This window comes from Podarcis cretensis (assembly GCF_951804945.1).
Source record: "Podarcis cretensis genome assembly, chromosome: 4".
NCBI classification, from domain to species: domain Eukaryota; kingdom Metazoa; phylum Chordata; class Lepidosauria; order Squamata; family Lacertidae; genus Podarcis; species Podarcis cretensis.
In genome coordinates this window covers 6,377,501-6,438,536 of record NC_137173.1, presented here as the reverse complement: position 1 = coordinate 6,438,536, position 61,036 = coordinate 6,377,501, and the positions used below count along the sequence as shown (strand labels likewise).

At 45.4% G+C, this 61,036-nt stretch overlaps 2 protein-coding genes and 2 long non-coding RNA genes across 4 annotated transcripts in view; 2 read left to right on the top strand and 2 right to left on the bottom strand.

Annotated features, from left to right (window-relative positions):
• The first annotated feature begins 3,635 nt into the window (after window positions 1-3,635).
• LOC307215154 lies at window positions 3,636-14,231 on the top strand. Its single transcript, XR_013838327.1, has 2 exons — window positions 3,636-3,752; window positions 14,174-14,231. It is a non-coding gene; the product is annotated as an uncharacterized lncRNA (long non-coding RNA).
• Window positions 4,695-31,302, bottom strand: POLD3 (DNA polymerase delta 3, accessory subunit). The gene is made up of 12 exons (XM_079973926.1): window positions 31,104-31,302; window positions 29,911-29,966; window positions 29,555-29,657; window positions 26,249-26,288; window positions 22,682-22,814; window positions 21,188-21,455; window positions 20,578-20,650; window positions 19,388-19,538; window positions 16,035-16,141; window positions 10,902-10,990; window positions 8,382-8,460; window positions 4,695-6,897 (listed from the first exon to the last, which is right to left on the bottom strand). Exons 1-12 carry the CDS (start codon window positions 31,161-31,163, stop codon window positions 6,707-6,709), a joined length of 1,350 nt encoding a protein of 449 aa, XP_079830052.1. The 5' UTR covers window positions 31,164-31,302; the 3' UTR covers window positions 4,695-6,706.
• A 5,672-nt stretch (window positions 31,303-36,974) lies between these two features.
• LOC307215105 lies at window positions 36,975-41,287 on the bottom strand. Its single transcript, XR_013838264.1, has 3 exons — window positions 41,037-41,287; window positions 39,469-39,583; window positions 36,975-37,144 (listed from the first exon to the last, which is right to left on the bottom strand). It is a non-coding gene; the product is annotated as an uncharacterized lncRNA (long non-coding RNA).
• A 19,716-nt stretch (window positions 41,288-61,003) lies between these two features.
• Window positions 61,004-61,036, top strand: part of LIPT2 (lipoyl(octanoyl) transferase 2) — a gene marked incomplete at its 5' end in the record, with an annotated part of 3,939 nt that continues 3,906 nt past the window's right edge. The window contains one exon of the mRNA XM_079972137.1: window positions 61,004-61,036. This exon is cut by the window's right edge and continues 457 nt beyond it. Coding sequence (XP_079828263.1) covers window positions 61,004-61,036 — 33 coding nt within the window.

Genomic DNA, 61,036 nt, shown 5'->3' with positions numbered 1-61,036 from the left:
TCCCAGATCGTCTGCGGGCAGGATTGAGAAGGCGATTGGGCTGGATCCAGGTTGCCTACCCCTGGCATAATAAGGATGGGGCACCATAAAGGGGTGGGTGCCACCCAAAACAGTCCAGGACTGAGCATGCTTAGTGGGTGCCAAATGCTTGCTGTTGAGGCCACAGAAAACAGGAATGGGGTGGAGTATCCTGGAATAGGGTTTGGCCGGGACCTCGGACCAGAAGCACTTTACGCTGCAACATTTTGTTGAAGGTCAAACTGGTGTGCAAATATTAAAATGACTTGTTGGCTAATCTATTGTAGGACCGTAGCTCAGGGGGCGCAGCACCAAATTCAATCTCCACTAATAACTTTGGACGATGCTTTCACTCATTATCTTCCATTTGCTCCATTTCTTTCCCCTCTTCTTGTTTCACAAAACTTTATAAGAAGCCAATCAGAAATAACAAGGTGCTCAGAAATCCCAGAAAAGTGGTCCACTCCTTTTTCATAAAAAGTTACGTCTCTGCACGGCTGTTGTGCCACTCAATTACTCACCCTTTAATAGCCCTCCGTGTTTTCCTTGGCTCGGCGCGAGATATTTTCTCTGCACATTCACCAGCGGCTTCTTGCTTCCCCAGCCATGAGCCATTACCTGATTTCTTCATCAGAACTGACACTTTTCACCCGAGTGTCAGTCTATTAAACCGAAGACAGAAACCTTATTTGTTCAGCAAATATTATCTTGACCTCTCAGGACTGTAAAACCGGGGAGCGGAGATATAAAACAGAGGGACCCCATTGAGATGACTCGTTCTCTGGGGAGACTTGCTAAAAACTTGGCCAAACACCATTCGGAGATTTGGGTTTATGACTTATCGGGCAATTGGCGGCGGAGAATGATTTATGTATTTATGCTCCTGAAAGAAAACAATCCCTTCTCGCATCCAAGGTACGGGCAAGACTTTATTGTATGACGGTGCAAAACTTATTTTTAAACAGCACAGCTGTATAATCCATGATAGACAGAGGAGCTTTGTAGCCACAGCTGTCTGCGGTCAGCGCTAAAGTGAAAATCTCGCAGTCGTGGAGCACAAATCCTACAGCAGGAGGGTGGCAGGGGGGACAATTTTCAACATTTCCTCCTAGGTAACCTTGTCTCATACCAAACACAAACGGTGAAAAAGACTATGAATAAAAAATGGAGACGCAATGTGTACTTTTCCTTGTTTGTTTGTTTTGTAACAGGAGATATTTAATAAACACTATTGTTTAAAAAAGGAAGGAAGGAAGGAAGGAAGGAAGGAAGGAAGGAAGGAAGGAAGGAAGGAAGGAAGGAAGGAGAGGTGTGGCCTCAGGGAAGTGTTTTGGGGGTGTCCCAAGACAGAGGAGCCTCGAGATTTCTCCATCCTTGTTCTACAGTATTCTGCACCCTGCATCAGTGATGTAAACTGAGCAGATTCTCCCTGGCTTTTCTTATCCTGCATAACTGTATTCTGGGTTTGCAAAGTGAGGAAGAATTAAAGAACCTTTTAATGAGGGTGAAAGAGGAGAGCGGAAAATATGGTCTGAAGCTCAACATCAAAAAAAACGAAGATCATGGCCACTGGGCTCATCACCTCCTGGCAAATAGAAGGGGAAGAAATGGAGGCAGTGAGAGATTTTACTTTCTTGGGCTCCATGATCACTGCAGATGGTGACAGCAGTCACGAAATTAAAAGACGCCTGCTTCTTGGGAGAAAAGCAATGACAAACCTAGACAGCATCTTAAAAAGCAGAGACATCACCTTGCTGACAAAGTCTGTCTAGTTAAAGCTATGGTTTTCCCAGCAGTGATGTATGGAAGTGAGAGCTGGACCATAAAGAAGGCTGATATCAAAAGAATTGATGCTTTTGAATTATGGTGCTGGAGGAGACTCTTGAGAGTCCCATGGACTGCAAGAAGATCAAACCTATCCATTCTGAAGGAAATCAGCCCTGAGAGCTCACTGGAAGGACAGAGGCTCCAATACTTTGGCCACCTCATGAGAAGACTCCCTGGAAAAGACCCTGATGCTGGGAAAGATGGAGGGCACACGAAGGGGACGACAGAGGACGAGATGGTTGGACAGTGTTCTCGAAGAGACCAGCATGAGTCTGACCAAACTGCGGGAGGCAGTGGAAGACAGAGGTGCCTGGCATGCTCTGGTCCATGGGGTCACGAAGAGTCGGACACGACTAAACAACAACAACAGTATTGGGAGGAGCTGCTGCCGACTTTATTCGTCCCTATTTGCCTTTCCACCTGCAACCCCGCAGTTTCTCCAAGGCATCTCTCATCACCTGGACCAATAGATCTCTTTCCCCCCCTCCTTACATCAAGTTTACTTCTGCTAACATGCATCACTTCTGACCTCCCATCAGCACCAGAGCTGGATCTGACCCAAGACCCACCTGGGTACCTGATCTGTGACCCAATACCTCCGCCCTGACCTTGGCGCCCCTGCTGCTGTTGCAGGCACAAGCAGGCAGCCAAGGTCGGCGTACATCAATCGCGACGCCAACAGGGAGCCAGCCACCTGCTGCTCCCAGCCTGGGGTTCAGAAGCTGCCAGCCTGCCTTTTCCCTTCCCCAATGAAATGGTGGCCTTTCACTCTCTCCTTATTAATATCATGCACAGAGGTTAATTTGGAGCCATTCCCAGACCTCAAAGCAGCAAAACAGCTTGACCTTTCTGCTAATGAGAAAGCCAGCTTCCTTGCAGGCCTGGATGTAGCAAGCGCCAAAGTTTGGATGCTTTTTCTTCTTCTAATTGTTAATTAAAGTTATATGTCGCCATTCATCCGAAGATCGCAGGGCGGTTTGCAACAGAAAAGCGCAAAATGCATCATTTTACAGGTTCCTGGCTGCCTGCAAAGATACTCCCCAAAGGCTCAGAGGCACTCTGTAGCTCCACATGCCCTAGGGCAGAGCTGTGGGTTGAAATGTTATTATGTCCTGAGTTCTAACGACTTGCCTGCAAACCGAAACAATTTTGATTCTGAGCAGCAAGAACGCAGGAACTTTCTATGCTCAGAGACTGGCCCTCCTGCGAGATGGTCTTGCCCAGCAAAGGCAGTTTCCTATGTTCCAGCTGCAGGTAGCACTGAGTGGATGTGAATGGGATGCAAAGGCAAATAAAGGCACAACTCCATCTAGAGACATTGTGCAGCATTTCAGGGAGAAAATGCTGTCAAATCATTTTGGACCAGATTTGAAGTCTCCCTGGGACTCCCTGGTCCTGAATGGGGCAACTGTGCCCCTGAAGGACCAGGTGCGCAGCCTGGGAGTCATTTTGGACTCACCGCTGTCCATGGAGGGGCAGGTCAGTTCTGTGTCCAGGGCAGCTGTCTACCAGCTCCATCTGGTACGCAGGCTGAGACCCTATCTGCCCATGGACTGTCTTGCCAGAGTGGTGCATGCTCTGGTTATCTCCCGCTTAGACTACTGCAATGCACTCTGCATGGGGCTAGCTTTGAAGGTGACTCAGAAACTACAACTAATCCAGAATGCGGCAGCCAGACTGGTGACTGGGAGCGGCCGCCGAGAGCACATAACACCGGTCTTGAAAGACCTACATTGGATCCCAGTACGTTTCCGAGAACAATTCAAATTGTTGCTGCTGACCTTTAAAGCCCTAAACAGCCTCGGCCCAGTAGACCTGGAGGAGCATCTCCACCCCCATCGTCCAGCCCAGAATCTGAGGTCTAGCTCCGAGGGCCTTCTGGCGGTTCCCTCCCTGCGAGAAGTGAGGTTACAGAGGTAACCAACATGGTGCCCTCCAGATCAGGTATCTCCAAACTCAGCCCTCCAGCTGTTTTGGGACTACAACTCCCATCATCCCTAGCTAACAGGACCAGTGGTCAGGGATGTCAGAAGTGGTTACAGGAAACCAGGCAGAGGGCCTTCTCAGTATTGGCGCCCGCCCTGTGGAATGCCCTCCTATCAGATGTCAAGGAAATAAACTACGTTTAGAAGACATCTGAAGGCAGCCCTGTATAGGGAAGCTTTTTAACTTTGGATGTTCTATCACATTTTTTTCTGTTGGGAGCCACCCAGAGTGGCTGGGGAAACCCAGCCAGATGGGCAAGGTAATAATAATAATAATAATAATAATAATAATAATAATAATAATAATTGCTACTAATATTATTTTATTATTATTATAATTCATGCTTTCGAACTGCTAGGTTGGCAGGAGCTGGGACAGAGCAACGGGAGCTCACTCCATCGCGGGGATTCGAACTGCCGACCTTCTGACTGGCAAGCCCAAGAGGCTCAGTGGTTTAGACCACAGTGCCATCCCCCATCCAATCACAGGTTCTGGGGCACCTATGCCCCCCTGGTGCCCCTCCAGATGTTTTGGACCACAACTCCCATCAGCCCCAGCCTGCATGTTGCTGATGGGCGAGCAAGATGAGCCCAGCTGTCATGTGACTGCTTCCTCCATCCAAAGGAAGGGTCAACAGCAGGCTCAGCAGCTCAAAAGCCCCTTCTGAAATCCCTGGCTGCCCTGCGATAGGTGAGGAATTCCAGCTGGCTTTTAAATTATATGTGTATTTGTACTTCTGAACATGATAGAGACAGTTCTTGGACAACTTCATCCTTAAGTATTCGGTTGCATGGAAAAACCTTCAAAGCTCAATGAAAATGCTTCAGCCAGGCGGTAGTATCACAAGTTCAGACACAAAAACATCTCTTCAGCAAGATTTTTTTTATTTATTAAAAAAAAGATGTTTAGCAGAAGACCGCATCTTTATTTAACATTTTGCTTTTTCGCCCCAACATAAACATCTAAGCACAGAAAGGAGGAAGGGGAAAGTGTTATTTTATTGGGAAAGAGTTAAAAAAAAAAGATTGGCAAAAAATGGAGTAAGGCTTTCCAGCAGAGGCCTCCTATTTCATATTAAAAAACAACCAACGCTTAACCCAAGGATGTGAAGCCTTACTCAGCTGTTGGCCTGAACTCCTTAGAGTAGTCTCACTCAACATTGTGCCCTCCATGTTTTGGGCTGTAACTCTCTCACCAGAACACCCCTGCTGGTTGTGACTGGTGAGAGTTAATAGACTAATTCACCAGGAGGGTACCAGGTTGGGGAAGGAATGGTCGGAGGCGAGGATGCTGCCAAACCCACCTTCCCATGTGTAGGGAAAACCTGGGATGAGAAGGCCAAGCAGGAAGGTCAGTCTGCAGGCCTGGGCTAAGGCTTGAATGCACTCCCTTATAAAATCAGCAACTACAAGAACACCATGTTGAACGGGAAACCCCCAAGGACGCCAGTCAGAGGAGCAGGCCAGTTCATGCATCTGCAACAGCCGTGAACGGATTCTGATCCTTCAAATAACGGATTTCAGAAACCAGGCTGTAGTTTCAGTAGGGGCTTGGGGAGGTTGAGAAACCTCCACTGCTAAGCCTCAAAATAAAAATATAATTTCTGTAATACAGGGTTTGAATAATGAACCCCTTTTGTTTCTCCTTTGGCCTGGGCGCCATCTATAATAGGCAAATGACTTTTTTTTTTTTTTAATGTCACCAGCAGCTCTACCTGCTACTCTATTTTGGTTGTGGTTTAGTGAGTGGCTGTGGAAGACCGCCCACTCCACCGCTAGACCTAAACTACACCAGAATGGAATTCTTGCCCTCTCTCAATGTTTCACTGAACGGATCTGTCCAAACTGCAGCATTGTGAGAAGAATAGCCAGTCTCCTCCCTGCTCCTTTCCTTTCATTCTAACTTTTTAAAAAAGAGTTGGATCTTCCGAAACGGGGTTGCTCGTCATTTGGTTCCTCATTAATAAGTGGTTTCTCCATTAAAGTGGGGGGGGGGCACACACCCTGCTTGGCAGTTGAACAAGGAAGCCAACCAGTCAAGAGACCCCCAATCCACCTTGTTTATGCTAAAACTGACACAAATGGTTGGGCTCCCATTCTGAATGACAGGAGGAAGACGAGGAGGGCAAAAGATCATTTGGGCAAAAGCCCCATACAAACAGATGGAGCGAAGAGGGCAGTCCGGGCTGGTTCTGAATTGTTTCTCATTTCCAGTGTATATCATAACAGAGGCAGCCTGCGCCAAGACTCACGGCCAGAATACTCTTTTCGACATTTCTAAAGCTGCCATTGCTTCTCCCGCCTTTCACAGCGTTTGGTTGAGACAAGGAAAAAGACCCACCAACGTTCTTAAGCTATCACTGCCCTTCCGCATAGCTACAAGAGCAGGCAACTGTGTGAAGGCCCTGCGAGATTTCCCTTCCAAATAGCTGCCTGGCCTCAGAGAAACCTTGAAGACTCCACCAAGCTCTCTGAAGGCACCACTGTGAAGAAGAAAGGGTTGGGGGTGGGACAGCGATAGCTGGTGGGGACACTGAGTCGCATCACATTTCGTTGACCTGAGCCAGTGGGAGAAGCCAGCCCACCTGCGGGGCTTGCCGCAGGATGGGGTGGCTGAAAGAAACAACTGGCCTTTACATATAGAGATATATATTGAACAGGCCGGCACAAAGCAAATTAATTTGATTCTCGAACAGCGGCTCTGTTGTCTGTAGTGGCTGCTTTCTAAGCAGCTTTGGCACCGAAAGGTTCCCGCGCGTGGCGAGTCTCGTTTCCGGGTTCTGGAGAAAGCCCACTTACACGGTAAGTATTTGTGCCTCAAAAAGGGTGGCGGCTTGCTCTGACGCAGCTTCTGCAAACCAGGCGGTGGCTGGAGCTCATTTCTTCTGGAAGAAGCCCATGATGGACGCCTGCTTGTTGGCTTTGGTGCCTCTCTTTGCGCCTCTCTTCTCCTCCTTGGGCTCCTTCTTGGCAGCCCCGGCAGGTGGCTTGCGAGCCGTGGAGGGCTTGGAGCGGAAGTCGCCTTCGCTGTCTGTGCAGGACTCGCTCTCGTAAGCCTTTTCGGTCACTGGAAACAAAAGGGCGGCGTGAACCGGTTGCACCACTGGAAAGTCCCTGATTCTTGCAGCCTCTGGGTTACCCAACAGTCTCTTAAAACTGCCCCAGATCACCCCCCCCCATTCTGAAGGCCACCACTGGAGGCAAGCAAGACACGGACTCCTGATTGCTGCCCAACTCAACTCCCATCTTTCCTTCACCGTTCTTCTCCTGCAGAAGTATATTCCTGGGCCTGCTGGCCTTTCCTCGCCCTTAGACTGAATCCACATACAGTGGTACCTTGGGATGCGAACGGGATCCGTTCCGGAGCCCCGTTCACATCCAGAAGGAAACATAACTAGTGATGGCACATCTGCGCATGCGAAAAGCGCTGCGCGTCTGCGCATGCGCGAGCGGCGAAACCAGGAAGTAACGCACTCTGTTATTTCCGGGTTGCCGCGGAGCGCAACTCGAAAATTCTCAACCTGAAGCGTATTCAACCCAAGGTATGACTGTAGTATGAAAACCCTGATGCAAGCCATAATGGCTTGGCTCCCAACACGAACCCAAAGTTAAACATGGGAGGAGTGGGAAATCTCTCTGGATTGGACACCTAGAAATCCTCTACATACCTACGACCCAAATGCCCCTAATCCCAACCCCTGACAGATGTACATATACAAATACAAACATTCTGGAAGTTCGGCAAAGGCAACATTCAGATCTCTGACTTGAATGTATGGCTAGGCCGCTTCTCCCATCCAAACAATTCTCACCACGATTCCGTTCCGTTCTTTCTTTGCTACACCAGACCTTCTGCCAAGAACACACCAGAGGTGCGGGTAGCAATGAACCGGGCCGGATCTGGACTGCAAATCCGTAATGTCAGCATTCCACAGAGGACTATTTATTCCAAGTGGTGAAGGGAAGCTTCCCACTCTTGACATGTTTAGAAAAGACTGAAGTTAAAGAGTAAAACCCACACTTTCTTTGGAAGGGGAGGGGGGGTCCATCTTTGTTATTGCAAGCTCTGTATGCATCCTTTCGGAGGGGGGGGGGAAGGTTGGCTGAGGATAGACAGAAAAGAAAGAGTCTGTTTCTTCAGAGGCGCCTGAAGTGGAGGCCAGAGCTCTTGGCCAAACTTGGAAAGTCAGATCCTTAATCCATTTCTAACTTGAGAAAACCCAGGCTAGAGACTTGCATGACGAATGTGCACCAAGGGTTTCTCCTCAACACACGGACAGACTTCCCCACTTTCCTCCAGGCTCCCTAGGCCCCAACTTGCAACGGGTGTTGAGAAAGGGGTCCTACACAAAATGACAGCGCGTCCTGAGGTTGGCAGGGTAACATAGGATGCTATGCAAATTGCACCACACCCATTAATACAGAGCCCAAAGGGATTTGTCCTCCCATATCCAACAGCAGCTCACTGTTTTTGCTACTGTTAACGTTACTTAATCGATCAGTTAAAACGAACACGGTTCATTAGTTAACCCCAGGACAGCTCCACCTCACCTATGCAGCCTTCCTCATCCACAAACGTTTTGGACTTCAGCACTCGCTTCCGCTTTCGTTTTTTCTCTCCTGCTGATGCCTGAAAAAGAGGATAGTGCAGACTGTGAAGATGGTGTGCAGTGAACGTTGCGACAAACAGCATCTACTTCTTTGCTTCTTTCTAGTGGTTGCCTGGGACCAGGGGAGGGGCTCAATGTGCTACCAATGGAAGAGGCCGTTTCCTCCGGTCGGAAAGCAGGTTCCAAAGGTGAAACTGTGTCACATTCGGCAAATGTCACTGGATCGATCATGGGTTACTAGCAACAAGCAGCTTTCAAGTTACCTTTCAAAGCGAGTTTATAAAAGGGTGGGGAGTTTTATTCCACAGCACAGTTGCCATCAGCCCTAGGGCGGTTCATTAAAAACTTTTTTGAAAATGCCTGCTCCAAAGGTCTTATCTTACTACACCAGGGATTATATAGCTATACCTGAAATTTCATGCATATCAGTTAATATCTTGACCCTCCTACACTGAAAATCATTGGGTGTTCAGTACAGCGGTTTATAAAAAACCCTCCTCCACGAAAATAGCTGTTTTCTTGGCCGTTTTTCTGTTGTGAAGGCTGAAATTTCAATTTAATGGAGCAGGGTCAAAATATTAACTGATATGCCTGAAATTTCAGGTGTAGCTATATAATCCCTAGTGTAGTAAGGTAAGACCTTTGGAGCAGGCATTTTTTTTTAAAAAAAAAAAGTTTTTTATGAACTGCCCTAATCAGCAAGCAGTGATGCCTCTCCAAAGGAAACAGCCAACTATTCCACGACCAGCCCATGGCTTACCCTTGAAATGTCCTTCCTTATAAGCCAAAACTGACCCCAGGAGGGAGAAGGAAATGGCTATTCCAACCCACCATCCCTGGGTTCAAGCACATATACTTTCTTACATAGAGTAAGGGCAGAGTGATGGCTAGGCTTTGATAAATTCACCCGCCAGGGTAATTAGGGCAATGGGCCCACATTGTCATGGTGAGAATGAGGCTTTCCATTTTCACTACAGTTAGCAATGACCAGCTGAAATTCAAAAGGTGTGAAGAAAGAAGATTCTGAACATTAAAAACGTAAGAACCACCTTCAAGCTGGATTAGGCCAAAGGCTCACCTGAAAACAGCCCTGTATAGGGAAGATTTCAGTGTTTTTCTGTTTGATGTTTTGATTTGTTGGAAGCCGCCCAGAGTGACTGGAGCAACCCAGTCCGATGGGCAGCATATAATAAATTATTATTATTATTATCCTCCTCATCATTATTCTCACAATGGCTGCCCAGAGGCCTCTGGGAAACCCACGAGCAGGACCTCACTGCGATAGCATTCTCCCCACTTGTAATTCCCTCTGCCTCCAAAAGCGGAGAGGTGTATTTTACAAGTTGGATCTATGCATATTTACTCAGAAATAAGCACCACTAATAAGAAAAAAGAAAAAAAGAAATTTCAGTTCAGCTTTTAAAATCAAAGTGCATAACTGGGGTGATTTGGAAGTTGGGTGGTGTTTTATAACAACCAGAATACATCCAATTTCTTCATTCACCCCACTTTGAAGAGAGAAGTTTGCTGAATTGATTCTGAAGTGAAACCTTTTGGGCTTCTGGAGATGTTAACCGACTCCAACAAAAACGCAAATAGGTTTTGTCTCTTTGCCAAATTTTAGGTTTTCAGCCAAGCGTTAAGAGCAAAGTGGCATCTGCTTGTGATCGCATGACTGGGTCGGATCATTTGTAACGGAGGCTGTGGCCACGAAGAATTCACTTCTCACTAAGCCCATCAGTCACAAAGAAGGCGCTGAAAGCAATTACAGCTGAACTGAGAATCACTCATCTTGCACTACATTCCCAATTCTGCTACTTTGGGCCAGTGATATGAGAAGCAACAGCTTGAGATACATTTATATAAATATTTTTAAGCAAGATTAAGAAGCAAATGAAGCTTCTACTGAGACCTTAGAAATGTAGTTTAGACCAAGGCAAGACTTCCTCCTTAATTCCTTCTGCCTCCAACCCCACAAGAAGGGATATGGTTGGCACTGTGGGTTAAACCAGAGAGCCTAGGACTTGCCGATCAGAAGGTCGGTGGTTTGAATCCCCACGACGGGGTGAGCTCCCATTGCTTGGTCCCTGCTCCTGCCAACCTAGCAGTTCAAAAGCATGTCAAAGTGCAAGTAGATAAATAGATACCGCTCCGGCAGGAAGGTAAACGGCGTTTCCGTGCGCTGCTCTGGTTCTCTAGAAGTGGCTTAGTCCTGCTGGCCACATGATCCGGAACTGTATGCTGGCTCCCTTGGCCAATAAAGCGAGATGAGCGCCGCAACCCGAGAGTCGGCCGCGACTGGACCTAATGGTCAGGGGTCCCTTTACCTCACAAAAACTCTCCCTACTCCATAAAATTACGTAAGCCAAGCAAGCGAAGGACGATTGTATAAAAAACAACCCCATGTTCAGAATGTGGGGTTTCCCACTGTCTGAAACATGCCTGCAAATCCAGTCTTTACCTCCATGGGCAGAGGATCAGGCTCTGGGTTCGCGTCTGGCTCAGGAGAAAGGTCTTTCACTTCAGGAGTTACAGGCGATTCCGGGACATCTGCAGGGGAAAAGAGGAGTTAAGTTGCAGTTTTGGAACCATGGCCCAACGAGAGATTGCAGCATTATTGTGTCATTCAATTCATTTATTTTCCTACCTTTGCATTTTGCCTTGCTTCCATCACAGAACCCAAGGAATGGTAGCAGCCTCGTGCGCCTCCACATGGCACGCTGGATATTTATTACTGCCTGTCTAGTTCAAGCCAGGGCAAACATGCCTCATTTCTAAATCAGCCACTGAAATATGTACAGTGGTGCCTCGCAAGACGAAATTAATCCGTTCCGTGAGGCTCTTCGTATAGCGGTTTTTTCGTCTTGCGAAGCAAGCCCATTGACAGCTTAGCAGATTAGTGCTATTAGCGGTTTAGCGGCTTTTAGCGGATCAGCTGATAAGCGGCTTAGGGCTTAGGAAAAGGGGGGGGAGGGGAAAAAACCTGCAGGAACTCGCAAGACATTACCGTCTTGCGAAGCAAGCCCATAGGGAAATTCGTTTTGCGAAGCGCCTCCAAAATGTAAAACCCTTTCGTCTAGCGTGTTTTCCGTCTTGCGAGGCATTCGTCTTGCGGGGCACCACTGTATTTGAGACCTGATCTTCAAAAGGACCCTGATGCCAACTTGGAAAATGAAACAGTGAGGCACCTTTCAAAAGCAAAAGTGTACACACTCCATTTTGGTCAGCCAATATAGGCTCTTTTTTAAAAATATATATATATTTGTACCCCGCCCATCTGGCTGGGTTTCCCCAGCCACTCTGGGCGGCTTCCAACAAAGACAAAAAATACACTAAAATGTCACACATTAAAAACCTCCCTGAACAGGGCTGCCTTAAGATGTCTTCTGAATGTCAGGTAGTTGTTTATCGCTTTGACATCTGGTGGGAGGGCGTTCCACAGGGCGGGCGCCACCACCGAGAAGGCCCTCTGCCTGGTTCCCTGTAGCTTTGCTTCTCTCAGTGAGGGAACCGCCAGAAGGCCCTCGGCGCCGGACCTCAGGTATACTGGGCTGAGGCCGTTTAGGGCTCTTAAATGTGATTGATTCTTTGGGCGAGAGGGTACAGCAAAGTGTGGTAGAATGGACTCAAAAGCAACTATTCTAACAACCCCCTCAGAAAAACTCATGTTATAGCCCAACACATTTAAGATGTTCTCTGCAACAAGCACAAATAAAAACATATCCTTCAGTACTGAAAGCTCTGATTTGAGATTTTGCAGGAGCTGCGTTATATGAGCTGGATCGTAAGAAGACAAATTCGTAAAGGCACCCAGAAATACTCTGCTTTCCCTTGTGATATACCCACTACATCTCAGGCCTGCTTTGCCATTAGATAAGTTCTTGGCAGCTTGACTATCTAACCAGCCCTTGCACCAGACCATCCTCAGTTTATTGGAATGCAAAACCTATCAAAAGTATGTTCCTCTTAAACCATATCCATGAATGCAGTTTAACATACGAAACTGGAAGCATTGACACTAGCTTTGGGAAAATGCATCTCTAATGGCTGGTAAAGGTAAAGGTAAAGGGACCTCTGACCATTAGGTCCAGTTGTGGCCGACTCTGGGGTTGCGGCGCTCATCTCGCTTTACTGGCAGAGGGAGCCGGCTTACAGCTTCCGGGTCATGTGGCCAGCATGACTAAGCCGCTTCTGGAGAACCAGAACAGCACACGGAAATGCCGTTTACCTTCCTGCCAGAGCAGTACTTTGCACTTTGACGTGCTCTCTAACTGCTAGGTTGGCAGGAGCAGGGACTGAGCAATGGGAGCTCAGCCAGTCATGGGGAATCGAACCGCCAAACTTCTGATCAGCAAGTCCTAGGCTCTGTGGTTTAACCCACAGCGCCACCAGCATCCCTTCTAATGGCTAGAGGTGGCTTAAAAAAAACCCTGATACAATCAAGCAGTCTAAAAACCACATCAATTCCACAAGACGCTTTCAAAAATGTTTTGGTCCTCAGATCCTTTCCTGACTAAACCCTGGGCATTTTGCGTTGATTACTCTGTGCTATTTGGGTCAGCTATGGCAGCAAGTTACAACCTGTTGTGGTTCTGCGAAAGAGAATGGCGAAAGCCCCTGATGATCACAAGGCAGATTTCATTTTAATGCTTCCCTGATCTGACAGGAATGCGGAAACTGCGTTAGCAGTGGCACCTCTATCATTCAACCCCCCGCTGCGTCACCCTGACTAGCTGAAAGGTTGCAAGGAAGCCCTGCTGAGTTCAAGGAGAACAACTGCCATGGGGAGCCTCTCTCAGGGTAAGCAAGCAGAGAAGGGACTTGCCCTGCTAACCTGCTTGCTTAATAGAAAGAACGGAAATGTTGGACAGAACAACAGCCAAGCTTCCCTTTCAATCCACATTTGGCTGGCGGCAGCTCTGTGATCATACCATAGTTGCGACTTGTGTTTTTTTGGACGTGAAACCAGCCCAGCTTATTAGGTCAATACCAGGAATGCTGCGTCTGGGCCAGGCATCAGGCCAAGCGACCTTTCGCAGGTTAAGCAGGGCTGAGATCTACTGGTGGACGGCTTCCAACCACGGAAGAATGAATTGATTTCTTCTGTCAGGGGAGGAGTGGAAACACGAGCAGTGAGGTAGATGGCAGCGCATGGGGCATTGCACAAAAATACACACCTCAATATGCGCAGTCAGATGAAGCGGTGGCAGCAGCCAAGGTGTGCTGTCATCGTACTGATGAGGACTGATGCAGTAACCAAGAGGTTCCTTTTGGGGCTTAAATCCCAAATTCTCGCGGTTATCCGATTGTGAGAATAAATGCAGTTGGGGTCGAGGTGAAAAATCCGGTTCACCCCTCCAGAAAGACCCTTCGTAACTTGCAAGATGCTACTGAAAAGTCCAGCCTGTCCACCAGGTGCTCATATCCCTGAACTGGAAAAGGTGACAAGGTACCATTTGTACCTTGATGTTGGTATACAAATACTAAACGGCAGCAGCAAAGGTTACGATGACAATCTCCACCATGCGGCCTTTAAGGCAGAGGAACAGCTTTAACTGTGTATTCCCAGCCTTCCTGGGACAAACCAACACAGTATCTGGTTTTGTTTTCTTCTGTGATGCTGCTAATTACACTTTAACTTTGGCCTCCCAAATTTCTTCTGCTGCCTGGCTTGCTGGATGCCTGTTGTGTTCAGAGCGCAGGTTCAGAGTGAGGTTACAGGGAACCAGGCAGAGGGCCTTCTCGGTAGTGGCTCCTGCCCTGTGGAACACCCTCCCAGCAGATGTCAAGGCAATAAACAACTATTTTACTTTCAAAAGACAACTGAAGGCAGCCCTGTTTAGGGAAGTTTTTAATGTCTGACGCTGTATTGTTTTTAATATTCGGTTGGAAGCCGCCCAGAGCAGCTGGGGAAACCCAGCAAGATGGGCAGGGTATAAATAATAAATTATTATTATAGTGGTGCCCCGCAAGACGAATGCCTCGCAAGACGAAAAACTCGCTAGACGAAAGGGTTTTCCGTTTTTCGAGGTGCTTCGCAAGATGAATTTCCCTATGGGCTTGCTTCGCAAGACGAAAACGTCTTGCGGGTTTGCTTCCTTTTTCGTAAAACCGTTAATACCCGGGGAATCCGCGCTCCGCAAGATGAAAAAATCGCAAGACGAAGCAACTCGCGGAACGAATTAATTTCGTCTTGCGAGGCACCACTGTATTATTATTATTCCCACTACATGTGGTTCCCAACTTATGATATGGCAATTTACTACAGACAGCAGCCCTGCATCTGCCCAAATGGGAACACGGAAGTCCTTGTTACCGGTGAGCATCCTGGAGACATATCCATTGTCTTGGCAGCCTGGCTTTCAGTGCCATCACTTGGACCATTTTAGAAACAATTTTGAATCCTACAACTCTCCACAAAACAAACCCCGGCTTATTCATTGAGGCAAGGTAGCTGTGGCGAGTTACAAGAGCCTAGCTAGATGCTGCTGCTCCCAGAAGACAGAACAAAAGCTTTGGGAAGACTCGTGGCAGCAGGCTCTTGCCAAGAAACAGAACTCAGCTCCAATAGGGAGCCAACTAGTCTCACTCTGCAAGAAATGTCTTTTAAAAAATCTTACCTTTCTTTTAAAAAAAATCACCCAGAAAGCTGCTGGTCCAGAGGGCTGCAGAGATGCATTTGAAAGAGAGACTGCTGATACCTGCAGAGGGTGTCAGTATTTGGGGTGGGAGCTACTGTGCTGTGCTTGTCTTCCTGCCTCCCCTTACTTGTTTTTAAATTACATCCTGCCTTTCATTTGGGATACTGTCTTCCATACACAGTTCCTATTGCCCTTCGCTTACCTATTATCAAGGTTATGCTAAAAAGAAAAAGATCCAAGTTTCTTGCAAAAGAAATATCAAGGATTCCATAGAGAAAGTGAATTATGGGTATTTGTTTATCTCGCATAACAAAGGATTGTCTCCAACATTAGCCATACTCAAGAGCAGATCCACTTATATTTGTGGTTACGACTTAAATCCATTCCTTTCAATAGCTCTGCTCAAGAGCAGAACTTAGTTGGTTACAACAGACTTCTCATTGCCACCACCTCTGTTGCCACTGTATCAGAGAGAGGGCCCAGGCTTTGGTTAACAAAGCAGATTTAATTTCTGTTAATTTCTGCAGAAATTAAGCCTGCTTTGTTAATCACATACCGCATATTTTTAATTTCTGCTGCATCTCCTTTTCATGAGCTGTGTTTTATTGGAAGCTCTTTGTTAAGCCCCCCCCCCCCCCCCGGGCTCATTTGAAACCAATATGATGGGGAAGAATTCTGCAACTCAGAAATAAATAAAACACCTGCAAAGAGCTGATCTCTTTTCAGCATGGAAGTCTGCATTTCACTAGTGGTAAGACGAAGGGTCGTATGCCTGGGCAGAAAGAATAACCATTTATAGAAAGAGAAGCCTCGTCGGACGAGACTTTGCACTTATTCAGGGCAGGTGCTTAGCACTGCTGTACCCACTTCCAAGAAGACCAGGATCTACTAGAGATACTGGCTTCAATGTAACTGCAATCTCATCAAACCTCCACCCACCATCTTCCATTTACCCTCGTCATCGCTGCTCTCGGGTTGAGGCTGTTTGATCCGACGCCTCTTTCTCTTCAGGCTCTCAACCTCTTTCTCCTCCTCATCTGACATCTCCAGCCTCTTTGTTCTGCAAACAAATAAGGCTCGTCACTTCAAATGTATTTGGGGGTGTGGAACAGGCGGAAAGGGAACAACTTCTCCAAACGCAAAACGTGCAACTGCTAATCTGGAGCAAAGAACAATAGCAGCATGCTTTTCCTCTTCTACCACCTATAATTAAAAGACGGCTGCATGCACTGAACTCTAGAGGAAGAAGCGAGCTGAAAAGATGCTCCCAGGGTCATGTATGTTCTGCAATCAAAAACGAACAGAACAAACCAAGATAGTGATTCTATCCAGAGGAAACTGGTTTCCTAGCAATTGGAAAAGGTAACGGTAAAGGACTCCTGACAGTTAAGTCCAGTCGTGGACAACTCTGGGGTTGCGGCGCTCATCTCACTTTACAGGACAAGGTAGCAGATGTTTGCCCGCAGACAGTTTTTCTGGGTCATGTGGCCAGCATGACTAAGCCGCTTCTGGCATAACGGAAGACTGAAACCAGAGCAGTGCATGGAAACACCGTTTTACCTTCCCGCTGGAGTGGTACCTATTTATCTACTTGCACTTTTTGGCATGCTTCCGAACTGCTAGGTTGGCAGGAGCTGGGACAGAGCAATGGGAGCTCACCCCGTCATGGGGATACGAACCGCCGACCTTCCAATCAGCAAGCCCAAGAGGCTCAGTGGTTTAGACCTCAGTGCCACCGCGGTAACTACCAGCCAGCACCCTCTGACTTGAGGCCAACAAAACAATATGTTATTAAAAACAGCATCGACCAGCAGCCCACCCAAGATCCCCCAAAACGAATCAACTTGTTCTAAACCCTTGAACAGGGCAGGACGTAAAAGTCAATGACATCTCAGATGCAAAATGCCACGTTAACAAAGTGACTGCAGAGCTGTGAAAGCTAATATCCCCCAGACCTGGGATCTCATCCTGCCTCAGGGGGTCTAAACAAGTTTGTCCCCAAAGCACAGTTTTTACAAGAAATCATGTCTCAAATGGTCAATCAATACTCTTTTAATGGAGTCGCTATGAGGTAGTGTCTCAGATGTCTGGAGTGGCTTTGAAATACATTTTAGCATGATCATATTTTTACTAGTGGAAAAAAAAATTAATTAAATGGCTTCTTTCAAGCATTGATGGGAAGGTGCCAGCGAGCTAGCGCTGGTGGCAGAGACAACTCTGGGCAGTGCGGCTTCTGCTCTTCTGCCAAAGGGGCATCCATTTCTCCAGGCTTCTGGGGCTAAAAACAAGGCAGCTAGTTAGAATCAGCTGACTGGCTAAAAGTCAAGCGAGGAGGGGGCCTCCACAACAGGAAACTGCCCACACCAGGCTGCAGACAAATGCTTGAGCTAAAATTAAAAGTAAGCACAGAAGGATACCAGTCCAGAATTCTGCTATTACCGTATTTTTTGCACCATAACACTCACTTTTTTCCTCCTAGAAAGTAAGGGGAAATGTCTGTGCGTGTTATGGAGGGAATGCCTACGGATGGCGGGGGATCTGCTGCAGTCGTGAGCAGAGGATCCATGGTTCCCCTTCCTTCCCTCCTCCGTGGCTCGCTTTGAAACAGCAAAGCGGGAGAAGAGCCGCTGAGTGGGGAGGAGAGAGGGACAGAGAGCCTGCTTGCTTTAAAGGAGCAAAGTGGGAGAGGAGAGGAGCCGCTTACACGAGTGTAAGCAGCTCCTGTCCGGTTGGCTCCTTTAAAGCAAGCAGGCTCTCTGTCCCTCTCTTCTCCCCACTCAGCTGGCTAAATAGCAGCAAAGTTTTTCAGCTAGCCGGGGAGGAGGGAGAGAAGCAGAGCCTGCTTGCTTCTCCTCTTATACGCCTCTTCTGCATTATTAACAGCATCCTTCTCCACCCACCCCACGTGTGTTCCTTGGCCCTTGAGTGTTTTTCCTTCCCTCCCCACTTAAAACGTGGTTAGAAAGCATGGATCCACATGGATCCTCAGGATTTTTGCATTGGGCTACCTCAAACTCACCGTCAGATCACATGTCTGTGGCCACAGCATGAACCACAAAAATCATACATCCACTGTTTCATTTAGAATATTTTTTCTTGTTTTCCTCCTCTAAAAACTATGTGCGTGTTATGGTCGGGTGCGTGTTATAGAGCGAAAAATACGGTATATGATTCTGGTGAAGCAGCTATTCCTGTCATCCTGTGATAGATTTCTATTAGGCACCAAGCTAAAATATACAAATGCAATACAGTGGTGCCCCGCAAGACGAACGCCTCGCAAGACGGAAAACCCACTAGACGAAAGGGTTTTCCGTTTTGGAGGTGCTTCACAAAACGAATTTCCCTATGGGCTTGCTTCACAAGACGAAAATGTCTTGCGAGTTCCTGCGGGGTTTTCCCCCTTTTTTCCCCCTTTTCCTAAACCCTAAGCCGCTTATCAGCTGATCCGCTGATAAGCCGCTTATCAGCTGATCCGCTAAAAGCCGCTAAACCGCTAATAGCGCTAATCCGCTAAGCTGTCAATGGGCTTGCTTCGCAAGACGAAAAAACCGCTATACGAAGAGCCTCACGGAACGGATTAATTTCGTCTTGCGAGGCACCACTGTATGGGGTGTGTGCATGCATGCATGCGTTTTTCTTGTCTTGCTCTGTCTTTCAACAACCCGTTCCTTTCTGCACCCCCCCTACAACGCTCCCCACCTGCACCTCAGTCCTTCCAGGCACTCTATACACATACAAATCTAGCGCTGAAGAGAAGTATCTGAGCTCCAGAAACTCAGAGAAGCCTGCAATATTGGTAAAATTTATTCTGGACACAAATTTAGGTTTAGCAGTTGCAGAATATCTAGCAGCTTTTGCTCTGCTGCTCTCAAAATCAGAATCAGAGAAGTGATGACAATTGCAGCTAGTTTAAAGCTGAAGCACTGGACTGTTTGTTATTTGTGTAATACTCAAGTATTACACCGGAACACTGCATTGTGTGTGCACATTTTGAGTGGTTTTTAAAAAGAAAAATTAGGATGGAAAACAGCAACGAGCCCCAGCTTTAATACTGATGTCATTTGCAATCCTGCCTCCAGTTTCTGAGCATTTAGAAGTGCAATCAGTCTGGAAGAAAGTCAATGGAGTTCAAGACTTCTTATGCAATTCAGTGCTTGACTCGGCCTTTTAAAAATCTGTGTGCCTGCTTCCTCCCCTTCCAGGCACTCCTTTACAGTACAATGAACTCCTGCAAATGAATGAGCCAAGCTGGCCATTTATACCCCCAAAGCCTTAGACAACCACAAACTTAATTGGGAAGAGCTACCTTTTTTTGTCCTTCTGCTGTCCTCTTGCAGGGTCAGCTTTCTTGCTGGGTTTCTCACGTTCTGGTGCACCCGGAAGCGATTTGGGTTCCACTGGGGACTTGGCTGCAGCTTTCTCTTCCTTTCGCTGTTCGGGTTCAGGGCTTGCTTTACCTGCATTTGTCACAAGGGAAAGCAGGAAGGCTGCAGTTTACCAGTTTAATAATAAATAATAATAATAATAATAATAATAATAATAATAATAATAATAATAATAGTAATATCTTTATTGTCATTGCCCCCTCTCAGGGACAACAAAATTTACTTGGCTGCTCCATCCACCCAGGTAGGGCACTCCACACAAAATCAGAACAACTATAAAAACACCAAGTTTGCTCCCTATGGTAGGATCTGGCTACAACAAGGGGCTCCACTCTCACAAAAGGTGGGGAAGAGATAGAAGTATGTTGCAAAACTACAAAAGAAAATCTGGACGGAGGCTACTGGAGCAGTGTAATAAATCACACACAATACAGCAGTCCTAAGCGTACTCAGGCCTGGTCTGCATGTACAGAAGGATTTATTTATTTTTAAGTAGAATTATTTGTCGCTTTTCCCCCCCAACAAAATAATTCAAAGTGATTTACAACAACAAATCAGTAACACACACATTGAAACCAGCATAAAACTGAAACAAGAGAAAAATATGAAACTCATTCATATTTTTTAAAGGTTAAAAATACCTACCCACAGATAACTAAAAGCCACAGGCCTGGGGAAATTAAATCTTTTTGCCTGGTGCCTAAAGATAAGTAATGAAGGCACCAAGTGAGCCTCTGGGTAGAGCACAAGTGAGAAGCCAACACTGGAAAGGCCTCTTCTCGTGTTGCCACCCTCCAGACCTTCAGTGGAGGAGCCAAAAAATGGCAGCACCTGTGCCATGGAAATCCCTGCCTACTGACATTATGCTGGCATCCTCATCAAGCCTGCTGAAAACGTTTTGTTTCAGCAAGCCTTTGTTACCTATATTTCCCCTCCGAACTCCTTAAGATTTGCAAATGAAGAGACATGCTTAGGAACAAATTGCTAGTTTATCCTTTATCTAGCTATAATAAGCCCTTCGGAGCCAAGGATTTGAATGTAAATGCTGTAAGCTGTATTTAGCCCTTGACAATGGGGCAGGCAACACAAGCAGGAGCTCGACAATCCTTACCCAGAGCAGCTTTTCCAAAGAAGTTGTTGAGCAGATTTCCTTTAGCAGGTGCCTTGCTACTTGCTGTGGAGGCCTGGAAGGAATGAACATATTCAAAGCGAACTGTATTGGTTCTCCCTTTCATGCCTTTGTGTCCAAAGCTGCACTTTACGGTGCAGCCCTGAGATGAAGTTTGGGGGGGGGGGGGGAGTGTAAAAAGGTAAAGGTAAAGGGACCCCTGACCGTTAAGTCCAGTCATGGCTGACTCGGGGGTTGCGGCGCTCATCTCGCTTAATTGGCCGAGGGAGCCGGCGTACAGCTTCCAGGTCATGTGGCCAGCATGACTAAGCCACTTCTGGTGAACCAGAGCAGTGCACGGAAATGCCGTTTACCTTCCCGCCAGAGCGGTACCTATTTATCTACTTGCACTTTGATGTGCTTTCAAACTTCTAGGTTGGCAGGAGCCAGGACCGACCGAGCAACAGGAGCTCACCCCGTCGCGGGGATTCAAACCGTCAACCTTCTGATCGGCAAGTCCTAGGCTCTGTGGTTTAACCCACAGCGCCACCCGCGTCCGGGGGGGGGGGGGAGGGTAGCTAATGACAAAGGGTGCCAAAGCCTGGAAACTTACACTTGGCAACTCTTTAGCTTCCACTTTGGTCTCTTTTGGGGTCTCCTGGGACTTGGTAGAAGACTTGGCCGCAAACATTCCCATAATGCCCTTGGCCTGCTGGGAGGTCTGCTTTGAAGAAGCGCTTGGGGCATGGCTGTTGACCACAGGAGTAGCAGCTTTATCCATGCCATAAGGTGGCTGGTGATCCACCTGGGCCGGGGTTTCGACGCGAGACATTTCAGCGGCTGTCCTAGCAACTGCAGCAGCACAGTGAATAGCACTAAACCTGGGTAGCAGGAGGGGGAAAACTTCAGTTAGCACGACTTGGAAGTTTTATCATTTGACGTCCATGCCAAAAACTCTCAAAGAGCCTTGGGATAAAGGTGTTTCCTGAGAAAACAATTCCTGTTTCATTTCTCATGCATTCCTTAAACATGTGCGACAACGTTATGTCATACTGACCAATAAGATGGGAGTAGACCAAGAAAGGTTTCTGTTCCTTTTTATACAAATGTCTTTTAAACTTGTCCTCAGAGTCACTTGCCCAAGCACAGCGGTGTGGACAGGAAGCAAGGGAATCTCTTTTCACTGAAGAGAACTGGCCAGAAGAACAAAATTATTTTCATGCCAACTTGGGGGAAAGGCAGGATATAAATATATGAAATACTCCCTGCCTATTGAGATCAAGTAGTGCCTTCACTGTACTCTTTTGGCACCTGCTAAAAACATTCCTGTTTAGACAAGTTTACTCAGCTGCTTAGAAAGTTGAGGTGATTTTAACCTGTTTTAGTATTTTAGCTTTTGCATGCCTTAAAGTAGGGTTGTAAATTTTTCTTGATTTTACTGTTCATCTTTTGTAAACATCTTTGAGATTTTTTTACAATTAAGATACGTTCAGTTTTTATGAATTAAATAAATAATAATCTCTCAGTCAATCCAAGTGAAGCAATACTGTATTGGCCTGAATATAAGCCGCACCTTTAAAATTCAAGGGGGGGAAAAGAAAAAAAGACAATACCCAAATATAAGCCACTCCCTTAAAATTCTGCAGGCACTCATACCTGTTCCATTTTACTGTATGTCTGTTTCAGCAGCGATATTGTAAAAAAGTCAATTTTTGCAAGGTCACAAATTTAAGCTGCACTTTTAACTTTTCATGGTTGGAATTAGGAAAAAAAGTGTGGCTTATGTTCGGGCCAATACGGTAAATGAGAACATAGCAATTAAACTTGAACGGACTGTCAGAAAGGAAAAGTTTGGAACACTTTGCATGTTGCCGACTCTGAATTGAAACAGTAAGCAAAAGAAAAACCAGCACTGTGAGGGGGGAGAAACAGCTCAAAACTTTTCCTAGCAGAGTGGGGGGAAACCACTACCGCAGGGGCACAAGAAGGAACCCTCTGGGATGGGTTTTGGAGATCGCTTACAGCCTGAGCACAATCTACAATGATGGCAAGATAAAGGTGGGCTTATCTGGATGACCAGCAGATCAGTTACCAAGACAGAACTCACTTGCTGCAGTTCTGCAGGTTTGCTTTGATGACATCGTAGTCCGTGTTATAGAGCGGACTGCTGTCCTTGAGCATGGCTTTTTGGATGCTGTAGACGTGCACGCTGGCAATGGTGGACAGCTTCGACTTCATTGCTGAAAAGGAAGACAGGTGTGTGAAATGGAAAGGACCTTAGAAAAAGCAACCATTTTGCAGCGGCATGGTTCGCAACTCAACAAGCGACCTGGGAGTGCACCGGGCTGCTGGGAGGCCATACTTGTATGCTCAGATGAAGCTTGTGCAAACTGGTGCCTCCATATACAATGGCAATACAGTGGTGCCTCGCAAGACGAAAAGAATCCGTTCCGCGAGTCTCTTCGTCTTGTGGTTTTTTCGTCTTGCGAAGCAAGCCCATTAGCGGCTTAGCGCTATTAGCGGCTTAGCGGATCAGCTGATAAGCGGCTTAGCGGATCAGCTGATAAGAGGCTTAGCTGCTTAGAAAAAGGGGGGGGGGAACCCTGCAGGAACTCGCAAGACATTTTCGTCTTGCGAAGCAAGCCCATAGGAAATTTGTTTTGCGAAGCACCTCCAAAACGGAAAACCCTTTCGTCTAGCGGATTTTCCGTCTTGCGAGGCATTCGTCTTGCGGGGCATCACTGTATGTGTATGATCATGGCACAAAACGGGGGGGAAATATTGGGAGGGGATAACTCTTAAAATCGAGAATGGACACCCAACAAACGAACCAATCCCAGGACACCTTAGAAGACTCTCAGGAGAAGCCTGCATTGCTCCTTGCCAGTTTCACTCAGTACCTAAAGCGGCTATTCTGAAACTATCATGCTCTTGGCAGCTGAACGTTTGGCTGTCAAGAGACTCACAATGTAAGACTGTCTACCATACAGCTGAATTATGGCTACAAAAGCATTTGTAGTCAAAATGTCTAGCCCACATGCCTCTCCCCTGGGAAGGAGAAACATTAGCCCTGCGATAACAATCTGAGGGCTTGCAGCCCAAGCGCTTCTGCCAAGGCTGTATCAGATCACACGAAGCAGAGTTTGGTCGAACCAGAAGTTTGGAGGAATGTCTGCCTCACCTCTACAGTAGCTGGCTGTAATCTCAGATGCTTTCGCTTCTGCATCACACTCCCCCCACCCCACCCCATGCGGACAACTGGCTGAGGCTGCACAATTTTTGCAGGACAGACTTGCAGCCAGAAGCACATTGATTCTGGCCAGAATTGTTGCCTGGGATGGGATCTTTATCTTTGGTGTCGCGCTGGATCTCAGAGGCTGTCTAAGTGCTTCTGGAGCAGAGTGCAAGACTGGGAAAAGATCACCTTTTCCAAGCTCAGGACGAGGGCTGGGACTAGTATGCATTGCACCACGCTTCTGAAGCTCTAACTGCCTGTGTTTGGAGATGGGGCAGGATTCTCCCCGCAATCACGCTGTGCTTCAGAAGTGCTTCATGTGCCTGCAAAGGACAGCACAGCCCAATGTGGACAAGCCTGGCTCTCCACCCAGGCCTGGGTGTAGTGCTTGTCACAGTCCTCAAAGCAGGGAGGGATAGTGTCCTGGCCGCAACTGAAAAATCACATGTGCTCAAACCAGGAAGAGGAGACTTCCAAGGAGAGTGCTTCAGGACAACTCATTCAGGGAACACCTGATCATCTGTCTCCTCCGTGTTTGACCTCAGGGACTGCAGCAACTGGAGCACCAAATTGACAATTGTTGGGAAGTTGTTTGAGAGTCTAGTCCTTGAATACTGTTTGTGTGGCTTGAGGGGGGGAAGGGGAGCCCGTCAAGAGGAAAAGGCAAGAGGGGACAGGAAGCATGACAACTCCCCCTGAGAAAGGTCAGACAACACAGAGGTTTAACTGGATGAAAGGAGCGAGTAGAACAGGGTAGGGGAAAGTTGACATGTAGGCAATGTCCCCTTAGGAATGAAAAAGGACTGAGCATTCAGAAATTAGAGTTTAAACCAGGTACAGTGGTGCCTCGCAAGACGAAATTAATCCGTTCCGCGAGTCGCTTCGTCTAGCAGTTTTTTCGTCTTGCGAAGCAAGCCCATTGACGGCTTAGCGGATTAGCGCTATTAGCGGCTTTTAGCGGCTTAGTGGATCAGCTGATAAGCGGCTTAACAGCTTAGAAAAAGGGGGGGAAAGGAAAAAAAACCCGCAGGAACTCGCAAGACATTTTTGTCTTGCGAAGCAAGCCCATAGGGAAATTCGTTTTGCGAAGCGCCTCCAAAACGGAAAACCCTTTCGTCTAGCGGGTTTTCCGTCTTGCGAGGCGTTCGTCTTGCGGGGCACCACTGTATGTGGATTGTTAACATTCAGTCTAGGTTCTATTCTGCATTAAAGGGGTTTGTGCTCTTTTAAGTTATTTCCCTCAAGTCTTTGAGATACAGTAGTTTATGGTTCACGGGACGCGGGTGGCGCTGTGGGTTAAACCACAGAGCCTAGGACTTGCCGATCAGAAGGTCGGTTGTTCGAATCCCCGCAACAGGGTGAGCTCCTGTTGCTTGGTCCCTGCTCCTGCCAACCTAGCAGTTTGAAAGCACGTCAAAGTGCCAGTAGATAAATAGGTACCACTCCAGCGGGAAGGTAAACAGCGATTCCGTGCGCTGCTCTGGTTATGCTGGCCACATGACCCAGAAACTGTATGCTGAAATCTTAGTCATGTATGCAGAAATCTTAGTCATGCTGGCCACATGACCCAGAAACTGTACGCCGGCTCCCTTGGCCAATAAAGCGAGATGAGCGCTGCAACCCCAGAATCGGCCACAACTGGACCTAGTGGTCAGGGGTCCCTTTACCTTTTACCTTTAGTTAATGGTTAAGTATATAAGGCAAGACATGCCGAGCCTCTCCAGAGGTAACCTTCATCGACCTCTTTATTATAATTGATTTCCAACAGGTACAAGCTCCCTTAACCCTCTCACGTTTCAGCCAACCAATCTCCGCGCCAAGAGCAATCAGAGGGTCAGTGGGGGAAGGTGGCTATTTGCATTATTTCCCAGCCCACTCCCTCACCTGCATGCAAACTGCCTTAGACAGAGTAGGAACACTGGTCCCCCTGGCTCAGTATTTTCTATACTGGCTGGCAGAGACTCTCCAGGTTTCCAGACAGCGATCTAAAAACCAGCCCTATCTGGAGGTGCCTGGGGACTTCTGGATAAAAAGCAGCTGGCCTACAAGTAGGGTACAGTTCTTCCCCCAGGTACAAAGTGCCTAAATACAAAGCTACAAAGTATGCTGCTGCAGACACCTTTCCAAAGGTATGTGAAGGTGAAGTCCTATGTAGCTTTGTCTATTTTCTCTTCCTCACTCTCACACCATAGTTGCATTAAGTATTCCAAACCAATGTTAAATGCTGTGTTTTCCGTTCCTCACTCTAGAGGCATTACTACGACACAGAGGTGAGTTGGCAACAAATGTGGGAACATCCTTAGAAAATAGCATGGAAGCAAGGTGTTCCAGACAAACCAGCAATACTACCCAAACTCATAAATTTGCAAACGGAAAAAAGTGATGTTAGGATTATTTACAAATAAGCTTCTTTGGAAGCACTGCTCTCAATGGACCTACCTTCCAGCTTTTCTTCTTTCACTACTGCAACCTTGTGGCACTGTAAAGAAATGGCAACTTATTAAAGAAGCAAAATATAAAATCATATAATTGGAAGGGGGCACAAGGGCTATCCAGTCCAACCCCCTGTAGTGCAGGAATATTTCGCCCAGCGTGGGGTTCAAACTCATGACCCTGAGATCTTTGTTCTAGCTAGTAAAGCAATATTCTGATCCTTACCATATTTAACCTGCAACAAAATCTTTTAGATCTCAGTAAAACTCACTTTTAAGAAAGCAACTTAGGACTGCAGCCTCAGTCTTGTCCCCCAACTTCTAGCTTAAGTATTTCAAAAGGACTTGTGTGAATTTCTCTTGTTGTGTGAATAATAAGATACCTGATATTAGGTGCCATAAGCTCTGGTTTCCCTTGCCCACCACTGTAGTACTAGGCAGTGATCCTATTTCGGGGGGGGGGGGGGGGCTGCCCTCTCATATAGCATGCCAGACCAAATATCCAAAAAGCTTTCAGCAAACACATTGACAGTATATACATATAATTATTATTATTATTACTACTACTACTACTATTATTATTAACTATCCACCATTCACCCTATGCTCCCAGGGTGGGTTACAACATACTGCAAAATGTATTGTACAAAACAATTAAAATTATCAGTTATAAATCATCACAGACAACAGTATCAGCTCAACACCTCCCACAACCTTGAAAAGCCTATACTGTATTTCAAACACCCAATGTTCAGGAATGTCCCTTTCGCAGCACAGTAGTGCCCTCTGCTGGACCAAGCTCATTACTACAAGAAAGTTGCCATTTCATTTACAGGTATTTCTTCTTCAGTTAACAACTCATGAGGAGGGCAGCCGAGTAAGCATGCCCCCGCCCCCAGTGCCCATTTTCATCACCTTCTGCTCATTCATTGTCCAGGATTCCAAAATGTGTGGAAAGCCTTCGGATACAAGACTCACTGTTGGAAGGTATTGAAAACAGACACAGAGGGCACCCTCTTGCCTGCTGCCCTCTCACAAATAATAAATCATCTGATTGAATGAAGTTTGAAGAGGACTACTATGCCAAAAGGAACCAAGAGGAGATTGAGAGGAGAGAGGATAGCAGTCTTCAAATATCTAAGGGCTGTCACATGGAAGATGGAGCAAGCTTGTTTTCTGCTGCTCCAGAGGAGAAGACCAACGGTTTCAAGCGACAAGGAAGAAGATTTCGACTAAACATCAGGAAGAACTTTCTGACAATAAGATCAGATTCCCACAAGAGATGACGGACTCTCCTTCTTTGGAGGTTTTAAAGCAGAGGTTGAATGGGCATCTGTCATAGATGCTTTAGCTGAGATTCCTGCATTGGAAGGGGTTGGACTAGATGACCCCTGGAGCCCCTTCCAACTCTACAAGTCTATGATTCTATTATCACCATGGACCTCAGATGCTGTAGAGTAAGAGCAGCCAATGGGGTGCCCTCCCATGTTGTGGACTGCAACTCTCATCAGCCCCTGCCAGCACAGCCATTGGTGAGGGATGATGGGAGTTGTAGTCATAGAATCATAGAATCATAGAGTTGGAAGAGACCACAAGGGCCATCGAGTCCAACCCCCTGCCAAGCAGGAAACACCATCAGAGCACTCCTGACATATGGTTGTCAAGCCTCTGCTTAAAGACCTCCAAAGAAGGAGACTCCACCACACTCCTTGGCAGCAAATTCCACTGTCAAACAGCTCTTACTGTCAGGAAGTTCTTCCTAATGTTTAGGTGGAATCTTCTTTCTTGTAGTTTGGAAAGCAGCAGCATCTGGAGCAGACAACCCCAAACCCGGCCCTCCAGCTGTTTTGGGACTACAATTCCCATCATTCCTAACCACTGGTCCTGTTAGGTAGGGATGATGGGAGTTGTAGTCCCAAAACAGCTGGAGGGCCGAGTGTGGAGGTGCCTGATGTGGAGGGCACTGTGTTGGTTACCCCTCCTGTAGAGAAATGACAGTGTTTGTACTTTTTCTGCAAGGAACGCTGCTCTAGAATGGGAAAGTAGCACACTCAACACACTGGGCGAAGTTGGTTGGAAGTGCAAATATTTTTAGTCACTTTGGTTTTAACCCAAACACTTAATGCTTCAGTAAGACACAATTTCAGTAACTGTTACTGACTACAGAAGCAATGTGCGCTTTCTTTAGCCCGTTGTCCTAACAATGGAGTGTGCCTCCGGGGGTGAGGTCAAACAGCTGCATTAGCAGCACTGAGGTGACCTCCTCGGGGCGCAAGCCTGGGCTGTGTGTACGGAGGTCCTAGGCCATACACACACCCTCATTGATGGGGTCCAAAGAAAAACAGAGCAATATGTTTGGCACCAGCTTGGCTGCAGAAGTCTCTGGAAGGAAGTGACTCCACTACAGATTTGTTTAGGGTTTGTTCCTTGGCTTTTTCTTCTCCCAAAGATATCCCAGAAGGCAGTGGATGTTTAGGATCAGAGGCTTCCTTCTCCTGGTTGGGCTACCTTCCCAGGTTGATAAGCCCCATCTGCTCTGTTTCCCTTTATATATACTTTATTTATTTGTTTTATTAACATATAAAACACATACATATACACTTACACAATACACGTACACAACACACTACCTAATTTTCATAACATAAAACATACCTACATTACCCTATATAATACCTACCTATACTATACCAGAGCCTGTCACGAATGGACCTAATGGTCAGGAGTCCCTTTACCTTTATACTATACATATCAACATACCTACACACCTACCCCACATGAACACCCACTAAGTGACTAGACTTCCAGCCATTCTTGTTACTATTTTTCCAACTAGCTTAAATGGATTTCATTATTTCTTTAATCTCTTCTTTTATCTTAACTTTACTCTCCTTTCGCTCTAATCATTTTCTGGATTCACTCAGTATCTTTCAGAAATTCTACTTTTTCCACATAAATTCTGATGGATTCCTTAAAGATAGCCCACTCCTTATTCACTTTTTGTACCATATCTCCTCTTATCCTCCTTGTTACTTCGGCAATATGGAAGTATTCCATCATTTTAGATAACCAGTCTGTTTTAGTTGGGACACTGCTGCTTTTCAAATTTTTGGCAATCAATAACCTTGCCGTCGTAGTTGCATACATAAATATTGGTCTGACTGTTCTTTTTATTTCCTCTGACATGATACCTAGGAGAAAGGATTCTGGTTTCTTTTCCAAATGAAAATCCAAACAGAAAGCTCTGTTTCCCTTTGTAACCCACTGAACTCCACTGCATTTGTACTTGTAATGGAAGAAGCTGTGCACTCACTGTGTGTCCATTCTGAACGAGGTTTCCGGCCACTAAATAGGTGACATGCAACTGGGCTCCCGAATTCTCCTTCCGCTTTCGTTCCACATAGTCATACAACATCCTGTGCAAATGAGGGCAAGGGACAGAGACACTAAAATGAAGATTAATCCCTTACGTTCCTTGATAAAGTTATTATTAGTGAATGCAGACCACACACCTTGGAGGTGGCCTGGTGGGTCAGGAGTCCAACAAATAATTATTCTACTCAATCTTTTTTTAAAAAATCCCACGGAGAATTATTTAGCCTTAAGAGGAGAACTGAAGCCACAGTTGAGAAGACTTGCTCCTCTTTTTATCAATATATCAATACTTACTGCTTAGCTTGGTTGACGTGAACACCTAGTGTATAGCTCAGCCATTTGTATGTTACCTGCAATGGAGAACAATCCAATCTCAACATGCAGCAAGTGCCAACAGCCCCCCCCCCCAAAAAAAAAACTGCCAACCATCATTACTGCAATCGCCCATAGAGAGCCAAGGTCGTAATTTCTGTGCCAATTTCTTTTAACCCACTGCCATTAAGTTAAAGGTAGGATATACTGTATTTTTCGCTCTATAAGACGCATATTTCCCCTCCTAAAAAGTAAGGGGAAATGTGTGTGCATCTTATGGAGCGAATGCAGGCTGCGCAGCTATCCCAGAAGCTAGAACAGCGAGAGGGATTGCTGCGCAACGATCCCTCTCACTGTTCTAGCTTCTGGCTTAGCCGTGCGAAGCCTCTTCAGGAGTGCGGGGAGCCTTCACGAAAGAAGTATGGCAGACGAAATTAATGGACTATGCAGAATTGGACAAAATGACAGGAAGGATTCGAAACCTGCGGGACCAGAGATTTACAGGAGATTGGAAGAAGTATATCCACTATTTGAAGTGCAACTGTCATCAACAAATTACGCTAGTAGGACTACAATAGGTTTTGTAAGGAGAAATATACGAAGTGTTACAAAGCAGAAAAAGATAGAGATATTGGTCATGAGTTTGAAATGTACAGTGGTACCTCAGGTTAAGAATTTAATTCATTCCGGAGGTCCATTCTTAATCTGAAACTGTTCTTAACCTGAAGCACCACTTTAGTTAATGGGGCCTCCTGCTGCTGTCGCACCGCCGGAGCACAATTTCTGTTCTCATCCTGAAGCAAAGTTCTTAACCTGAAGCACTATTTCTGGAGTCTGTAACCTGAAGCGTATGTAACCCGAGATACCACTGTAATATGGAAGATAAGAAACGCATACTGAGAGATTAGATTGGAAAATTTTCAGACAGGATTGATGAAGACAAAAATTGGAATAAGATGTAAAAGTATGTTTAATTAATGTTGAAAATGGTATGTTAAAAAAAAATTAATAAAAATATATATGTAAAAATAAAAATATTCTGTGAGTTCGGGGGGGCCCCCGCTCCGCCCAATCCCCCTCCCCTCCCCCCAACAGCCCCCCTCCTCCCGCCCCTCCCCCTCTGAGGCACCTGCGAGCCCCGCCCCCCCCGCTTCCGCACCCCTCCCCCCACTCACCACTCTGTTCTGGTCCGTGACGAACTCGTCGATGTTCTCCAGGTACAGCTCGTCCTCCATGGCCGGCCGGGTCGGCAGCGCCAACTTAGGCCCGCCTCGCCCACTTCCCCCTCACAGGCGCCGAGCGAGGACGAAGGAAACCGCCACTGCCGCCGCCATGGCAACCTGAGGCCTCCCTCGAAAGAGCGCGCTACGGCGGCCGCGCGGGGACACGCTCGGCGCGGTCTTTCGCTTTCCCGCGCGCGCGTTACGGAAAGCGCGCTGGGCCAAAGGCGGCTGAGGCGCCTCCGCTTCTTCCCGCTTCCCGCGCGCGCACGCGCGTTTCGGCCGCTCTCCCGGGGGCTGACGGGAGTTGTAGTCCAGAAGGTTCCAGGGAGGGCGCCAGGTCTCCAGGGAAGGCGGCCCTCGGCGTATCGAGGTTGTGGCGGCTTTTGGCCCCCGCTAGGGCAGGCCATAATCCCTTCCCAAGAGGTCTGCTGCTTTGCCCCTCCCTCAGCCGCTAGTAATTCAGAGGTAGACTGCCTCTGGAGATGGAGGCTCCATTCGGTAGCTCTTCTAACCAACCTTGATGGCAGAAAGTGAGGAGGAATTAAAGAACCTTTTATTGAGGGTGAAAGAGGAGAGTGCAAAATATGGTCTGAAGCTCAACATCAAAAAAACGAAGATCATGGCTACTGGTCCCATCACCTCCTGGCAAATAGAAGGGGAAGAAATGGAGGCAGTGAGAGATTTTACTTTCTTGGGCTCCATGATCACTGCAGAAGGTGACAGCAGCCACGAAATTAAAAGACGCCTGCTCCTTGGGAGAAGGGCAATGACAGGCCTAGACAGCATCTTGAGAAGTAGAGACATCACCTTGCCAACAAAGGTCCGTATAGTTAAAGCTATGGTTTTCCCAGTAGTGATGTATGGAAGTGAGAGCTGGACCATAAAGAAGGCTGATCGCCGAAGAATTGATGCTTTTGAATTATGGTGCTGGAGGAGACTCTTGAGAGTCCCATGGACTGCAAGAAGATCAGACCTCTCCATTCTGAAGGAAATCAGCCCTGAGTGCTCACTGGAAGGACAGATTGTGAAGCTGAGTCTCCAGTACTTTGGCCACCTCATGAGAAGAGAAGACTCCCTGGAGAAGACCCTGATGTTGGGAAAGATGGAGGGCACAAGGAGAAGGGGGCGACAGAGGACGAGATGGTTGGATAGTGTTTTCGAGGTTACCAGCATGAGTCTGACCAAGCTGCGGGCGGCAGTGGAGGACAGGAGTGCCTGGCGTTCTCTGGTCCATGGGGTCACGAAGAGTCGGACACGACTAAACGGCTAAACAACAACATAACCAAGGAATCCCCCTGGTCATTTCCTCCACAGTATGCAGCAGCCCGTGCTATGTGTTGAGAACGGCCCTGTGATCTGCAGATGAAGGGCGGCATACAAAATAATAATAATAATAAATAAATAATATAATATAATATAATTTTAAAAACCACAGGTGGGGAGCCCGGTGCCTTCCAGATGTGGAATGCCATCCCTGCCTCTCTTGACATCTACAGATAGGTAGCCGTGTTGGTCTGCCATAGTCAAAACAAAATAAAAAAATTATGCGGCTCAGTGTGGTGCCTTCCATAGCCGTGTTGGTCTGCCTTTGTCATTATACATGACAAAGCCATTTTTCACCTTCTCACCCCTTGCTTTTTCCTGTAAGACCTATTGCAGTCCTTAAGAGTCGTCAACAGGCTCATCACAGCTATCTGCCAATCACCCAATCCCACCACCCTTCTGAGTAATACCCCTCCCCACCTTCTCACTATATAGAAGGGTCTGGAAACTTCTGTTTCAGTGTATCTGAAGAAGTGTGCATGCACACGAAAGCTCATACCAAGAACTAACTTAGTTGGTCTTTAAGGTGCTACTGGAAGGAATTTTTTTATTTTGTTTTGTCTCTGACATCTGATTACGCAATTTTCGAAAGACATCTGAAGGCAGCCCTGTATTGGGAAGCTTTTAACAAAATAAAAAAATTCCTTCTAGTAGTACCTTGGAAGGAATTTTTTTTATTTTGTTTTGACTATGGCAGACCAACACGGCTACCTATCTGTAACTGGGTAGCTTTTAGTTTACAGTGGTAATAATAATTATTATTATTATTATTATTATTATTATTTATTTATACCCCGCCCATCTGGCTGGGCCTCCCCAGCCACTCTGGGCGGCTTCCATAGAAACCAAAAATACACTAAAATGTCACACATTAAAAACTTCCCTGAACAGGGATGCCTTCAGATGTCTTCTGAATGTCAGGGAATTGTTTATCGCTTTGACATCTGCTGGAAGGGCGTTCCACAGGGCGGGCGCCACTACCGAGAAGGCCCTCTGCCTGGTTCCCTGTAACCTGGCTTCTCGCAATGAGGGAACCGCCAGAAGGTCCTCGGAGCTGGACCTCAGTGTCCGGGCAGAACGATGGGGGTGGAGACGCTCCTTCAGGTATACTGGACCGAGGCACTTTAGGGCTTTAAAGGTCAGCACCAACACTTTGAATTGTGCTCGGAAACGCACTGGGAGCCAATGTAGGCCTTTCAAGACTGGTGTTTTATGGTCTCGGCGGCCGCTCCCAGTCACCAGTCTAGCTGCCGCATTCTGGATTAGTTGTAGTTTCCAGGTCACCTTCAAAGTTAGCCCCACATAGAGCGCATTGCAGTAGTCCAAGCAAGAGATAACTAGAGCATGCACCAATAAAGTTGTGGCTGAAATTCTGCCAAAAACCAAAACCAAAATTTGAGTCTTGTGTGAATTTATTGAGGGAGGAGGTTTCTGGGTCCGAACACACAAAAGAACAAGAATGGCATCACTCCTGAGAGATCAGGAACGGCCCTGCAGGATCAGGTCAGAGGCATCTAACGCAGCATCTTGTTCTGGCCAAACAGATACCCTGATGGGACTCAGGCGAGTGAGACCTGAGTGAGAAAGCAGCAATGCTCTCCCCTCCAAGCAGCTGGTATTTCAAGGACTCCTGCCTCCGAACCGAGCCATTGTGGCCAGAAGCCATCTCAGTTGCATTGCATTCCACTTTTGACTGTTCCACTTTTGCTTCTTGCAATGAGGGAACCGCCAGAAGGCCCTCGGCGCTGGACCTCAGTGTCCGGGCAGAACGATGGAGGTGGAGACGCTCCTTCAGGTATACTGGACCGAGGCCGTTTAGGGCTTTAAAGGTCAGCACCAACACTTTGAATTGTGCTCGGAAACATACTGGGAGCCAATAATGAAGGGCGGCATACAAAATAATGATGATAATAATAATAATAATAATAATAATAATAATAATAATATGTGGAGCGCCATCCCTGCCTATCTGACATCTGATTATGCAACTTTCCAAAGACATTTGAAGGCAGCCCTGTATTGGGAAACTTTTAGTTTATTATGCTTGGCTGTTTTTATATTATGTTGGAAGCTGCCCAGAGTGGCTGGGCAAGCCAGTCAGATGGGTGGTGTATAAGTCGTACCTTGGTTGTCAAACGCCTTGGTACTCATATATATATATATATATATATATATATATATATATATATATATATTATTATTATTATTATTATTATTATACAAAGTCCAGTAGCACCTTCAGCATACACACGAAAGCTCATACCAAGAACAAACTTAGTTGGTCTCTAAGGTGCTACTGGACATTTTATTTTTTTATTTATTGTTCCACCAGGTCTTTGGCTTAGAATCAATTTAATTCCCTCCCCCTCTTTCTTTTTTCCTTCTCCTCCTCTGAAGAGGCTGCATCTCAATGTTTTAATGCTGTATTTTAATCTTGTTTTTTAAGTTGTATTTTAATCAACTTGTTTTTATTATTGGTTGTTAGCCACCCTGAGCCCGGTCTTGGCTGGGGAGGGTGGGGTATAAATAAAATTATTTATTTATTTATTTATTTATTTATTTATTTCTACTGCATTAGACTAGCACGGCTACCTGCCTGAATACAGAGCCTTAATACTGATACGTTTCGGCTCCCGAACGATCAAAACCCAGAAGTGAGCGTTCCGATTTTCAAACTTCTTTTGGAAGCCAAACGTCTGATGCAGCTTCCGCTATTGTTTCCTGTGCCCTTGCGCAGTTGGGAGCCAATCAGGAGACATGCCTTGGTTTCCGAACATTTAGGAAGTCGAACGGACTTCTGGAACACATTGTGTTTGAAAATAAAGGTACGTATCTGAAGAAGTGTGCATGCACACGAAAGCTTATAGCAAGAACAAACTTAGTTGGTCTCTAAGGTGCTACTGGACAATTTTTTAATATATCTCAAGGTACTACTACAGTCACACCTCGGGTTGAATGTGCTTCAGGATGAGCGCGTTCAAGTTGAGCTCCGCGGCAACCCGCTCAAAATGACGTCACGCGCATGTGCAGAAGCGGCGAAAAGCGACACGTGTGCAGACGTGCCATCGCTGGTTATGTTTGCTTCTAGATGCGAACGGTGCTCTGGAATGGATCCCATTCGCATCTAGAGGTACCACTGTATTAGCCTTTTCCCAGGACTGGGGCTCAGATGTTGTTGGACTCTAATTTGCATCAGTCCCAACCATTGATAAGGGATGGTAGGAATTGTAGTCCAGGAGTGAGAAACGCTGCTATGATATAGGCAAGCCCCATGTTAGGGCTCATTAGAAATAATAATAATATAATAATAATTTATTTTTTATACCCCGCCCATCAGGCTGGGTTTCCCCAGCCACTTTGGGCGGCTTCCAACACAATATTAAAATACAATAATGCCTCAAACATTAAAAGCTTCCCTAAAGAGGGCTGCCTTCAGATGTCTAAAAGTCTGGTAGTTGTTTTTCTCTTTGACATCTGCTGGGAGGGCGTTTCACAGGGCGGGTGCCACTACTGAGAAGGCCCTCTGCCTGGTTCCCTGTAACCTCACTTCTCGCAGGGAGGGAACCGCCAGAAGGCCCTCAGAGCTGGACCTCAGTGTCCGGGATGAATCAAAAATAAAGATGCCAATATCATGGTGCCATTGTGTAAATCGGTGGTGTGACCACATCTGGAGTATTGTGTACAGTTTCAGTCGCCTCACCTACAAAAGGGTGTGTAACGGCAGCGGCCAGAATAATCTATGCACAAAGGTGGAAGGACAAAAGAAGACTGGCAGAATAAGTGAATAGAATATGCGGAGCTAGCAATGTTGACTGTAAATATAAGAAATCAGGATGAGTCTGAGGAGTGGGAATAAAATGGAGAATACTTAAATAATTACAGTAGCCAGATAAATTCCCAAGTAGGACAAGACATATGAGCAGCAGTTAAAAACAACTAGAAGAGGGGTAGTAATTAAGGAAATGCAGCTCAACAAGGATTAAATATGAACCCATGGAGCGATGTGTGGGGAAGTAAAATAATGTAGGATAAATGATTATAAAGTGGATGTTATCAAACTATGGAAAATGCATAATTTTATTTTTATTTTTTTAAAGGATGTACAGTCGGAAGAGGTTCAGAAAACGGCCCAGTGTGCTATGCGGAATGGTCACCCATTCTGATTTCTCTGTGGGAGTGTTTGCACATCTTCCTGTTAATCTTTCGTTCGACCCAGACTTTTCAATGCACTTCCTTGTTACTTTCCAAAGAGCAAAAAAACAAAAAGGCACCTTAAAAGAAGTGTATTTGTTGTGTTAGAGTGCTTTAATCCACCTTAAATGTGCAAATCTAGAGTGCCGCCATGCACCCAAGTCTGTCCTGCAAAACACTGATAATCTGGAAGCACCTGTAGGTGCCACCCGCCCATCTTGTCTTTTCCTGGCCGCTCCCAGGTCTGGGTAGCAAAGCTTCCATAACTAATGATAAAGAAACGATTCATCATAAGTCAGAGCAAAAGCCGAGGAGAAATAATTTTATTGTTTGCAAGCTGTTTGCTGCAATGAAGGGGCTGTCGTTTTGTGCTCTTTGTTGCCTGCCCTCCTGCAACCGTCTTCAAGAAATTCTCTTCACAGCCCATTCACTTGGTTATTAATCCAAATTGCTATCCCAACATGCCCGATATGCAGCAGCTGTAAACAGAAAGAATAAATGGTTAAGAGAATGCACTGCTAGTACACCAAATTATTAGCAAACCTGAACTTCAGTGTTCAAGATATATGTACCATATATAGTCATCATGACTAATAATAATAATTCAATAATAATTTATTTTTTATACCCCGCCCATCTGGCTGGGTTTCCCCAGACACTCTGGGCGGCTCTCAACCAAATATTAAAAACACAGTACGCAATACTAAGAAGACTATTTATGCACTATGCCTTTAAAACTCAATCAAATAACATTCTTTCCCTCAAAGAATTCTGGGCACTGTAGTTTAGCGCTCACAGAGTTGCAGTTCCTATCAACCCTGAACAAACTGCAGTGCCCAGAATTCTTTGAGGGAAAGAATGTGCTTTAAAGGGATGGTGTGTGCACACAGCTACTAGTGACAAAAGATGGTATTCTGGTGCATGATTTTTTTTTAAAAAAAACAAACCACACTGAGACATTGCAGGAGTTTGGGGTGATCACCTGTGCGTTTGCCAAAAAGGACAAAAGATTTACAGATTTGAATACATTCTGCACGTGCTAATTCATAGATAAAAGGTAAAGGGACCCCTGACCATTAGGTCCAGTCGTGGATGACTCTGGGGTTGCGGCGCTCATCTCGCTTTACTGGCCAAGGGAGCTGGTGTACAGCTTCTGGGTCATGTGGCCAGCAGGACTAAGCCGCTTCTGGCGAACCAGAGCAGCGCACGGAAACGCCGTTTACCTTCCCGCAGGAGCGGTACCTATTTATCTACTTGCACTTTGACGTGCTTTTGAACTGCTAGGTTGGCAGGAGCAGGGACCGAGCAACGGGAGTTCACCCTGTCGCAGGGATTTGAACCACCGACCTTCTGATCAGCAAGTCCTAGGCTCTAGTTTAACCCACAGCACCACCCGTGTCCCTAATTCATAGATAGATAGATGCAAATTTAGAAATAATTGCTAGGATTTAAACTGCATATGATGCATTTCACCATACCGGGCAAGGCAACCCAGGTCACTTCCAAACTATCGATGGGCAACTACTATTTTTATTTTATTTATTTATTGAATTTATATACCGTCTTATACTTGGAGGTCGCAGGGTGGTTCACAGAATTTTAGATTTCCGTTACCACCAAGTGACATGCAGTTTAAGAAGTTCTACCCAATTCTGTAGATTTTTGGATGTTGGCAGAAACTGAAAATTGGTTTTCAGTGTGTCATGAAAGTTCTCTCAGGCATGTAGCGCTCTCTCTTTTTAAACTGGACTTGCATCAGACAACGAGAGGACTGCACTCTGTCAAGTGGGACACTTGCACACCCTACCAAAAGCCAGTGCCGTGTAGCGCTGAGAGTCCTGAACCTGGGAGACCAGGGTTCAAATCTTCACTCAGTTGTGGGGCTCCCCTTGGAGCCAGTCACTCACTCTCAGCCTAACCTACCTCTCAGGGTTGTTGTGGGGATTAAAAGGGGGGGGGGAGAATTACGTACACCACCTTGAGATCCTTAGAGAAAAGTTGGGCTATAAACGCAAGAAATTAATAGTAACAAATAAAGAACATTTCGGCCATCGCGTTACAGAAGTTTGGTTCTGTTGCCTAGTTTCCATTTAAGTTTTGTTGTCATTTAGTCGTTTAGTCATGTCCGACTCTTCGTGACCCCTGGACCAGAGCACACCAGGCACTCCGGTCTTCCACTGCCTCCCACAGTTTGGTCAGACTCATGCTGCTAGCTTCGAGAACACTGTCCAACCATCTCGTTTTCTGTCGTCCCCTTCTCCTTGTGCCCTCCATCTTTCCCAACATCAGGGTCTCTTCTCATGAGGTGGCCAAAGTATTGGAGCCTCAGCTTCAGGATCTGTCCTTCCAGTGAGCACTCAGGGCTGATTTCCTTAATAATGGATCGGTTTGATCTTCTTGCAGTCCATGGGACTCTCAAGAGTCTCCTCCAACACCATAATTCAAAAGCATCCATTCTTCGGAGATCAGCCTTCTTTATGGCCCAGCTCTCATTTCCGTACATCACTATTGGGAAAACCATAGCTTTAACTATACGGACCTTTGTTGGCAAGGTGATGTCTCTGCTTTTTAAGATGTTGTCTAGGTTTGTCATTGCTTTTCTCCCAAGAAGCAGGCGTCTTTTAATTTTATGACTGCTGTCACCATCTGCAGTGATCATGGAACCCAAGAAAGTAAAATCTCTCACTGCCATTTAAGTTTGGTTTCCCTTATTTCCCACCAGGCTGTTGCGCTCTGAGAATTATTTATCATCTCGACAACAGAAAGATCAGAACAGGGAAGGGGGCATAAAAAGGAGACTTACACCAAGCCTTCAGCACAGTCTTCGGGCCCCAGAGATTTTTCCTGGGGGAAACAGTCCTTGCGGCAGTAGCCTCGGAAGTTTCCGCAACCCCATTCTCCAGTGCGAACATCCAGACCTGTGAACGGCAACAGCAGAAAGGAAAAACCAAGCACATGAATGCCCTCTTAAAAGATAGGTTCTGTTGCAGTTTGCCCAGAGAGGGAGATTTTTTCAGGGCTAAATCCTCGTGGCATGCTTTTTGTCTGCTGCAAGCAACAGGGAATTTCGTTCTTCCCTTGATATCTTCTCCCTTTGGGGAAGCATAATGCACAGGTGTTGGGCAAGGGCTGTGGCTCAGCAGCAGAGCATTTGTGTGCAGAAGGTTCTGAACTGTGTGCAGAATGCCTGCCATCTCCAAGCAAGGAAGGGAGAAACTGCAAGTCATTGCAGGCAATACTGGGATGCGTGGACCACTGGCTGGACTCGGCAGACTTCTTCACACACATTACACTGTACAGTGGTACCTCGGGTTAAGTACTTAATTCATTCCGGAGGTCCATTCTTAACCTGAAATTGTTCTTAACCTGAAGCACCACTTTGGCTAATGGGGCCTCCTGCTGCCGCCGCACCGCCGAAGCCCGATTTCTGTTCTCATCCTGAAGCAAAGTACTTAACCTGAAGCACTATTTCTGGGTTAGCAGAGTCTGTAACCTGAAGCGTATGTAACCTGAAGCATATGTAACCCGAGGTACCACTGTACACATATAATAATAGAATAATTTATTATTTATACCCCGCCCATCTGGCTGGGTTTCCCCAGGCACTCTGGGCGGCTCCAAACTGAATATTAAAAACAATACAGCGTCAGACATTAAAAACATCCCTAAACAGGGCTGCCTTCAGTTGTCTTTTAAATGTAAAATAGTTGTTTATTGCCTTGACATCAGCTGGGAAGGCATTCCACAGGGCAGGCACCACTACCGAGAAGGCCCTCTGCCTGGTTCCCTGCAACCTCCCTTCTTACAGGGAGGGAACCGCCAGAAGGCCCTCGGAGCTGGACCTCAGTGTCCAGGCTGGACGATGGGGGTAGAGAAGCTCCTTCAGGAATACTGGACCGAGGTCGTTTAGGGCTTTGAAGGTCAGCACCAACACTTTGAATTGTGCTCAGAAACATACTGGGAGCCAATGACAAACTCTGGGACAAACTCTGTCTACACATTCCGGCATTGCAGGGGGTTGGACTAAATGACCCTTCTTGCAGTTAAAAGATTTCAAAGCAATACAGTCTTTGCATCTAGACAGTGGTGAAGCTCACTGGGTGACCTGGGCCACTTGCCACCTCAGCCTCACTTATCTCACATTGTGGGGATAAAATAGGAATGGCAGAATCATAGAATTGTCAAGTGGGAAGCTACCCTTAAGGGTCCTCAGTCCAACCCCCTACCAGCCTCTGCTTAAAAATTGTGCGTGCCACTCCAAGTTCCTTTGAGGAAAGGGGATTGATTTGTTTTTTTAAGGTCAAGGGATAAGGGATACTGATAGTTACCCCTCTAAAAATTAAGGGATGTGGGATATTGCCCCATACTCACAGACAGCAGCAGCTATAGCCAGGAATAGCACCAGCAAAAAGAAATTAAGGTTCACAAAGGCAGCCATTTCCTTGGAGAGACTTCAAGATGAAGCAGACCGACTTGGCTCCACAAACTCCTGCTTAGAAATCCACTGGGGACAATTGCACCGTTCAATGGGATCCCTTTGAACTGATATTCCCACAGGACAAGGGAGTCCCTAGGAGAGCAAATCTGTAGTGTGTAGAGGGGGAAAGAGCTGTATGGATTGAGGAGTCAACGACGGGTGGCGTATCTTATGACACACAGTTAATGAAATTAAAAAGCTGGCCCGTTGGCCTGGTCACAAGAAACCTATTGGAGACTTCTGAAGAGAACCCCTGTTTGGGGTCAGGAGATGAAGAGGTTGTGCCTGACTCGGCGGGTAAGGATTTCAATTAGTGTTACCAACATACACTAGAGTCCCTATGGATCAGCCCAAGGGCTGCCAACTTTTTGGAAGAGCGGACACATTTTGAATTTTGAGAGTGCTGGGGGTGCCCCTCACATAATAGCTTCCACAGAGGAGGCATGGCACAATGCAAAATGGCTGGCTGTGGGGAACGGCTTAACCCAAAATGAGAGAGACAACCACTTTTATTTTATTTTTTTATATATATAATTTTTATTATTTTTCCAATTTTAAGACAAAACAACATACACACATCAACAAACAAAAACAAACACACAGATATAATTTCATAACCTCATTTTCATAAGCCTTCTTTCTCGGACTTCCCCATACCTCACCCTTTTTGCATCCATATTTTACAATTTTTCAGCAACCCTTTACTCCAATTAATTAAAACTTATTATCTTTCTCAATTTCATCTTATTTCAACAAACAATTTCCGCTGCAATTCTGTATCTTCCTTTCCCTTGACATTTTAGCACTCATCAATATTGTAACAGTTCTTAAGATAAGCTTTGAACTTCTTCCAGTCTTCCTCCACCGTCTCTTTCTCTTGGTCACGGATTCTGCCAGTCATTTCTGCCAATCCCATAAAGTCAATCACTTTCGTCTGCCATTCTTCCAGTGTGGGGAGTTCTTGTGTCTTCCAATACTTTGCTAGAAGGATCCTTGCTGCTGTAGTGGCGTACATAAAAAAAGTCCTATCCTTCCTTGACACCAATTGGCCGACCATGCCCAAGAGAAATGCCTCTGGTTTCTTGTGAAAGGTACATTTGAGTACCTTCTTAATTTCATTATAGATCATTTCCCAAAAGGCTTTAATCTTTGGGCAGGTCCACCAAAGGTGAAAGAAGGTACCTTCAGTCTCATTACATTTCCAGCATTTATTATTGGGCAGATGCTAAATCTTCGCAAGCTTGACTGGGGTCATGTACCACCTATAAATCATTTTCATAATATTTTCTCTTAAGGCATTGCTTGCCGTGAATTTAATACCGGTGGTCCATAACTGTTCCCAGTCAGCAAACATAATGTCATGACCAATGTCCTGTGCCCATTTAATCATGGCTGATTTAACTGTCTCATCTATTGTATTCCACTTCAGCAACAGATTATACATTCTTGATACATTCTTAGTATTGGGTTCTAACAATTCTGTTTCCAATTTCGATTTCTCCACCTGGAAGCCAATTTTCCTGTCTTGTTTAAATGTTTCCATTATTTGGTAGTAATGAAGCCAATCTCGTACTTTTAACAGCCTTATATTTTCCATGGGAAGACAGCTATGTCCTGATTATGGAGATCACACACACACATAGATGATGTTGCTGTCTAATAACAACAGAGCAGCAAAACAACAACACCACAAACTGGCTTATAAGTATAAAACCAAAGTTACTAGAATAATAACTAGAATAGAGATAGATTTGTAAGCATTCAAACACAAGCATACAGTGGTGCCTCGCAAGACGAAAAGAATCCGTTCCGCGAGTCTCTTCATCTAGCGGTTTTTTTGTCTTGCAAAGCAAGCCCATTGACGGCTTAGCGGATTAGTGCTATTAGCGGTTTAGCGGCTTTTAGCGGCTTATCGGCTTTTATCGGCTTAGCGGATAAGTGGATAAGCGGCTTAGCGGCTTAGAAAAAGGGGGGGAAGGGGGGGGAAACCACAGGAACTCACAAGACATTTTCGTCTTGCGAAGCAAGCCCATAGGGAAATTTGTTTTGCGAAGCACCTCCAAAACGGAAAACTCGCTAGACGAAAGAGTTTTCGTCTAGCGAGTTTTCCGTCTTGCGAGGCGTTCGTCTTGCGCGGCACCACTGTACTAAGGTGCCATATTTATAAGCCAGTTTGTGGTGGTGTTGTTTTGTTGAATTATTATTACTGTCACCACATTTGATACTTTGTGTATGTAATAACGACAGGGAACATTCCTCAGTACCAGGAACAAATCACAATGTTCCCACACCACACTCCTTTCACAGATACGGCCTAGAAGATGCTGCACACTTTGCCTCAAATTTTTATTTCTCGCAGGGCTACAGACATGCTTTTTTGAAAGCAAAAGCTCAGAATCTGGGGCACCTGCCCAGTTGCACCATCGGAAGCCTTTATGGTTGAATAGGCAATCTCTCTACCCAGGCAATTCTGGGGACTCTAGCTCTGCGAGGGGAATAGGAAGTCTCCTAACAATTTTTGGCATCCTTGAGGGTGAGGGGTGGGGGCATGACAGTTTCAGGTGGTTGGGTGGCCATCTGTCCTGAATGCTTTAGCTGAGATTCCTTTTGGGGTCCCTTCCAACTCTACGATGCTGTGGTATCATACTGTATCACTTTAGATGCTTGGAGAATGTGGTCCAAGTGCACCAAGGTGCTCTCCTAACTTGTAGATGGAGCTGGCCCTACCAGGAGGCCAAGTGAGGCAGCTGCCTCAGGCAGCCAATGCTGAAGGGTGGTGAGGGGACAGAGCTCTTTTTTATATATATAAATATTTATTAAAAGGTAAAGGTACCCCTGCCCGTATGGGCCAGTCTTGACAGACTCTGGGGTTGTGCGCCCATCTCACTTAAGAGGCCAGGGGCCAGCGCTGTCCGGAGACACTTCCGGGTCACGTGGCCAGCGTGACATCGCTGCTCTGGCGAGCCAGAGCCGCACACGGAAACGCCGTTTACCTTCCCGCTGGTAAGCGGTCCCTATTTATCTACTTGCACCCAGAGGTGCTTTCGAACTGCTAGGTTGGCAGGCGCTGGGACCGAGCAGCGGGAGCGCACCCCGCCGCAGGGATTCGAACCGCCGACCTTTCGATCGGCAAGCCCTAGGCGCTGAGGCTTTAACCCACAGCGCCACCTGCGTCCCAAATATTTATTAGAGTTTCCAAATTAATACAAAGAAGAAGAAAAAGAAAAAAGAAGGGGAAAAAAAGTAACAAAAATACAAAGATACAAAATTAAAAAACAGTTAAAACAAATATAGTTTCCATTACTTATTTCCATTAACTTGTTTCCCAGACCTCCAGACTTATTTCCATTAACTTGTTTCCCAGACCTCCTCTCACCTCCCCCTTTTGTATTCCAGTTCAAATTCTTAACTCAGCAAATCCTTATTATAACTTATTGCTCAACCTTTACATTACAGCTGGTAACCACTTAATTTCTGTCCAACATCCCTCTAATGTCCATTAATTTTGCAATGCCTCTGCAAATAGTCTTTAAATTTCTTCCAGTCTTCTTCCGCCGACTCTTTTCCCTGGTCTCGGATTCTGCCGGTCATTTCTGCTAGTCCCATGTAGTCTATCACCTTCATCTGCCATTCTTCCCGGGTGGGTAAATCTTGTGTCTTCCAGTACTTCGCGATGAGTATTCTTGCTGCTGTTGTTGCATACATAAAAAAAGTTCTATCTTTCTTTGACACCAATTGGCCGACCATGCCCAGAAGAAAGGCCTCTGGTTTCTTAAGAGGGGACAGAGCTCTTGAGTGTGTGCCATGAAGTCTTTCCTGGGCCCCTTAAGCTCCCCTGCTCCCCTCAGAGGTAATGGAGGATGCTGAAGTGAGATACAGGTTACATCCGCATGGTGCTTTTAAGGCACATGGCTTCCCCCAAAGAATTCTAGGAAGTGTCATCTGTCCCTTACGGATGTACAATTCCCAGCACCCTCAGTGAATTCCAGTTCCCAGGATTCTTTGGGGGGAAGTCATGTTCTTGAAACCGCAGTTGCCAGTCTAGTCAGCTTTTGCACATGGAATGGAGAGAGGCAACATCTTGTTCTTTGACCTCAGGGAGCAAAGTGTGTTGGGCCGGCCCTGATTGTGTAGGTTATGTCCGACAATATTGTCCAACATTTTATTATTTATATGCCACCCATCGGACTGGGTTGCCCCAGCCACTCTGGGTGGCTTCCAGCAAAATATCAACAACAACAACAACATAAAAAACTTCTCTGTACAGGGCTGCCTTCAGATGTCTTCTAAAAGTCAGATAGTTGATTATTTCCTTGACATCTGATGGGAGGGCATTCCACAGGGCAGGTGCCACTACTGAGAAGGCCCTCTGCCTGGTTCCCTGTAATCTCACTTCTTGCAGCAATACTAATACTAATACTAATACTAATACTAATACTAATACTAATACTAATACTAATTTATTTGTACCCTGCCCATCTGGCTGGGTTTCCCCAGCCACGCTGGGCAGCTTCCAACAAAGCTTAAAAATACATTAAAACGTCACACATTAAAAACTTCCCTAAACAGGACTGAAGAAGAAGAAGAGTTTGGATTTGATATCCCGCCTTTCACTCCCTTTAAGGAGTCTCAAAGCGGCTAACATTCTCCTTTCCCTTCCTCCCCCACAACAAACACTCTGTGAGGTGAGTGGGGCTGAGAGACTTCAGAGAAGTGTGACTGGCCCAAGGTCACCTAGCAGCTGCATGTGGAGGAGCGGAGACGCGAACCCGGTTCCTCAGATTACGAGTCCACCGCTCTTAACCACTACACCATACTGGCTCTCATGTCAGGTAGTTGTTTATTTCCTTGACATCTGATGGGAGGGCGTTCCACAGGGCGGGCGCCACTACTGAGAAGGTCCTCTGTCTGGTTCCCTGTAGCTTTGCTTCTTGCAGTGAGGGAACTCCCAGAAGGCCCTCGGAGCTGGACCTCAGTGTCCGGGCTAGACGATGGGGGTGGAGATGTACCTTCAGGTATACAGGACAAAGGAAGTTTGGTGCTTTAAAGGTCAGCACTAGCACTTTGAATTGTGCTTAGAAACGTACTTAACTTCGTAGTGTTACGGAAGGGGGGGGCATGTCTTCTTCACCTTCTTCGCTACAATATATTTGCTCAATTTCCCTTTCCTCCAGGCAATGTCAGGTGCCAGACTATGCATATTTGGGACCATTGTTTTCTCATCCCCAGGAAGTGTTTATCTGTGCATATCTCCAGCTCTGCATATTCCCCCCTCCCTCCTCCATATCTCCAGCTCTGCATATTCCCCCCTCCCTCCTCCATATGTTAATCTGTGTAACCCAACCTCCCTTTAATATATTCATGATGTAATCTGTGTAACCAAACCTCTCTTTAATGTATTCATGACCTGTTTTGCACTGTATTCTGGGACATGGAGGGAGTTTCAAAAACTCATGTCACCCCTTTCTCACTGTTCAATCTTGCCTTGAACCTGTTGCGCAATAAACTTGGATCATCTGCTGTTTGCTCCTGTCTCCGGCTGAGCTCATTTCCTCCGCAGGGACCCACGGACTTAGTCCGATGAGCTGGGTGGCAGAGCAGCCTCGCACCCAGATTTTTGCCGTAACAGTAGCAAACGTTTGCATCTTCTAAAACACTCTATCAGCAAACTAGCTTGAGAAATACCAGCAAAATGGCACCTTGCCATTCAAGATAACCATCTGCTTAGGGGAGCTAGGCGGGAAGGAGGGGTGTCACACCGTTTTGCCAACGCCTTGTGCATCATGCTGTTCTGCTTTGGGTAGAGAAGGGTCATTCAGTCCTCTGGGCTGCGGAAGCCCTTGGATTCCTTACTAGAATAATAATGATGATTTTGCTCCTCTCCACCATGCCCCCTGGTCCATGTGCGTATTTGCTGACCCCAAATTACACTCCCGAGACAGTGATGGGAAGAGAGGAAATGCGAGGAAGTTCGTGTTTGCATCCGACTTCTCATCTTCATGCCCTGTAAGAACCATGAAGGAAGTTGATCCAGAATTCCTCCTGGTGGTTTGGCAAGGCATGGAGGCCACAGTTGCACAGTTCATGTTGGCGCATAGCCTCAGCTGCTCCTTGGCCCATATTGTTTCTACAGAAGGTGCCAAGTACATTTTTCTCATGGATAATCCTTGTTGGTGTGGCCCCATCTGCACGGGACATTTAAAGCAGTGCTGCGCTGCTTTCAACAATCGTAGCTTCTCGCAAAGAATCCTGGGAACTGAGAGTTGTTTTGAGTTTTTCCAGACAGCTCCCTGATAGTTTACACAGAATGTAAAGGCAGCCCATGTTCCCCAAGTCTCATCCAGAGCTCAGGAGAGCATGCCGGTGTCCCACAACTCTGATCCTATACGTTCAGTGTTATGTACTGAGTTGAATAGGATCCAAAAGGCAGCAGTCTGATTGGTCCTAGAATAGGATTAGAATGCAGCAGTCTGATTGGTCCTAAAACAATAGGATCCAGAACGCAGCAGTCTGGTTGGTCCACAGGAGTCACCCAATCTAGCTCCAGGTGGAAGGGAATCCGCAACCTGATTGACCTACAGGAGAATCCCGGAATTAGCCAATCACCTGGGGCCCATTGTGTAAATAATGTATATAAGGCAAACATTCTGGGGGAACATCCATTCCTCCTCACCACTATGAGCTGAATAAAGAGCATGAAATCCACTCTTGACTCCGAGTAGATTTCATTCAGTTAGCTGGATTTCAAGCATCTAGACAGGCAAGGAATTGAGAAGAAGAAGAAGAAGAAGAAGAAGAAGAAGAAGAAGAAGAAGAAGAAGAACAGTAGTAGTAGTAGTTTGGATTTGATATCCCGCCTTTCACTCCCTTTAAGGAGTCTCAAAGCGGCTAACATTCTCCTTTCCCTTCCTCCCCCACAACAAACACTCTGTGAGGTGAGTGGGGCTGAGGAGAGACTTCAGAGAAGTGTGACTGGCCCAAGGTCACCCAGCAGCTGCATGTGGAGGAGCGGAGACTCGAACCCAGTTCACCAGATTACGAGTCCACCACTCTTAACCACTACACCACACTGGCTCCTAATTGAGAACCCTGACACTGGCAATTGTACACACTTTGGTGGTCAAATAGTGAAACTTTTATTAGAAATAAAAGGTAGGGGGAAAGCAGGCTGCAGAAGGCATACCGAGTCATCTTTGGAACTTGTCTCTCCTTGATGCCTTAAAAAAAATATTTATCTAAATGGAGGGACTCATCACAGCCCTATATGTGCCTTTACATTTGTAGGAACAACAAACTGCCTCTTTCGCGGCAGGACTTGGAACCAAGACCTCTCTCTGCATAACAAGCAGGATGTTGGCAGTAAACTGACCACAACATTCCCCTCTTCCTCTTTTGAACAGGAACCCTGACCTGTTTGGATCACGCAACTTTCCTGCCGCTGCGTCCGGTCCTTGCTTCCCCACGGCCAGCCAGGGAGGAAAAGCATTGGCCTTTGATATTTGGAAATGAAATGTGGTGCTTCCTCCAGAAAGGAGGAAAATAACTGGGTGATAAACATACGCAAATGAAACGAGGAGGGTTGGCTCGTATTTGTGCGTGTTCACAAACCTTATCCGAGCTGGAGAAAACAAACTCTTTGCATGTGGAACTCTCTCTGCCTAATGAGGTGTGTGTGGACTCACCTCCTCCTGGCTTCAGGAAGCTCGTCAACAGCTTTTTTGCCGCTATTAGTCATCGTTGTGCATTTTCAATGCAGCAGGCTGTGTTTTCCCTCCGTTATGGATGTTATGTATTCTTGATCTACTTGTTTTTACTGTAAGCACCCTTTTGGGGGGCTATAACTCATGTAAATAATAATACATGCGACCCCTATTTCCAAGCGGCGAGAGACTCCAGGGGTTCCAGGCACTTACCCAGGTTTGGTTTCCTTGGAATGAAGGTCAGTGGAGACTGTGGTGTCTAGGATATATGGTTTGATTTGCACATACATTTAACAGTTTGAAAGCACGCCAGTGCAAGTAGATAAATAGGTACCACTGTGGCGGGAAGGTAAACAGTGTTTCCATGTGCTCTGGTTTCCGTCACAGTGTTCCGTTGTGCCAGAAGCAGTTTAGTCATGCTGGCCACATGACCCGGAAAGCTGTCTGTGGACAAACACTGACTCACTTGGCCTGAAGGCAAGATGAGTGCCGCAACCCCATAGTTGCCTTTGATTGGACTTAACCGTCCAGGGGTCCTTTACCTTTTTTACATTTAACCTGAGCACAATGACAGGGCTCATGGCATTAACACCAAAACAGATCTTGCTTCTCCTTTAGCGTTAGACTGGAGGGCATCATCCCTTAGTTTTAGTTCTTGAAACTGAGATTCTTTTGGGATGCTGATGGCCAGCTAAGGTCATTGCCTGACCAGTCTAGCAACCTCATCAATTAGATTTCAACCCTTACTGGGCTCAGGACCCCAGGTTTAAGGGCGTCATTGAGACTGACCCCACTCCCTGCAAAAAAAAAAAACCTATAACATTAAATGAAAAATAATAACTAGAACCCATAAAGCCCAAACCACATTTTGCCCTTGCTGGGCTGTTAGGGATGTATTCAAGTCTCCAGGGCCAGATGAACTGCATCCAAGAGTATTAAAAGAACTGGCAGATGTGATCTCAGAACCACTGGCAGTCATCTTTGAGAATTCCTGGAGAACAGGCGAAGTCCCGGCAGACTGGAGGAGGGCAAATGTTGTCCCTAATTTTCAAAAAGGGGAAAAGAGGGGACCCAAATAATTACCGCCCAGTCAGTCTGACATCAATACCAGAGAAGATTCTGGAGCAGATCATTAAGCAAACAGTCTGTGAGCACCTAGAAAGGAATACTGTGATCACCAATAGTCAGCATGGATTTCTGAAAAATATGTCATGTCAGACTAACCTGATCTCGTTTTTTGACAGAATTACAAGCCTGGTGGATGAAGGGAACGCAGTGGATGTAGCCTACCTTGATTTCAGCAAGGCATTTGACAAGGTGCCCCATGATATTCTTGTAAAGAAGCTGGTAAAATGCGGTCTTGACTATGCTACCACTCAGTGGATTTGTAACTGGCTGACTGACCGAACCCAAAGGGTGCTCATCAATGGTTCCTCTTCATCCTGGAGAAGAGTTACTAGTGGGGTGCCACAGGGTTCTGTCTTGGGCCCGGTCTTATTCAACATCTTTATCAATGACTTGGATGATGGACTCAAGGGCATCCTGATCAAATTTGCAGATGACACCAAACTGGGAGGGGTGGCTAACACCCCAGAGGACAGGATCACACTTCAAAACGACCTTGACAGATTAGAGAACTGGGCCAAAACAAACAAGATGAATTTTAACAGGGAGAAATGTAAGGTATTGCACTTGGGCAAAAAAAATGAGAGGCACAAATACAAGATGGGTGACACCTGGCTTGAGAGCAGTACATGTGAAAAGCATCTAGGAGTCTTGGTTGACCACAAACTTGACATGAGCCAACAGTGTGACGCGGCAGCTAAAAAAGCCAATGCAATTCTGGGCTGCATCAATAGGAGTATAGCATCTAGATCAAGGGAAGTAATAGTGCCACTGTATTCTGCTCTGGTCAGACCTCACCTGGAGTACTGTGTCCAATTCTGGGCACCACAGTTCAAGAAGGACACTGACAAACTGGAACGTGTCCAGAGGAGGGCAACTAAAATGGTCAAAGGCCTGGAAACGATGCCTTATGAGGAACGGCTAAGGGAGCTGGGCATGTTTAGCCTGGAGAAGAGGAGGTTAAGGGGTGATATGATAGCCATGTTCAAATATATATAAGGATGTCACATAGAGGAGGGAGAAAGGTTGTTTTCTGCTGCTCCAGAGAAGCGGACATGGAGCAATGGCTCCAAACTACAAGAAAGAAGATTCCACCTAAACATTAGGAAGAACTTCCTGACAGTAAGAGCTGTTCGACAGTGGAATTTGCTGCCAAGGAGTGTGGTGGAGTCTCCTTCTTTGGAGGTCTTTAAGCAGAGGCTTGACAACCATATGTCAGGAGTGCTCTGATGGTGTTTCCTGCTTGGCAGGGGGTTGGACTCGATGGCCCTTGTGGTCTCTTCCAACTCTATGATTCTATGATTCTTGTTTGTGTAAGCCTTGTTGTTCAATTTACTGCCAGGTCCAGACTTGCCACAGTCAGAAAAATGCCCTACAAAAACCAAGCAGGGGTTCAGGCAGTCACCAGCTTCCTTCTTTCTTCCCCTGCCCCATTTCGTTTTTCCAGTGGGGACAGATGTGCTACAAAACTCTAGGGACATTCTGGGGGAAAGAAGGTCGCAGACAGCTGTAGCCTCTCAGTCAACACTTCAGTTTACAGCGCATACTGCTTGAGTAAAAATGTAAAAAAAAGGGAGGATAGTGGAAAAAATAGGGGTGCCTGCCCTGGACCACCAATTGCTAAGCTTACTGGAAGTGGGAATCCTTGCCCAGACTCAGTCCTGGTGCCAGCCTTCATATTTATATAAATTTATATAAATATGAAATTTTGCCATTTGTTATTTTTTTTAAAAGGTGTGGTTTTGATAGCAGTTGTTTGCCCTCACATCCTCAGGAACAGCGAAATGGTGAGCAGGTGCCTTACGCCAGCATCAATTTGAAAAAGACTTGCTACTCCCCATGGCAATGGAATATTGAAAAGCTTTCAAACGAAATGTTCCGAACGAATGTTATCAATGACTGCAGTCGGGAAGATTCCACAGCACACCAACTTGTGCGTTTGTGCTGATATTAGGGAACACTTTCTGGAGCCCTCTTGAAAGAGAATGAAGTACTGGGGAGGAGAGGAGAAACTGGGCTTTCTGTTGCAAGCAACAAGCCGGGATGCGCCTTCATCGACTTCATTTGCAGCAAAGACCACCAGATAATGGGGAAATTCTTGGGACTTCCATTTCTGCAAACTGGCAGTATAAAATGAGAGTATTAAATGTGTCCTGGAAACAATTCCCGAATGCCCCCTGATCTTGCTTCGGGGGGGGGGGGGTTGATGCAATAGCAATGCTTATCTGTTTTAAAAGTTCTGTTTATTCTAAGGATATGTATGTATTTTGTATATTCATTTTAGAGCAACCTTTGCACTTTTTTGGGGGGGAAATCGAACACTTGGTGCTTTTTTTTGTTGTTTCAATCTGCTGTGATCCATGGGCTGATGTAAGAAATGTTAAAACAAAATAAAAAAATTCCTTCCAGTAGCACCTTAAAGACCAACTAAGTTAGTTCTTGGTATGAGCTTTCGTGTGCATGCACACTTCTTCAGATACCAAGAAACGTTATTCATTCATGATAGCAGTTACGGTAAATTGGCACCCGGCTGCCCTGGGATTCCCAGGAGAAGTGGAAACAAGACAAAAGGGCAGATCACGAAGCAGATCAGGACCCTGGACAGCTCCCAGGCAATGCCCCCACACTCTACCCCACGTTGCTCCTACTAAGCAAAGCTTGGAAGGTGTCTCAGCCAAGAGCTCAGCCAACACCTTATTATAGGTAGATCTCATCTTATGTGGATGTTACACTCCTGGCTATCCCTACAAAATCACGTAAAGCCAGGATGACCCTCTGGAGCAGCCCTGCGCAATCATGGCTACCTGTCCAAAGCTGGTGCTAAGCAGACCTTGCCCCCACCCCCAGGTGGAGAGATTTTTTAAGGCCCCCACCTTGCTTACAGCCTGACCAAGAAGCAGAAACCAGGAAGAAAGGAAAGGGGTGTGCAGCTGCCTCTATACAAATGAATGGCGAAAATTCCTTTGGAAGAGTTTCCTTTCTCCCAACACCTGGTAGCTTGGACTTCCGCAGGGCGGGTGGCAATTTGTCTCTTGACACAAAGGTCTTCAAGGTTTATTGTGAGAAACACTGACGAACATAATCTGGATCCATAACTCAACAGGGAGTCAAATGATGTATCTGAGGACTTGCCCTGGTTGTATTATGTGAGATTTGACTAGGAACAATGAGTTTTACCGGTGTTGTCTTGGACAACGCTTTTCTCATAAACATAGTTAACAGTCTTTCTTACGGTCCCTTCTCCCCTACTTTTTTTAATGAGCGAGAAAGTAAACAACGGACAGAAGCGCATTCCTTTATGCTTGTTGCAGTCTGCGGCACAGTTTACGTATTTTAGGAAGTACAGTGGTACCTCTAATTACAAACTTAATTCGTTCCGGAGGTTTGATCTTAACCTGAAACCGTTCTTAACCTGAGGCGCACTTTCACTAATGGGGCCTCCCACTGCCACCCCACGATTTCTGTTCTCATCCTGGGGCAAAGTTCTTAACCCGAGGTACTACTTCCGGGTTTGCGGAGTCTGTAACCCAAAGTGTTTGTAACCCGAGGTACCACTGTAGTGGAAACGATGAGACATTATAGACTCCACGTGAAAGCGCCAACTTTGCCTGGCTGACTTCACAGTCGCAAGACGAAAAAACCGCTATACGAAGAGCCTCACGGAACGGATTAATTTCGTCTTGCGAGGCACCACTGTAGTGGTTAAGAGCGGTAGCCTCGTAATCTGGGGAACTGGGTTCACGTCTCCGCTCCTCCACATGCAGCTGCTGGGTGACCTTGGGCCAGTCACACTTCTCTGAAGCCTCTCAGCCCCACTCACCTCACAGAGTGTTTGTTGTGGGGGAGGAAGGGAAAGGAGAATGTTAGCCGCTTTGAGACTCCTAAGGGTAGTGATAAAGCGGGATATCAAATCCAAACTCCTCCTCCTCCTCTTCTTCTTCTTCTTCTTCTTCTTCTTCTTCTTCTTCTTCTTCTTCTTCTTCTGCAATCTGCACTATCTGCAGACTGAAAGAATCAACAGGACCCAGAGAGCCACTGTACAGCATGGGATACTGAACACTGCTTAGCTCATGGGTAGGCATACTATGGCCCAGGGGCCGGTTCTGGCCCAATCGCCTTCTCAATCCGGCCAGCAGACGGTCCGGGAATCAGCATGTATTTCTACAAGTAGAATGTGTCCTTTTATTTAAAATGCCTCTCTGGGTTATTTGTGGGGCCTGCCTGGTGTTTTTACATGAGTAGAATGTGTGCTTTTATTTAAAATGCATCTCTGGGTTATTTGTGGGGCATAGGAATATAGTCATATAAAGAATATAGTCCGCCCCCCCCCCACAAGGTCTGAGGGACAGTGGACTGGCCCACGGCTGAAAAAGGTTACTGCCCCTGGCTTAGCTCCTGTTTGTTATATCTTGGAGTGCGCGGTGTGAGTCTCTTGAAAGAAGCACCATCTGGGCATGTGTGAGGCTCACCCCAGAACCAGCTTAGGCTGGAAGTTCCGCAGGTGAAGTTTTATTATGTGGAAAATGGTCAGTAAAAGCTACTTTTAGATCATTTTATTATTCTTTTAGGCCTTTTAAAACGCTGCAAGCCACTTGGCTAGTTCCCTAAAAGCACTGTAAGAGTTTTAGAAGTTTTGGAGCTATATAAAAGTTTGTAGTAAGCAGAAGCAAGTAAACACACATCGTGAAGGATACACGTGGACTTTCAATGAGCTCTTGCATAACAGATCCCCATAACTTGTTTTAAGGCTGCAAAGTTCTGCACTGATTTTTTGGGAAAACACAAAACAAACACAAAATTTGATGTCCCCAATTACTAGTGTTGTGAGAGAGGGATTCCCGCCCCCCACACCTTTATCTATCCATGTATAATGTTATAAACTTCTATCATGTCATAGAACTTCTATCACTGTAGCTGTCTCAGAGAAAAATAATATCCTAATGACCAGTGCTATTTTTTCTTTGAAAAAGAGGTGCTGGAGCTGACAATGACATTCTTCCTTGTTCTCTTAGAACGGCAATGGCGCACACCTGAGAGGTATTGGCACTGACGGAGGAAGAGGGGGGTGGGGTGCCATCGTGGCTGGCCCCCCTGCTGGGCGCACGCCCCCGCAGGCAGCATGCCATGCCCCCAGGACACGCACCGCCCACGCCTGCTCTACGCCCCCCCCGTGCCAGAGCATAGAGCTCCGTCACTGGGTGCTGGAACTGAGTTCTTCTGAGTTTCAGCTGAAAAAGCCCTGCTAATGCAAAAAAAAGCCCTTTAATTTTCAAAGATCTTTATTGAAACTTAACATATATACATAATAACCAAAATTCCCAATGATTCCCTCACTTAAAATATAATATCTAAATTACAACAGCTGCATAATTATACACTTAATTATAAAACCCACCACTCACCCCTCCACAGCAATTCAACTTCTTTATATTTCTTTCTACCTCCAAACCCCCCCCCCCCCCGCATTCTATAATAAATTATTTTTCTTAAATTATGGTTTTTCCTTCTTTCTTTACAGTGGTACCTCAGGTTAAGTACTTAATTCGTTCCGGAGGTCTGTACTTAACCTGAAACTGTTCTTAACCTGAAGCACCACTTTAGCTAATGGGGCCTCCTGCTGCTGTCGCGCCGCCGGAGCATAATTTCTGTTCTCATCTTGAAGCAAAGTTCTTAACCTGAAGCAGTATTTCTGGGTTAGCGGAGGCTGTAACCTGAAGCGTATGTAACCTGAAGCATATGTAACCCGAGGTACCACTGTATTTGTTTTGTTACTGCTTACATGTTTTATTCTAAGCCAATTAACATGTCATTTTTAGAACAATATTTGGACATATAATATTCGGAATACTTCCACTCCATTCTTAACTTTTGATTTGATTGATATCTTGTAACTGAAGTTAATTTTGCCAATTCTATACACTCACTTAATTTACAAATCCACTCTTCCTTTGTTGGTATGTCCTAAGATTTCCATTTAGTAGCATTCACTACCTTGGCAGCTGTTGCTGAATAGAAAAAGATTGTTTTTTTCATATGTGGTATGTCTTTGCCCACCAACCCTAACAGATAAACTTGTGCTAATGCGTCTCAAACAGAGTCTCATGCAGAAAGACACCATATAATTGTTTTTAAAGAAACAAAAAAAAGTTCCATTTTTTATTTTTTTTATTTTCATTTTCAAAAACAGGAACAGAGAGCATACTGAACCCGCTAAATCAGGCATGTCCAAAGTCCATTTTGGGGGCCTAATCCGGCCCGCCAGCCTGTGGCAGTTTATTTCCTGGAGTAAAATTCTAAAATTCAAAAAAAAACCCTCAACAACTTCAATCCTAAAAGAAGCTCAGCAGCTTCAATCCTGAAAAAAGCTGAACAACTTCAATCCTAAAAAAATGTCAACAACATTGGTCGGCCCCCACGGCCCTTCACTTCATCAAATCTGGCCCTCTTTGAAAAAAGTTTGGACACCCTAAATGTTTCTTATAAATAAATTCTAGAGAGTTTAGTTGGGTTTACTGTTCCGTAGGTGCAACAGGGACTGCAGCTTTACAATGCACTCCCAGGCTAGTTTACTTGGAATTAGGTAAAGGTACCCCTGCCCGTACGGGCCAGTCTTGACAGACTCTGGGGTTGTGCGCCCATCTCACTTAAGAGGCCAGGGGCCAGCGCTGTCCGGAGACACTTCCGGGTCACATGGCCAGCGTGACATCGCTGCTCTGGCCAGAGCCAGAGCCAGAGCCAGAGCCGCACACGGAAACGCCGTTTACCTTCCCGCTGGTAAGCGGTCCCTATTTATCTACTTGCACCCGGAGGTGCTTTCGAACTGCTAGGTTGGCAGGCGCTGGGACCGAGCAGCGGGAGCGCACCCCGCCGCAGGGATTCGAACTGCCGACCTTTCGATCGGCAAGCCCTAGGCGCTGAGGCTTTAACCCACAGCGCTACCTGCGTCCCTACTTGGAATTAAGCCCTGCTAAATTCAGTACTTTGGCCACCTCATGAGAAGAGAAGACTCCCTGGAGAAGACCCTGATGTTGGGAAAGATGGAGGGCACAAGGAGAAGGGGGCGACAGAGGACGAGATGGTTGGACAGTGTTTTCGAGGTTACCAGCATGAGTCTGACCAAGCTGCGGGGGGCAGTGGAGGACAGGAGTGCCTGGCGTTCTCTGGTCCATGGGGTCACGAAGAGTCGGACACAACTAAACGACTAAACAACAACAACAAATTCATAGAAACATAGGTCATCCAGTCAACCCCATGCAATGAAGGAATCATAGCTAATTTAACAGAGCTTATGCCCAAATCTGCATACCCAGGGCATCTGCAACCGCGGCACGAATTTTCCCAGGAGAAAGGGGCAGTATCCAACTCAGTTTTACCCAGTTTTCAACAGACTTGTTGGGATGCGGGTGGCGCTGTGGGTTAAACCACAGAGCCTAGGACTTGCCGATCAGAAGGTCGGCGGTTCGAATCCCCACGATGGGGTGAGATCCCGTTGCTCAGTCCCAGCTCCTGCCAACCTAGCAGTTCGAAAGCACGTCAAACTGCAAGTAGATCAATAGGTACCGCTCCGGCGGGAAGGTGACCGGCATTTCCGTGCGCTGCTCTGGTTCTCCAGAAGCAGCTTAGTCCTGCTGGCCACATGACGTGGAAGCTGTACGCCGGCTCCCTCGGCCAGTAAAGCGAGATGAGAGCCGCAATCCCAGAGTCAGCCACGAATGGACCTAATGGTCAGGGGTCCCTTTACCTTTACTGTTTAACCAGCTCCGACTTCACACTATTTGCACAAGGGGAGGGTTTAGGCAGGCAATTACTTTGCTCCTGCTAATTTATTGATGGGGCGCATTATGCTCGATTCAGTTTAAATGAACTAAAACAGCTGAAACTGCTAAAACTCGCCGAATAGAATCAGATACGTGTGGTTTTTCTTTCGCAATATTTCTGCAAAAAAAGCACTGATTATTGTTATTATTAATTTATACGCTGCCTAATAATAATAATAATAATAATAATAATAATAATAATAATATTTATTCATAGATTTATTGTTGTTGTTGTTGTTATACTATTACAGTCATACCTCGGGATAAATGCGCTTCAGGATAAGTATTTTCAGGTTGCGCTCCGCGGCGACCCGGAAATAACGGAGCGTGTTACTTCCAGGTTTCGCTGCTCGCACATGTGCAGATGGTCAAAATGACGTCACGCACATGCGCGGAAGCGGCAAAACGCGACCTGCACACGCGCAGACACATCTGACGTTCTGTTTAGGATGCGAACGGGGCTCCGGAACGGATCTCGTTCGCATCCCAAGATACCACTGTATACTATATTATATTATTATTATTAATTTATTATTATCATCAGAAGCAGCTGTTACTATTATTATTAATAATTTATTATCATCAGTAGCAGCTGTTACTATTATTATTATTTATTATCATCAGTAGCAGCTGTTACTATTATTATTATTAATTTATTATCATCAGTAGCAGCTGTTGTTATTATTATTAATAATTTATTATTATCATCAGTAGCAGCTGTTATTATTATTATTAATTTATAGACCACCTAATAATATTTATTCATATATTCATAATAATACTATTATGATACTATACTATATTATTGTTATTAATTATCATCAGTAGCAGCTGTTATTATTATTAATTTATACACCACCTCATAATAATGTTTATTCATATATTCATAATAATAACACTATTATGATACTATATTATTGTTATTAATTATTATCATCAGTAGCAGCTGTTATTGTTATTAATTTATACACACCTAATACTGGCCAGAGCAGCGATGTCACGCTGGCCACGTGACCCGGAAGTGTCTCCGGACAGCGCTGGCCCCTGGCCTCTTAAGTGAGATGGGCGCACAACCCCAGAGTCTGTCAAGACTGGCCCGTACGGGCAGGGGTACCTTTACCTTTACCTTTAATAATATTTATCCATATATTCATAATAATACTATTATGATACTATACTATATTATTGTTATTAATTATCATCAGTAGCAGCTGTTATTATTATTAATTTATACACCACCTAATAATGTTTATTCATATATTCATAATAATAACACTATGATGATACTATATTATTGTTATTATTATCATCAGTAGCAGCTGTTATTGTTATTAATTTATACACCACCTAATAATAATGTTTATTCATATATTCATAATAATAACACTATGATGATACTATATTATTGTTATTAATTATTATCATCAGTAGCAGCTGTTATTGTTATTAATTTATACACCACCTAATAATAATGTTTATTCATATATTCATAATAATAACACTATGATGATACTATATTATTGTTATTATTATCATCAGTAGCAGCTGTTATTGTTATTAATTTATACACCACCTAATAATAATGTTTATTCATATATTCATAATAATAACACTATGATGATACTATATTATTGTTATTAATTATTATCATCAGTAGCAGCTGTTATTATTATTAATTTATACACCACCTAATAATAATATTTATTCATATATTCATAATAATAACACTCTGATGATACTATATTATTGTTATTAATTATTATCATCAGTAGCAGCTGTTATTGTTATTAATTTATACACCACCTAATAATAATGTTTATTCATATACTCATAATAATAACACTATGATGATACTATATTATTGTTATTAATTATTATCATCAGTAGCAGCTGTTATTATTATTAATTTATACACCACCTAATAATGTTTATTCATATATTCATAATAATAACACTATGATGATACTATATTATTGTTATTAATTATTATCATCAGTAGCAGCTGTTATTGTTATTAATTTATACACCAGCTAATAATAATGTTTATTCATATACTCATAATAATAACACTATGATGATACTATATTATTGTTATTAATTATTATCATCAGTAGCAGCTGTTATTGTTATTAATTTATACACCACCTAATAATAATGTTTATTCATATACTCATAATAATAACACTATGATGATACTATATTATTGTTATTAATTATTATCATCAGTAGCAGCTGTTATTATTATTAATTTATACACCACCTAATAATGTTTATTCATATATTCATAATAATAACACTATGATGATACTATATTATTGTTATTAATTATTATCATCAGTAGCAGCTGTTATTGTTATTAATTTATACACCAGCTAATAATAATGTTTATTCATATACTCATAATAATAACACTATGATGATACTATACTATATTATTGTTATTATTATCATCACTAGCAGCTGTTATTATGATTAATTTCTACACCACCTAATAATATTTATTCATATATATATATGAATATATATATATATATATATATATATATATATATATATATATATATATTCATATATGGACAGATTGACGGGGAAAATTAGATATTTAAAAGACCAAAGGTTCATTGAGGATTGGGGGAAATTTGTGGAATATCTGGAAAATATAAGTGAAGGTCAGATAACGCTAGTTGGTTTTAAAAAAGCTCTGTGAAAAGGTTGGAATATTGTCTAAAGAGAAAAAGAAGGAAAGAGAAAATAATGTCAATATAAGCTAGGATTTGTGTGAATTTGTTAAATTAGCGTATGGATGATTTCAGGGGAAGCTGAAGGAAGTCTTATAGAAAGAAATCTGTGATAACAAGGCGTAAATTGTTTTACTTTCTTGTTTGTTAGGATTTAAAAAACAATAAAAATTATGCAGGGGAAAAAAATAATATTTATTCATATATTAATAACAACAACAACAACAACAACAACACTGATACTATACTGCATTATTATTATTAATTTATTACTACCATCAGTAGCAGCCAAAATAAAGCCCCCCACCCCACCCCCCGGCGTCGTCGCCTGCACTCTGCACGCGCCCAGGAGCCCTCTCGCGGCCTGAGCCAGAACTTCCCCTTCCTTCCTCCTCCGAAGCCGGGGATCCGCCTCTGCCCTTCTCCTCCTCCTCCTCCTCCTCCCCGCTGGCGTGCCGTGGCGCCGGACCCCTGCTGCCGGATGCGGCCTCCGTGCGCGGCGGAGCCCGCGGTG

Coding starts and splice junctions, on each gene's coding strand:
- POLD3 (XM_079973926.1), bottom strand. CDS start 31,163: ATGGAGGACGAGCTGTACCTGGAGAACATCGACGAGTTCGTCACGGAC. Junction 19,539..20,577: donor CTTTGGAAAAGCTGCTCTGG/GTAAGGATTGTC, acceptor TGACAAATGCAG/GTAAAGCAAGCCCTGAACCC. Junction 8,461..10,901: donor CTGATCCTCTGCCCATGGAG/GTAAAGACTGGA, acceptor CCTCTTTTTCAG/GCATCAGCAGGAGAGAAAAA.